Source organism: Zingiber officinale, chromosome 11A (genome assembly GCF_018446385.1).
Source record: "Zingiber officinale cultivar Zhangliang chromosome 11A, Zo_v1.1, whole genome shotgun sequence".
Lineage (NCBI taxonomy): Eukaryota > Viridiplantae > Streptophyta > Magnoliopsida > Zingiberales > Zingiberaceae > Zingiber > Zingiber officinale.
Genome location: NC_056006.1, coordinates 88,596,894 through 88,663,349, shown reverse-complemented (window position 1 = coordinate 88,663,349; position 66,456 = coordinate 88,596,894). Strand labels below are relative to the sequence as shown.

The window sequence follows — 66,456 nt, the reverse complement described above, 5'->3', positions numbered from 1 at the left end:
GCCATGCTGTAGACTTAAACCCTCTGGTAGCACATTCTAATTTTATTTTATTTTATTTTATTTTTAGGTAATTTATAGTTTGAAAAAATAGCAGACTTTGAAATCCACAACAAAAGAGAGATGTTCAATTGAAATGCAAAGTTACACACGTTGGGCCTGATATTGTACCATATCAGGCCCATGTTGGGCCTGATATGGATACGATATTATGTTGGAACCCCAAGGTTGTTTTGGTGTGATCAACAAGTTAAGTTAGGTCCTGTGTGTATTTAACCTTGTGTCTAAGTGTGCAGGGGCTTAGGAGCACAGGTAGTTGAGTGGAAGACGCAGCTAGCGTGAAGGACGGCAGTCCGAGAGACGAGGTGCTGCGGAAGAGTACACCGGCGGACGAGAAGGAAGCGTGCGGTGGTTCCGAGGGACGAAAGCCGGAGCGGAAGATTGCTCGTGGAGCAAGAGACGCAGCTAGCGAGAAGGACGGCACACGGTGCGTCTGAGGTGTTGGTTGCTACTCGGAAAACCTAAAGGTTCCACTGTACAAAAATTTTGTACAAAGGTCTGAACCTTTTCCTAGCTACCATGTGTTCTTTTAAATTAAATTTTGGATCGCCTGCGGAACTTAACACGTTTGATCCAAAACTTAATCTATTCGTTCTTTTAGGTTTTGACTTGGGTCTCCTGCGGAACTTAACACGTTCGACCCAAATCACCTTAAGTTATTAATTCCATTAAATATTAATTTCCATAATTGGTTCCCAGTACTGACGTGGCGAGGCACATGACCTTCTTGGATATGGGAGCAACCACCACCGACTAGACAAAACCTTTTATAGAAATCTAATATTTAATTTCCTAAAATAACTTTAGGTTAACCAAAAAGAACAATCAAATCACAAGGGAAAAAAAACAAAAGAACACAACTTCATATCCGAAATACTAGAACGTAAGCCTCTTGTATTTGGTATTATTTCCATAAATAACTAGCATGATGCGGAAAGGAAAAATTACTAGTTATACCTTCTAGAAAGACCTCTTGATCTTCTACCGTATTCCTCTTCTAACCTCGGACGTTGTGTGGGCAACGATCTTCCGAGATGAGAAACCACCAACCACCTTCTTCTCCTCCTAGCTAGGTTCGGCCAACAATAAGGAAGCTTCACCAAGGAAGAAGATCAAAACACCAACCAAGCTCCAAGAGATGCTAGCTTTCTCTCCTTCTTCTTCTTATTCTCCAAGTAGTATCCGGCCACCACAAGAGCTCCAAGGGGAGAGAGAGGTTCGGCCACCACAAGAGAAAGAGAGGGAGAGGATGATGGCCGGCCACACCAAGGAACAAAAGAGGGAAGGAAATAATAGAGGTCGTGTCTCATGAAGGCACCCTCACCCCTTCTTTTATATTCCTTAGCCTAAGCAAATTAGGAAATTTAATTACAATAAAATTTCCTTAATTTCCTTGACATGATTTAATTGAGAAAAATAAAATAAAATTTTCCCAATTAAATTCTAATGACCAGCCATATCATGAAATCAAATTAGACAAGTTTCAATCAACAATTAAAATTTCCTAATTTGTTTCCGGAAATTTTAAAATTAAAATTTCTCTTCAAAATCTCTTTATGGTTGATAAAAAGAAATTTCTATAATTTTAATTTTACAATATGTGAATAATTTTTAAAGAGAAAATAAAATATCTCACCAATCTACAAATAAGGAAAGAGATCTAATCTCTTTCTTTAATCTTTTGTAGATATTTTACAAGAGAGATAATTTAATTTTAATTCTCTTTAATAAATTATATCTTCCACATAATAAAAATTAAAATTAAAATTCTTTTTTAATTTAATTTGGCCGGCCCCTCTAGCTTGGGTTCAAGCTAGGGCCGACCACCTAGGCCGACCCTAGCTTGGTTCCCAAGCTAGCTTGGCCGGCCCCCTTTAGGTGGGTATAGAAGGTGGGTATAGGTGGGTATAGTACTCTATAAATAAGAGGCTACGATAGGGACCAAGAGGAGGAATTGGTTTTGGTCTCCCGATAAAATTAAGCATCCCGTGTTCGCCCCGAACACACAACTTAATTTTATCAATAATAATTCATTCCACTAGAGAACTATTATTGAACTACCGCACCAATCCCAAATTACATTTTTGGGCTCCTTCTTATTATGAGTGTGTTAGTCTCCCTGTGTTTAAGATATCAAATGTCCACTAATTAAGTGAGTTACTGACAACTCATTTAATTAATATCTTAGTCCCAGAGTAGTACCACTCAACCTTATCATCATGTCGGACTAGGTCCACCTGCAGGGTTTAACATGACAATCCTTATGAGCTCCTCTTGAGGACATTATCAACCTAGTATTTCTAGGACACAGTTTCCTTCTATAATCAACAACACACACTATAAGTGATATCATTTCCCAACTTATCGGGCTTATTGATTCATCGAACTAAATCTCACCCATTGATAAATTAAAGAAATAAATATCAAATATATGTACTTGTTATTATATTAGGATTAAGAGTACACACTTCCATAATAACCGAGGTTTTTGTTTCTTTATAAAGTCAGTATAAAAGAAACGACCTCAAATAGTCCTACTCAATACACTCTAAGTGTACTAGTGTAATTATACAGTCAAGATAAACTAATACCTAATTACACTACGACCTTCTAATGGTTTGTTCCTTTCCATTTTGGTCGTGAGCTATTGTTTATAATTTATAAGGTACTGATAACATCATCTTCTGCATGTGGCACCACATACTATGTTATCTACAGTATAAATTAATTGAACAACTACAACTAAATGTAGACAATTTGACCAAATGTGATTCTTTATTCATAATGAATGTTTACAAAGCTTAGACTTTCAGTATACACTCCAACACGAGGGACGAAGACTGCGGATGAGTACGCCGACGGACGAGAAGGAAACACGCAGTAATTCCGAGAGACGAGAAGCCGGAGGGAAGCCCGCTCGAGAAGACCGGAACTTGGGTTCGGGTGAGCCCTATTCCGGATAGCAGAGATCACCCAAGCAAGCAGATCCGGAGTAGAAGACTATAAACAAAGACACGTGGAGGGTCAACCCCAAGTTCGCCCAGGGGGACCCTCATGGGCGGAGGGTCAAAGACACGTGGAGGTCAACCCCAAGTTCGCGCCGAACGGAAGCATGCCAGGCCGAACGGAAGGTTGCCGCGCCGAACGGAAGCATGCCGGACCGAACGGAAGCATGTCGGGCCGAACAGAAGCATGCCGGGCCGAACGGAAGGATGCCTCGCCGAACGGAAGCATGCCGGGCCGAACGGAAGCATGTCGGGCCGAACGGAAGCATGCCTCGCCGAATGGAAGCATGCCGGGCCGAATGGAAGGATGCCTCGCCGAATGGAAGGAAACCCGACCATAGCCGGGGTTCCGACGCTCAGGTTGAACAGAGTCGTATGGTCGAGTGGGTAGCCCGCTCGGCCAAAGGCACAAAGTAGCAACACTGCGAACAGTCCACACAACATAAGACCGGTCGGACGTAAGGGGATTGCCGACTGGACGGACACTCGAGACGTAGTAAGAATAGACAACAGGACAAGGAAACATCCTCTGACAACGAGGTGTTCTGTTGTCCCATCGAAGACGTACTTGGACTGTAGCAGTATGGCGTCAGGTAAGCTTTCTGACAGACACATACCGAGGTATGGGTTGCAGACACGTACGCGCCTCGGTGGACGTGCAGGAGCTCTTTCACCGCTCTATATAAAGAGCCTCATACTTCGCAGGAGGTAAAAAAGATACATCTTGGGAGTCACTTGTTTTACTGCTAGCTTGCCTGACTTGAGCGTCGGAGGGTCGCCGCCGGGAACCCCTTCCCGGCACGACTTCTGTGCAGGTTCGCCGGAGCTTCGTACGATTAGCCGGGGATCTCCATCAGTGACTTGGAGAGCGCCACGTGCCCAGCGTCCGTTGATTCAGCATTCGGACAGGATCACATCTGATTCCCATTCCCTCCACATGCCGATCGAAAGCTTTCGCCGGAAGGGCCTTAGTGAAAGGATCTGCAAGGTTATCCGCTGATGCAATCTTGGCGATGACAACTTCTCCTCGCTTCATGATATCTCGTATCAGGTGGTACTTGCGCTCTATATGTTTACTTGCCTTATGAGCTCGTGGTTCCTTCGAGTTTGCAACTGCACCGCTATTATCACAATAAATTGTGATGATTTTGGGCAAACCAGGAATCACATCTAAGTCCATTAGAAAGTTCCTGAGCCATACTGCTTCTTTAGCTGCATCAGAGGCTGCTACATATTTAGCTTCCATGGTTGAGTCTGAAACGCATTTCTGCTTAACACTCCTCCATGAAATGGCTCCACCTCCTAAAGTAAACACATAGCCTGATGTAGACTTACTGTTGTCCCTATCTAATTGGAAATCTGAATCCGTGTAACCCACAGGGAGCAAATCGTCTGCTTGGTAAACTAGCATATAATCTCTAGTCCTTCTCAGGTACTTTAATATATGCTTTACTTGTTGGTTGCTACTTGGAAAACCTAGAGGTTCCACTGTACAAAAATTTTGTACAAAGGTCTGAACCTTTTCCTAGCTACCATGTGTTCTTTAAATCATGATTTGCTAGCACCGTTGGAATCCTAAAAATCATGATTTTCAACACTTTCTAAAAATCGGTCATTGATGTTAACAATGATCTTCTGATTTTTAAGACTATAAACCTACTTTCATTTCTCTAGGATAACCCACAAACAAGTGAATTCCTGTCCAACTTATCATTGTCTCTCTTCAGCATATGTGCTGGACTACCCGTATCCGAATATGCTTCGAAATAGGCTTACGCCTATTCAGCAATTCTATATGAGTAGAGAGTTCTGACTTTGGAAGGTACTATATTCACTTCCGTTTCCAGAGTATATCCTAAAAATGATTTTGGTAATATTCTAAATAACTCATCAATCTACTTATTTCCATAAGAGTCCTATACCTTCCTTTTTCTACACCATTCTGTTGGGGTGTACCAGGTGCAGTTAGTTGGGATTGAATCCCTACTTCTGATAAGTGACTCCTAAATTCTCCCAAGAGGTACTTGCCACTATGTTCTTACCATAGTGACTTTTACTTTAACATTTCTCCGCATCAACCTTGTACTATTTGAACTAATTAAAGTACTTAGTCTTGCGGTACATTAAGTAAATTTATTTGTATCTTGAATAGTTGTCTATAAAATAGACGAAATATTCAATACTACCTCTTGTCTGGATAGTCATAGGATCACACAAATCAGAATGAACCAATTTCAACATATCTTTGACTCCATACCCCTTAGACTTAAAAGCTTCTTGGTTATTTTTTCCTTCCAAGTAAGACTCGCAGGTTGGAAAAATTTCCACTACTAATGAACCCAAAAGTTCATCAGCTACCAATGAATCCTACTCAAGTTAATATAACTGTAACACCCCAAATTTCATGATTTGGAGTTCTAAAAGACCTTATTAAAATCTAGAAATGTTTTAGAAAATTTCTAGAGATTTTTAGGAATTTATAGAGTATTTTTATGTAATTTTTGGAGTTCGTTTGGTATTTTTACCAAACGGAAGAAGTTAAAAAAAAAAGAAAAGAAAAAGAAAATATTGCAGCCGGGTTTTGAATGCAAGACCTCAGACTTAGCCCGTGTCTTAACCGAACCCAACCAACCAGCTGGTCTGCAAAGGTTTTGTTAATTATATGTGGAATAAAATGTATATAAGGTATAGTTAGGAACATTGGAAATAAATCAAAACAGAAAGTGCGCGGCTAAGGAATCGAAGCCGTGACCTTAGAATTGGTTAAAATCCGGCTGACCAAGTGATCCAACCATATGTTTTGTTTAAAAAAGGTAAGAAAATTTATTAACAAGTTAACAGAATATGAGGTTATAAGAGAGGGGAACTTAGGGCCTTAATTTTCCGTAACCAAAACCTAATTCTTTTCCCTCCTCCCGATTCCGTCTGCGTGCGGCGTTTCTGCTCGGGCGACAGCGAAGGAGCTGGGTTTTTGGTCTCCGGCAGCCAGCATAGGATCAAAGCCGAGAGTCTTCTACACCATTGTGATCTTCTCGTCGAGGAGAGCTTGTGGGCGCGAGGAGGAACCGGGAACTCAAGTATCTCGGGAACCCTAGAGCCGCCTTTTTCTTTCGGTAGTAAGCTCAAGAACAGCAAGGTAAGTCGCTCCTCACCTGCGGTAAGATAGTTCCGAGCCTTTGGTTTTGAGTATCTCTTGTTTTGCGAATGTGCCGTGAGAAATTTCGGATTTCCAAGAGTTTGGTTTTGTTTTGTTTCCGAATTTTATTATGGAGATCATTGTTTAAGGAATTGCTGCCGTGGGTTGCAAAGAAAGAACAGGAGGGGGTTTAGTATGTGGAGCATGTAGGTTTTGCTAGATTAGTTTCCTTTGCTCCTTGCCGTGGTACTAAACCTGAAGCAGGATTGTTACTTTTTTTTCTGTTGGTTATTCCAGTAAGCACGAATGTTTCATTTTTCCCTTAGCTGCAGTTTGGTGTCATTCCTGTTTTCTAGTGTACAGATTTGAAGTTACCATTCCCTTGATGAGCAAGAATAGCCCTTGTTTGAAATATGTAGTATTAGTTCCCTTGCGTATCATAGTATGAACAACCTTAAATTCCAGCATGTAAACATTAGCATTTCTGTCACTTTCATTGGGTTTCGGTTTTGGTAATGTATGTGGTTTCCTGGACAGATTCGTAGTAGTTTTTCCTTTGGACCTTTGTCTCTTAACGTTGCATAGGAACTTATATGAAGCATGTTGTATTCAGCAAGTTTAAATTCCAGTTAGTAGATCTTGCTGTTTCATTATTACCTCATTTAGCATGGACAGATTTATTTCGGCTTTAGTTGTGGTTTCCTACTAAAGTACCAAAAGATAAGAGTAAAAAGGAGATAAAGAAAAGAAAAGAAAAGGCCGAGGCCTTAAGTAAATGCCAAAAGTCAAGACTTTAGGGATTTTGGCACACAAGGTGCCTATTAAAATGTCAAGGCATTTAAAGAAGAAGTAATTAAGATTATAAGTATTTTACTTTTAAGAAGAGGCTAGTACCCGACTTCCGAGGTTGTCGTTAAACAAATCCAGGTGTTCAATTCCGAGGTCTTGGCCCTGGTAGACCGAGGTCTGCTCTTTTAGGATTGGTGGCTCGCTACCCCAACCTATTAGGGAACGCGCATAAGATGGTACTATGCCTGGGCCCAAGAAGAAGTTGATTACTATTTTGAAGTATTATAAGTATAAGCTTTTGAACTAATAAAACAAGGTGTTTACAAAAGTTTACAAGTATTAAAGAATAAGTTTTAAATAAGTAAAATAAAAGAATAAGTTATTAAGTAAGTTTAATAAGAATCAGAAAGTGTTTAGAATTCAGTAAGTTAAATTCTTTATGCTAGCATGATAGTATAGACTTGTCTTATATGTTTAGCCTTTCAGTATGTTTCTTTACTATTAGGAGAGCATGAGTTAGCTTACTGTTATTTGCTATTAATGAGCATGAGTAGCTTTGCATGTTAGCATTCAGTTTTATCATGTTTCTATTTATATACATGCATATCTAGTTTTTGTGAGTTAGATAGCGCTTACTAAGCAAATTTTGCTTATAGACTACACTTCCTCTTACTGCAGATACAGGAAAGGAAAAGATATAGAAAGGAAGGCGACAAGGAGGTGTTCGAGGGATGTGTGATGCCAGGACTATGGAAGCCTTGGGACTTAGTTTAAGAATTTATTAAGAATGTATTAGATGAGTCATTTAGTCTTCCGCTGTTAGTTAACTGTATGTTTTTATTTTGTTTCCGCTATCTATTACTTGCATGCTTTGATTTCATTAAACTGCGTGGTGATGTTATTCCTTTTGGTTGTGAAAATATATGTTCCAGCCTCCTGTGGCTGAGTATAGTTTGTTTGTATTATTGATTTGGTCACCGGTACAGGGGAGATTCTGCCGAAATTTTTCGGTAGGGATTCCTCGTAGTTAAGTAGCATACCGGTTAAGTAGAGTTAGTGGTCAAGTAACGGTCATCCTTAGAGAGTAGTAGTAGTAAGAAGGGTGGTCGTTACAATAACCTAGCATTAGATGCCAAAGATATTAATGGTTCATTTCCGAAGGTTGCTTTCTCTTAAAATTAGAAGATGTGTTACTAATTTGTTGTATCGTGAGAGTTATTGGATTTATAAATTGCCAACCAACGTATCAGAACAGATAACTTCCCTCTTTTTCTTAATAACATCTTTGTTATCAAAATAGACACAATATCTATAATAGTTTAGAAACTGAAATCAGGTTCTTTCTAAACTTGGTACGTAAAGATAATTACTTAAAATCCATATTTTATTCTTATCAAAGGATAAACATCTCCCACTGCAATAGCTACCACTTTTACAGTAGTGCCCATGTGGACGGTGATTTACCTTTCATTTAGTTGTCGGGTTTCCTGGAACCCTGCAATGAATTACAGACATGATTAATGGCATCTTGTATCTACACTCCAGGTTCTAGTAGATAACACCACTAGACATGTTTCAACTAATGAATTAAATACACCTAAATTGTTCTTAGTTCTAAGAAGACAGTCTACCTTAATGTCCAAGTCCTATTTCCAATCATTACAATTGGGACTACTAAGTCTTTTTCTATAGTATGACTACTAGGGATTGACAAACATCCTAAGAATCACAAAAATATTTGGTCAAGATCAACTCCTTAAAATCTCCATAAATTTTGCATATACAAAATCGAAGAGGAGATTTTATTCATTAATTTTATTATCTCGTCAACTTTACTTTATGACGAATAAAATTAATAGTTGATCTGTCTTTGATCAAATATTTGGTCAAAACTCTTTGAATTTAAAATAACATTGATTCCTCAAACAATATTATTTAAATTCACCAACACCTCAAACACCGTGAATTTTGCATGCCACGTTAGTGTGGACGTATACAAATTCATCATTTGTAAGAGGAGGGTTTTACCCATTGACTATCTTGTCAATATAACTTTTTGACAAATAAAATTACCTCAAACACCATGAATCTTGTATGCCACGTTAGTGTGGACGTATACAAATTCAAACATTTGTAAGAGGGGTTTATTAATTTTATTATATTGTCAATCTAGTTTTATGACAAATCAATAGTTGGTTTCCCTTTGATCACACAAGTGATAGTAGTGACTCCGTTGGGGAGGATACTATTAAATGTGTCTAAGTGTATACCATTACTTGACACTAAGTCCATTAATAAGATTATGCCCCTTCCGTTGGGGAAGATCACACGCTCTTAATTAACTTCCTATAGTCATCAAAAAATGGAAGTCTGTTCTAGTGATCCACAAACAAGCTCATCCGTTATGGAGGAAGACATTCAGAGCCAACGCGCAAGCTTGTTTGCATCACTTACAAACCAGTGATGGAGACCATGGGATTTACTTAAAAATCTCTCTCTCACTTAGTTATTTATAAATGAGGAATTTTAATTATGCTAGCCTACTAAACTTGTAAACTAACATGCACACACAGCATAATATAAAAGCAATAAATAGAAAATCTAATTTTCAACTATTATGACTTTTATCTCTAGTTGTCCTCCGTGTGTTGTCATCCCAAGCTGCTGCCATATTTGGCCACCGCCACCGGGTCTAGCTGTCGCATCCATCTTGCTCCTAGTTCTGCTGCGCCTCTGGTCCTCAGAAGGTTCCACGCTTTGCAAGATTCGATCCGCGACAAAAATAGAATTTTACATTTTTGATCCTATATTCCATAAAAGGAATGTACATGTATCTAGATCAAAAATAAAATCCTAATAAAACGAAATACAGCTCCTGCTGTATTTTTAATACAATCATGCACACACATATAAATGCCCTTGACATGTCCAAGGGTCCAATCTCACACATAATAACTAAAAGCCATAATAGTTGGATCCTACATCCACAAAGTTAGCACATCCTACTATTATCCTGCATAAATTATGTATGACATGTGCATAATTAAACTAATACCAAATACACAGAGGCAAAACCCTAGCTCTGATACCAATTGTTGGTTGCTACTCGAAAAACCTAAAGGTTCCACTGTACAAAAATTTTGTACAAAGGTCTGAACCTTTTCCTAGCTACCATGTGTTCTTTTAAATTAAATTTTGGATCACCTGCGGAACTTAACACGTTTGATCCAAAACTTAATCTATTCATTCTTTTAGGTTTTGACTTGGGTCTCCTGCGGAACTTAACACGTTCGACCCAAATCACCTTAAGTTATTAATTCCATTAAATATTAATTTTCATAATTGGTTCCCAGTACTGATGTGGCGAGGCACATGACCTTCTTGGATATGGGAGCAACCACCACCGACTAGACAAAACCTTTTATAGAAATCTAATATTTAATTTCCTAAAATAACTTTAGGTTAACCAAAAAGAACAATCAAATCACAAGGGAAAAAAAACAAAAGAACATAACTTCTAAAAACATATTCGAAATACTAGAACGTAAGCCTCTTGTATTTGGTATTATTTCCATAAATAACTAGCATGATGCGGAAAGGAAAAATTACTAGTTATACCTTCTAGAAAGACCTCTTGATCTTCTACCGTATTCCTCTTCTAACCTCGGACGTTGTGTGGGCAACGATCTTCCGAGATGAGAAACCACCAACCACCTTCTTCTCCTCTTAGCTAGGTTCGGCCAACAATAAGGAAGCTTCACCAAGGAAGAAGATCAAAACACCAACCAAGCTCCAAGAGATGCTAGCTTTCTCTCCTTCTTCTTCTTATTCTCCAAGTAGTATCCGGCCACCACAAGAGCTCCAAGGGGAGAGAGAGGTTCGGCCACCACAAGAGAAAGAGAGGGAGAGGATGATGGCCGGCCACACCAAGGAACAAAAGAGGGAGAGAAATAATAGAGGTTGTGTCTCATGAATGCACCCTCACCCCTTCTTTTATATTCCTTAGCCTAAGCAAATTAGGAAATTTAATTACAATAAAATTTCCTTAATTTCCTTGACATGATTTAATTGAGAAAAATAAAATAAAATTTCCCCAATTAAATTCTAATGGTCGGCCACATCATGAAATCAAATTAGACAAGTTTCAATCAATAATTAAAACTTCCTAATTTGTTTCCGGAAATTTTAAAATTAAAATTTCTCTTCAAAATCTCTTTATGGTTGATAAAAAGAAATTTCTATAATTTTAATTTTACAATATGTGAATAATTTTTAAAGAGAAAATAAAATATCTCACCAATCTACAAATAAGGAAAGAGATCTAATCTCTTTCTTTAATCTTTTGTAGATCTTTTACAAGAGAGATAATTTAATTTTAATTCTCTTTAATAAATTATATCTTCCACATAATAAAAATTAAAATTAAAATTCTTTTTTAATTTAATTTGGCCGGCCCCTCTAGCTTGGGTTCAAGCTAGGGCCGGCCACCCCAATTTATACCTAGGTCGACCCTAGCTTGGTTCCCAAGCTACCTTGGCCGGCCCCCTTTAGGTGGGTATAGAAGGTGGGTATAGGTGGGTATAGTACTCTATAAATAAGAGGCTACGATAGGGACCAAGAGGAGGAATTGGTTTTGGTCTCCCGATAAAATTAAGCATCCCGTGTTCGCCCCGAACACACAACTTAATTTTATCAATAATAATTCATTCCACTAGAGAACTATTATTGAACTACCGCACCAATCCCAAATTACATTTTTGAGCTCCTTCTTATTATGAGTGTGTTAGTCTCCCTGTGTTTAAGATATCAAATGTCCACTAATTAAGTGAGTTACTGACAACTCATTTAATTAATATCTTAGTCCAAGAGTAGTACCACTCAACCTTATCATCATGTCGGACTAGGTCCACCTGCTGGGTTTAACATGACAATCCTTATGAGCTCCTCTTGAGGACATTATCAACCTAGTATCTCTAGGACACAGTTTCCTTCTATAATCAACAACACACACTATAAGTGATATCATTTCCCAACTTATCGGGCTTATTGATTCATCGAACTAAATCTCACCCATTGATAAATTAAAGAAATAAATATCAAATATATGTGCTTGTTATTATATTAGGATTAAGAGCACACACTTCCATAATAACCGAGGTCTTTGTTTCTTTATAAAGTCAGTATAAAAGAAACAACCTCAAATGATCCTATTCAATACACTCTAAGTGTACTAGTGTAATTATACAGTCAAGATAAACTGATACCTAATTACACTACGATCTTCTAATGGTTTGTTCCTTTCCATTTTGGTCGTGAGCTACTGTTTATAATTTATAAGGTACTGATAACATCATCTTCTGCATGTGGCACCACATACTATGTTATCTACAGTATAAATTAATTGAACAACTACAACTAAATGTAGACAATTTGACCAAATGTGATTCTTTATTCATAATGAATGTTTACAAAGCTTAGACTTTCAGTATACACTCCAACACGAGGGACGAAGACTGCGGATGAGTACGCCGACGGACGAGAAGGAAACACGCAGTAATTCCGAGAGACGAGAAGCCGGAGGGAAGCCCGCTCGAGAAGACCGGAACTTGGGTTCGGGTGAGCCCTATTCCGGATAGCAGAGATCACCCAAGCAAGCAGATCCGGAGTAGAAGACCCGGACCGAGCCGAACCAAACCGGAGCAGTGGTCCCCGGATAAAAAAGTCAACATTGGTTGACTTTGGGCTCCGGGGCGCCCGGAACAGTCCGGGGTGCCCGGAGCAGCCCGGGGCGCCCGAAGCAGCCCGGGGCACCCGGACCTTGTATTTTGACCAGATCGAGTCAAAACTCGATCTGAACGTTGGGGGATAAAATTTATCCCCCCAGGGCACCCGGAACCCTTCCAGGCGCCCCGACCAAGGCTATAAATATAGCCTTGGTCCAGAAGCTTTGAAATAAACTCATTACTTGTAATTCCAACGCTTGTGCGCTTTAGTTTAGAGTTAAACTTCTATTTTCTGCGCTTCATTGCTGTACGAGGCTTCTCTGCCTGAAGGAGATTTTTAGTGAGCTTAATCTTCCTTGGATTAACAACCACATCGGTTGTAACCAAGTAAACCTTTTGTGCCTCGCTTTTTCTTTATGCTTTTAATTTATTTGCTTACTTTATATATGCAAGTGTTAGTTTAAAGAGTTAGAGGAGGGTTTGTCTTTTTGTGTTTGCAGGATATCCAACAACCCCCTCCTAGCCGGCCGCAACGGTCCTACAAGTGGTATCAGAGCCAAGGCGCTTCAGGAGGACTAACCGTCGAACGAAGCAACGAGATGACCGGACCAAGCATTCACCCGCCGAAATTCGAAGGGGATTTTGCCACTTGGAAAAAACATATGCAGGTATTTCTTACAACAGATATTGAATTATTTTTAACAATGAAACTTGGCTTTCAAGCTCCAGAGGACAAGGAAATAGATAAATGGACAAAAATGGAGCAGGCCGACTTCGTGGAGAACGGCAAAGCAGAGTACCATCTGCTAAGCGTTCTTCCGCCTCAAGAAGTCAACAGGATTGGTAAATACAACTCTGCAAAGGAACTTTGGGAGAAGTTCCTCGAGCTGCACGAAGGAACGTCCGAAGCCAAGCTCGCCAGAAGAGATCTGCTTCGCAATCAGCTCACCAGCCTGCAACTTGGGGAAGATGAGTCAGTCGCGCATCTGCACTCGAGAAAAAAAGAAATTATCATCGAACTTTCGAATCTTGGAGAAAAGGTAAGTAACCGAGATTCGCTCAGGTACGCTTTAAATTCCTTTCCTAGAAATACCAAATGGGCATCATTAGTAGATGCATTTTACATTTCTAAAGATTTAGAAAAGATTTCATTAGAAGAATTCTTTTCAACATTTGAAGTGCATGAGTTAAGATGTGCAGGAATGAAGGAGCCTAAAAACATCGTCACCCTCAAAGCCTCGAGAGACGAACCAGAATCGGAATCCTCTCTCGACGACGAGGAAATGGTGATGATGGTAAGAAGATTCAAGAAACTTTGTAAATCCAGATCTACTAACCATCCGCAGGGAAAGAGGAAAAGAACGATCCGCTGCTACCACTGCGACGAAGAAGGGCACGTCAAGGACAACTGCCCCAAGCTGAAGAACAAGGACAAGAAGAAGGGTAAGAAGCCTATCCAAAAGCGAAAGACCCTAAAGGCGACGTGGGACGATCCATCGTCCGAATCGGAAGTCGAAGCTTTCTCCGGACTCGCACTGATGGCGAGTCATCAAGACGACGACTGCGATTCAAGCTCTTCCGAAATGAGCATCGAGAGCATCGATGAAGGGGGAGACGCGTCGGAAGAAAGCAGTAGCTCAGGGGGAGAAACGGACAACGAGATCGATAAGGTAAGTCAAGTACGATCTCTTCCTCCCGATAAAATGTTTAAGTTCGTTAAACTTTTAACAAAAGATTGCTGCAAATTAGAAAGTGAAAATAAAAATTTAAAAATAATTCTAGCTAAGTCTTGTCCCTTAGAAGAATTAGATAAATTAAAACTAGCAAATGAAAAATTGAAACTTGAAAACGATGATTTGAAAATTCAAGTAGATAACTTGAGAAACCATGCATGTTCATCTAAAACCAATGTTAGAAGATTTAATAATTTAAATTGGCACTTTAAATATCACCCTGGACAAATTAGGAATATTTCAAGAAAATATGTTCCTAAAAACTTTTTAATTAATCTAGTAGGTTGGAACCTATATTGGGTTCCTAAATCATGCTTAAACTAAATTTTAAAATTAAAATTAGCGCTTTAAGTGAGAAAATTAAACAAAGAATTTCTTTATGAGGCTTTGTCAAGGAAGTGGTTGTTGCTCCAATAACCAAGAAGGCCTAGTGCCTCGCCACGACCTGGAAGCCAAAATATTGAAATAAATGTTTAATTAACTTACTAATGAAGCATTAATACAAGAATTAATTAGTGCTTTAAAAAGGGTTATTCAAAACATTTTATTTCAATTTAGAAATTTACTTACTTAGAAATTTTTAATTGACTAAGTCATTTATGTGCTTAAAAATTCTCAAAAATCATTCTTTCTTAAGTTAAAAGATTTTCTGAAATTAGAAATTTATGCTCAAACTACTTAGAAATTTTTTTCCTAAGTCAGATTTTTTTTCAACTTAGAAATTTTTTTTAAGTTAGAAATTTTTTTAAGTTGGAACCCCATTTTTTTGTGATCAAAGGGGGAGAAGGGAAAGTATAAGTTTAGGGGGAGGTAGATAGATTTAATTTTTTCTATCTTTTTGTACTTAAATTGCAAATTAAGTTAATTTACTTAACTTTATTTTATGTCTATTTTATCCCTAGCTTAACTTAGGTTGATCACACCAAAAAGGGGGAGATTGTTGGAACCCCAAGGTTGTTTTGGTGTGATCAACAAGTTAAGTTAGGTCCTGTGTGTATTTAACCTTGTGTCTAAGTGTGCAGGAGCTTAGGAGCACAGGTAGTTGAGTGGAAGACGCAGCTAGCGTGAAGGACGGCAGTCCGAGAGACGAGGTGCTGTGGAAGAGTACACCGACGGACGAGAAGGAAGCGTGTGGTGGTTCTGAGGGACGAAAGCCGGAGCGGAAGATTGCTCGTGGAGCAAGAGACACAGCTAGCGAGAAGGACGACACACGGTGCGTTCGAGGGACGAAGACTGCGGATGAGTACGCCGGCGGACGAGAAGGAAACACGCAGCAATTCCGAGAGACGAGAAGCCGGAGGGAAGCCCGCTCGAGAAGACCGGAACTTGGGTTCGGGTGAGCCCTATTCCGGATAGCAGAGATCACCCAAGCAAGAAGATCCGGAGTAGAAGACCCGGACCGAGCCGAACCAAACCGGAGCAGTGGTCCCCGGATGAAAAAGTCAACGTTGGTTGACTTTGGGCTCCGGGGCGCCCGGAACCCTTCTGGGCGCCCGGACCCAGTATTTTGACCAGATCGAGTCAAAACTCGATCTGAACATTGGGGGATAAAATTTATCCCCCCCAGGGCGCCCGGTGTTGGAGTGTATACTGAAAGCCTAAGCTTTGTAAACTTTCATTATGAATATAAAATCACATTTGGTCAAATTGTCTACTTTTAGTTGTAGTTGTTCACTTAATTTATATTGTAGATAATATAGTATGTGGTGTCACATACAGAAGATGATATTATCAGTACCTTATAAATTATAAACAGTAGCTCACGACCAAAATGGAAAGGAACAAACCATTAGAAGGTCATAGTGTAATTAGGTATCAGTTTATCTTGACTGTATAATTACACTAGTACACTCAGAGTGTATTGAGTAGGACCATTTGAGGTCGTTTCTTTTATACTGACTTATAAAGAAACAAAGACCTCAGTTATTATGGAAGTATGTGCTATTAATCCTAATATAATAACAAGCACATATATTTGATATTTATTTCTTTAATTTATCAATGGGTGAGATTTAGTTCGATAAATCAATAAGCCTGATAAGTTGGGAAATGGTATCACTTATAGTGTGTGTTGTTGATTATAGAAGGAAACTGTGTCCTAGAGATACTAGGTTGATAATGTCCTCAAGAGGAGCTCATAAGGATTGTCATGTTAAACCCTGCAGGTGGACTTAGTCCGACATGACGATAAGGTTGAGTGGTACTACTCTTGGACTAAGATATTAATTAAATGAGTTGTCAGTAACTCACTTAATTAGTGGACATTCGATATCTTAAACACAGGGAGACTAACACACTCATAATAAGAAGGAGCCCAAAAATATAATTTGGGATTGGTGCGGTAGTTCAATAATAGTTCTCTAGTGGAATGAATTATTATTGATAAAATTAAGTTGTATGTTCGGGGCGAACACGGGATGCTTAATTTTATCGGGAGACCAAAACCAATTCCTCCTCTCGGTCCCTATCGTAGCCTCTTATTTATAGAGTACTATACCCACCTATACCCACCTTCTATACCCACCAATAGGGGGTCGGCCAAGCTAGCTTGGGAACCAAGCTAGGGCCGGGTGGCCGGCCCTAGCTGGAACCCAAGCTAGTGGGGGCCGACCAAATTAATTTAAAAAGGGATTTTAATTTTAATTTTTATTATGTGGGAGATATAATTTATTAAAGAGAATTAAAATTAAAATATCTCTCTTGTAAAAGATCTACAAAAGATTAAAGAAAGAGATTAGATCTCTTTCCTTATTTGTAGATTGGTGAGGTATTTTATTTTCTCTTTAAAAATTATTCACATGTTGTAAAATTAAAATTATAGAAATTTTCTTTTATCAACCATGAAGAGATTTTGAAGAGAAATTTTATTTTTTAAAATTTCCGGAAACAAATTAGGAAGGTTTAATTGTTGATTGAAACTTGTCCAATTTGATTTCATTGATGTGGCCGGCCATAAGATTTCAATTGGGGAAATTTTATTTTTCTCAATTAAATCATGTCAAGGAAATTGAGGAAATTTTATTGTAATTAAATTTCCTAATTTGCCTAGGCCAAGGAATATAAAAGAAGGGGTGAGGGTGCCTTCAAGAGACACAACCTCTATTATTTCTCTCCCTCTTTTGTTCCTTGGTGTGGCCGGCCATCATCATCATCCTCTCCCTCTCTTCCTCTTGTGGTGGCCGAATACTTCATCCCTCTTGGAGTTCTTGTGGTGGCCGGATACTACTTGGAGAAGAAGAAGAAGAAGGAGAGAAAGCTTGCATCTCTTGGAGCTTGGTTGGTGTTTTGTTCTTCATCCTTGGTAAAGCTTTCTTGTGGCCGAACCTAGCTAGGAGGAGAAGAAGGTGGTTGGTGGTTTCTCATCTCGGAAGATCGTTGCCCACACAACGTCCGAGGTTAGAAGAGGAATACGGTAGAAGATCAAGAAGTCTTTCTAGAAGGTATAACTAGTAGTTTTTCCTTTTCCGCATCATGCTAGTTATTTATGGAAATAATACCAAATACAAGAGGCTTACGTTCTAGTATTTCAAATATGTTTTTCGATATTGTGTTCTTTTGTTTTATTTATCCTTGTGATTTGATTGTTCTTTTCGGTTAACCTAAAGTTATTTTAGGAAATTAAATATTAGCTTTCTATAAAAGGTTTTGTCTAGTCGGTGGTGGTTGCTCCCATATCCAAGAAGGCCATGTGCCTCGCCACATCAGTACTGGGAACCAATTATGGAAATTAATATTTAATTGAATTAATAACTTAAGGTGATTTGGGTCGAACGTGTTAAGTTCCGCAGGAGACCCAAGTCAAAACCTAAAAGAACGAATAGATTAAGTTTTGGATCAAACGTGTTAAGTTCCGCAGGCGATCCAAAATTTAATTTAAAAGAACACATGGTAGCTAGGAAAAAGTTCAGACCTTTGTACAAAATTTTTGTACAGTGGAACCTCTAGGTTTTCCGAGTAGCAACCAACACCCGGAATCCTTCCAGGCGCCCCGACCAAGGCTATAAATATAGCCTTGGTCCGGAAGCTTTGAAACGAACTCATTACTTGTAATTCCAACGCTTGTGCGATTTAGTTTAGAGTTAAGCTTCTGTTTTCTGCGCTTCATTGCTGTACGAGGCTTCTCTGCCTGAAGGAGATTTTTAGTGAGCTTAATCTTCCTTGGATTAACAATCACATCGGTTGTAACCAAGTAAACCTTTTGTGCCTCGCTTTTTTTTATGCTTTTAATTTATTTACTTACTTTATATATGCAAGTGTTAGTTTAAAGAGTTAGAGGAGGGTTTGTCTTTTTGTGTTTGTAGGATATCCAACAACCCCCTCCTAGCCGGCCGCAACAGTCCTACATATTAGGCCCAAAGGGAGGCTGGATTTTTTCTCCACCTGTTATCACCCATAGAGAGCTTTGTGTATTGGATAGCACCGTTGGAGTCCTTGCAATACCCTAATCACACGAGACTTGAAATGGGTTGAATCATATGTGTCTAGGTCCATCAGTGGGTTTTGGCCAAAACCCACTGATAGGTCTACCCTACTTGGATTTACTTGATCTCACCCTCCCTATGAAGGTTTGAGAGGGGGGAACGTATATATGGTCTCAAAACATAGTTATAAACCCTAGGTAAGAAGTTCTTTGTCTGTGCCATTTGGAACACAACATGTGTTTCTTGCAGTTTCAGGAATAAGAACCAATATTTTTTTTTCTCGTAACTTAGTTACTTTGGTGTTCTATAATTACATGTCTAATTCAAATTTCAAAGCCTACCTTGTGCTTTTCAAACCGAGTGTTGGTCCGAGCCTATTTGATTTAAGAAACAATCCTAACCGTTACCATTTTTTTTAGTTTTGAGAAGATAGAAATGGTGTGCAGTATAACTTATATACATTATCTCTATTTTCACTGATAAGCACCAGCATCGCAATTTGGATATTGTGACTAATTACTATGCAATATTATTAATATTCCAGTGACAGTTTATACTCTTCTCATATAATATATACCACTGTATTAAACAACAAAGACTACATACAAAGATATAAATACACTATGTAAGTTCATTTACATTCTCTACAAGTTTTTGCCTTACAAGACTATGGATATTTAATCTAATGTTTTAAAAAACTTATCCCTCAAAATTGATACCATTACATTAATTCTAATCTTTTTCATGTCTCCTTGTTTGAAGTCCATCTTCATATCGTATAGGAGACATCGAATGTATTGTATCACAAAGAAGCCACAGTCAACGCTGTAAATAATAACACCATTTTAGTGGTCAATATTTTTTATCAATATGTTCTATTCACATTCTGTGCTCAACTTACCTGGTTTGTTGTTGTGGACATTCTATTGTACGAGAGACCCATTTATCGAACGGATAATGCCTTTCAAATTTTGGGTCAATAGCAACAACGTGCTCACGACTATAGAGTTTAAAATATGATACCTGTAAGATTGAAGAGGAAATTTATATTTTCCATCAACTAGCATTTATATTAGAATACAAACATACACATGAATATTGGATGCTCACCGCTGCTTCAAATTCATATTTATATTTACTTCCACTTGCTAGAGAATTGTACTAATTAAACATCATTGATTTGGTGTCCACCATCAGCAAGTGGAAGTGTGCATTATCACTGCACAAAGGTATAAAAATATACCTAACCTCTTCATCTCCTCTATCTGTCTTTATCAGGTGTTGGAAGGCAAACTTACTTGACGATTTCATTAATGACTACAAATATGCAAAGTCATACATACATAACCAAATAATAAAATGAATTCTAATTTGTACTATTCTCAAATAAATTCCTTACAGTGAATAATGTTGAGCAATATATAGACTTGTTGTATGTCCTTCCAGATGAGAATGCCCCCCTAAATAGAATTTTACAATACGTGTCAATTACGTCCCCTCTTGTCGACATCTCTCCATTCACACCAGATAACAGAGAATACACATCTAAACAAAAGGGTGGTTCCTCCCAAACTAAATCATTTGTATACCTACAAAGTTAACAAATTAATGATTTTTTTTACAAATTTAAATATGAGAACCATAGATCAACTATGCAATTAGAGAAGCATATCATTGTCTTGACTGATCAACTATGTATTCCACACACTTTAGTTTCTCCAACGCTTTTAACAAGTACGCCACCTCTTCGTCTTGTTTTTTTCTTAGAAGTCTTAAATTGCTTCTTCACATACTATGCGCATAAACATAAAAGACATTTAGATAATATATTAAATCAAACAAATTACAATGAAATTTTCAGATATCGTCTTACAGCAATGGCTTGTTTCCTCATTTTGTCATATTTGCCAAACATATTTACATCCTTCTCTGCCTCTTCATCAAATTTATCTTCCATCAATTCTACAATATCTCTTTCTTCTTCCATTTCATCCACAACAATTTTTCCTTTCCCCTTCCCCACAACATCAGGTTCTTTTACAACTTTTTTTCCATCTCTTGGACTTGAAATTTTCTCCGTAGGCTCACTTATATGTATATTTCTACGCTACCTCTTAGGTAAAGTTTTGAGCCACAATGAACTATCAATTGGAGTATCCCTGTAATCATAGCGACTTCTGTCACGCCCTCTCTTACTTCTTGTTGTAACACCTACAGGTTCAAATTGAGGATCGTCTACAGACTCGCTATATTGAGATTCCATGCCTTTATTTTCAACTATTTTAAGTAATTCTTTCACCCTCTCATTCAATTGCATGTTCTCCATTGTTAGCTCTTTAATTCTATTTGCTTGAATAATGCAATTACAACACTCATTAATTTGGCTTCCTCCTTCAGTGACTTCAATTTGTGATGTCTCCATTGCATGTGGACTGTCATCAAAGCCAACAAGGTTCTCAAACAATGAATTTTCATATTAGGTAGGGATTAGGTCAATCAAAACCTGTAACAATATTAAAACACATGTTAAAACAAGATTTTTTTAACCAAACTATAGTCAAAGTATTCAAAATTTACCTCTTCAGAGGAGACTTGATCAAACAATTCCCTCACCTTACTAATATGTGAAGCAATATTCCTCCACTTATTTATTCTTGCTCCTTTTATTTTGTATGATTTTTCGATTGGAACATGCTCCCAAAACCATGCCTGATTCACCATCACAAGGGTTACTTATTCATAAATGTCCGTAAAATATTAATAAATTTCACATAAATTATAAACTTACTGCCAAAAGACCAGCAAATCCCTTTAGGTAAGGGAGGATGGTGTTAGATTGTTTTGTCCCAGTTGATGAAAATATGTCCCCAATCGTAGATAATTATGGAGTCATAAATTCATGGATGGCTTCAACCCAGTTGAATCTAGCAAGATTCTCAAAATCATCTACTATATCTATAAGACATAAATGGACCTTATATGTACTAGAAGAAAATAAGACACAAACAAATATATACAAAATATAAAATTTGCAAAATAATAAAACATCATCTTCTTCTTCATAACAATTGCCATAAAATTTAAGCAACTCCTCAATTCTTGATATAGTAGCTTCTTTTTTATTTAAGAAGTATGTTAGAAAGAGGTCACCGGATGCTTTAGTTGAATTCATCGGAATTGAAGCTCCTCGATCTGCAATACCAAGCAGAAATGAAACATCTCTTCTTGTGAAGCCAACCGGAACACCTGACCAAGTTAAATGATTATTAGACTTCTACCAACAAATACAAAAGTATCAGGCCCAACTTGGGCCTGATACGCTGTCATATGAAGCACATGTTAGACCTGCTATTGTATCGTATCAGGCTCACGTTGGGCCTGATATGACATCGTATCAGGCGCACGTTGGGTCTGATATGATATCGTATCAGGCCCACGTTGGGCCTGATATGACATCGTATCAGGCCCACTATGACTCTGATGTGATATCGTATCAAGCCCACGTTTAGCCAAAGATTTAATTTTACCATACACTTTATGATTAAAATATACGAAATTATATATTGTACCTGAGAATCTAAAAGTTTGATTACTTGAATCCTAATTTTAAAATATATTGATCAAAATCTCACGGATGTGCTGCATATCTTATATGTCCACAAAAAATACTAAAGGGGGGTTGTTTGATCAGCGCTATGTGTTGGTCATGTAAAATAACAGACCCTTGATGCGTTCCTTTCTTCATGGATGCTTTAAAAAAATTTTTAAAGTGACTTAAGACACTGTTCCAATGCAATTTCTGTCCAACGTCAATTGAACCCTACACTTTATAAAAATTAAAACATTATAATCATACTAGTTGAGCTTCTCAAAATCACAGAATTTGTAAAATGATACATTTATAGCTAATTGATGTTGAGAGAATGATGATACACTCGATCGACTTCTTTGGGTCATTATGAGACGAGATGATTGACGTAAACCCTAGAACCCTTCACTGGCGCCTCGCGATCAGTCCTGGTTTTTGCCACCGAAATGCTTGATGTCGTTTGAGAAACACTCAAGGTCACTAAACTAGGGTTTCACAAGAGGGAAGATTTCTCCACAGAATTGGATCTGCACTCGCATGTTACGAAGGAGGGAGGTAGACAATTGATCGAAGTTATTTTTTTAAAATCAAAGTTATTCAAAAAATGATTCGAATGCCTCGGTACTTGACTACTGAATAGAGAAGATTGGCGGAAGGGTTATATTGGGTATTACACATCACTTACCTGTGTCTTTTGGTATATACAAAATGATGATGCGTTTTTTGAAAAATACATTATGTCACGTACACCTTTTGATAAATTACCATATTTTATAAATTATGCACTCATTATTAATGTATTTCACAATAATCAAATTCCAAAACAACGAGCAATTAGTTTCCGACCGGCACTCCAATTAGCGGCTCCCCTCAATTTCAGTTTAAATTAAACACAATTTGTTATTCCAGCTAATCCTTTTTCCCCCCTTAAATCCAAATCATGTGTCAGTTTAGTGTTTTAATCGCAGTGTTTGCTAATTTTAATTAAAAAAAAATGGAATACGATCACCGGCCCTGCATCTCGCCGCCGCCTACGGCGGCCTGCCCAAAACGCAAGCACCACCACGGCCATAGCCTCGCCTCCTGCTTTCGCTCCGCCGCGGGCGACGACGGCCAAGAGCGGGCGGAATCCCCTCGCCGTCCACCGCGACTATTCCATTCCAAGGCGCGTTTCTGCTTCGGCGGGGGAAAGCACCGCCGCCGCCACTCGACCGAGTTCACGTACGATGCCCTCAGCTACGCGCTCAATTTCGATGAGGGCTCCGACGCCGATTCCCCCACCGGCGCTGAATTGCTGCGGCTCCGCTGCGACACGTCCAGGCCCCGGACATTCTCGCCGCGCGACGACGGCGCCGACGGGTTCGCTGACTGAATTCACCGGGATTGATGGAAATACGGAGACTGGATGATTCCCTCCAATTCTCCTGATCGATGCTTGTATAGTTGTGTTCTCTCGATCTGATTCAGCCATAAACATTAAGGATCTGCCTTCTACTCTCCTCCATTTCTCTTTGTTTCCATAAGAAATTACTGAAGATGATTTTTATATATACATATATAATGATTACCCATGAGAATATTATTTCGGAAGTAATTTGGGATGAAATTTGCTCTCTTGCATTATGCGATCAACAAACTCCTATTTCAAAATCACATCACTGTCATCGTTATTTGAATTTCAAGTAGGTCTTCAAGTTACTTTACTTAAATATGATCAACAAACGCCTTTAAAATGAATTCTTTAAAAGTTCAAAATGCATTCTTTAAAATGATTCATGCACTTCTCTGATCAACAACATAATTAGGATTCAAAATGCTCAACTTCGTCCGAATGCATTCAATATGATCAACAACATTCCAACGTTTGTGGTTAAGCAAATTAATTAAACTGATGAATCTAATGGAACTTCTCTGAAAATTCAGCGGTCAAGTTGAGCAGAAAGGTTTAAGAAATGCGTTGAACGTTTTGCTTACAAGAATACGTAATTAGGAATATCAAAACGTGCACTTAAGATTATGATATTTTTTAAAAAAACATGTAGCTAACTTTTAGATTTTTAAAAGATATATTTATTTCTCATTTTATCCCTTCCTATCAATCATTTTGATCTTGCATTCAAAAAATAATACTTATTGATTTTCAAAATACAACACTAAAATATAGTTGATTTGAATATTATTTTTTGAAACTCAATATTGGTATTGTTTTTTAAAATTTAAAATTTAATATTACAGTACTATTATCCTTGAATGTAACATATAGTGTTGATGGGAAAGATAAAATGAAAAATAAATGCGTTTTCTTTTGAAAATTCAATATTTTAAGTTCGGGCATTTGTCAATTGTTGATTAGAAATAAATAAAATAATTATGGTCAGTCATATTTCTAAGATAAATAATAAAAGAATAACGAAATTTACTAAAAATATACATTTAGATTTTTATTTCTATTCTACTATTCTAACCTTCTAACAAATTTGACTATTTCTTTATTTTCTATGTCATTTCTCTCTCTTTTCTTTCCTCCTCTTTTGCACGCAGATTTTTCTAAAAATATTATAATACCCTTGAGAAGTCAAAATAAGCAATAGATAACATCATTTAACTCCTTATAACCCTAGAAATTCACAGGAACTAAAATGGATGTAATCGAAACTCCTAGGTCCATCAATGGATTTCGACCGAAATCCACTGATGGACCTAAAAAGTTCTGATTGCACCTATTTCAGTTCCTGTAGATTTATGGAATTGCAAGGAGTTCAAATATACTATCTATTATTTATTTCGGTTTCTCAAAGATGTTAAAATGTAATACGAAAGAATCTCCAAAATTCTCCATATTGACCTAATATGGATCATATCAGACTTAATGTGGGCATGATATAATACACATATAAGGCCAAACATGGAGAATTTTGATGATTCTTCCTTATTATATTTTAATAATTCTAAGAAGTCGAAATAAATAATGGATAGTATATTTGAACTCCTTACAACTTCAGAAATCTATAAGAACTTAAATGGGTATAATCGGAGTTTTTTAGGTCCATCAGTAGATTTTGGTCGGCATTCACTGATGGACTTAGAGAGTTTCGATTGTACCTATTTCAGCTCTTATAAAGAGTTAAACGGTGTTATCCATTACTTATTTTATCTTCTCAGGGATGTTAAAATGTCTTTAGAAGAATCGACTTTTTAGGAGGTATTTTAAGTTCATGTTATTATACATGTATACATAAGTGTAAAAAGAGGAAAGAAAAAAAAAAGAGAAAAGATGTTGTCTGTATATAAGAAAAGAGAAGAGAAAGAGAAATGATAAAAAAAATAAAAAAAACAGTTAAATTCGTGGATACATACTTTGATAAATAATAATGTAACATATATCTTTTAATAAATTTAAAATTTAAAATTACCCTTTAGTAAATTGTCGAAAGAATAACCAGATATAATTGATAAATATGTGCAGTTGCGCCATCGTCATCGCCGCCATCAATCATTCGTTGTTTTGATACTTAGATGACGTACACGCGAATCTAAGCGAATCAAACCGGCAGAGACTATTGTGGCGGCGGTGGCACTCCGCCTAAGTAGAGGCAAACTGCTTGAGATATCCAATCAATGATTCCAAGCCCTAGGCTTTGACTTAATTATGAATAACTATTATTTTTTTAATCATGACTGACGCGTAAAAGAAGTATTTATCTCAATTATACTAAAATTTAAATCTAGTTCCTAAATCGACTCATTAATTCGATAACTCAAGTTCCGCACCCAATCTGATTTGGCTGAGCGCGACAGGGGTGGACTGATCATCTTCCTAGGTTTCCATCCTTTTCAATCGTTCTCATACTCTTCCATTGCGAGGTCCTACGAATCGCCCCATCCACCGCTAATCTCGCCAGCAAGGAGAAACCCTAAAGATTGCATACCAAAGGTGTCGTTTTTTTTTCCTATTTCAAGGGTGCTTCCAGCGCTTCCGGATCTCCGGGCCACCCGATTTGTCTCATCTACTGCTTTGGGTTGCCTCCTCCCCCTAATCTTCAACTCCGTGGGCTCCTTCGCCTTCCCAAGTTTTCCTTGATTCGAGGCATTTTCCTTTTTTCTTTTTATCTCCGACGGCCTCGCTAATGCTGTAGGACCCGGCGGCCATGGGCTGCGTTGCGTCAAAGAATGCGGTCTCGGCTACGCCGGTCGCTGATTCCTCCGGCATTCTAAAGAACCACCGAAAGCGGGCGGGGCCGATCGCAGCGTCCTTACGGCGGCACCGGACAGGAGAGGGAACAGAGAACGGCCAGCCGGAGAGGGAGGAAGAAAAGAGTCGCCTTGAATCTGGGGAAAATGGGAAGGTGAGCTCGGATAATACTAACTTACAGAGCCTACGGTTGCGGAACCTTCACAAATACATAGAAGGGGAGCAGGTCGCCGCAGGGTGGCCCTCTTGGCTCAGTGCCGTGGCCGGGGAAGCTATTCAGGGTTGGGTGCCTCTTAAAGCTGACTCCTTTGAGAAACTGGAGAAGGTAATGCTGAGATCATGACCATTTATCCATCTGCCTATCATTTTTTTAAACAACTCGTATGTACAATTGAAAAAGCCCCAACTTTGGCTTTTTGTAATAGTTTGTATTCTTGTTGCTTCATTAGTAGGATCAAGATGTTTCCTTAATTTTGCTAGACCAACTGTAATAGTTTAATTGCAAAATTATCGGTTGGAATTCAGGTTCACCAGGCTTTCCTTTTTTGCCGCTGAATTAATTGTGATTTGATGTCATTGTAGCTGAATTTTTGCATATGTAGGTTGGACAAGGTACTTATAGCAGTGTGTTCAGAGCGCGTGATCTTGACACTGGAAAGATGGTTGCGTTGAAGAAGGTTCGCTTTGACAATTTTGAACCGGAGAGTGTTAGGTTTATGGCCAGAGAGATAAAGATACTGCGCACGCTTGACCATCCAAATATTATGAAGTTGGAAGGGTTGATTGCTTCTCGATTATCATGCAGCCTTTATCTTGTATTTGAATATATGGAGCATGATCTCGCGGGACTTTCCACTTCGCCTGATATCGTACTCTCTGAATCACAGGTTTGATTATATTCTTTGAATGCTCAACAGAAAGTTTTTCCATAAATTTCCTAGTGGTTACATGCTGAAGTACGGACTTTAACTATCTGTCCATGATTTGCAGGTTAAGTGTTACATGTATCAGTTGCTATCTGCACTTGAGCATTGCCATTCGCATGGTGTTATACACCGGGACATAAAAGGAGCAAATCTTCTGGTTGATAATAATGGAATTCTGAAAATGGCTGATTTTGGCCTTGCAAATTTCTGTCGCCCAGGGCGTAAGTATCCACTAACCAGCCGCGTCGTGACTCTATGGTATAGGCCGCCTGAACTACTGTTGGGTTCGACTGACTATGAAGCCACTGTAGACTTGTGGAGTGTTGGTTGTGTCTTTGCAGAAATGTTTGTGGGAAAACCTGTTTTGCAAGGCAGAACTGAGGTAATAATCTCTAGAACTCAAGGTTTTCCAGCCAAACTCTTGTGTGTTATTAGATCTCCAAAACAAGCAAAAAGGAAATGGATTACCTAGACCAAAAGAACAATTACCAAAATCCATAATGGCCTCTTAGTATTTGGGTTGGATTTGTATCTTTTGTTGTCATTGAGCTCTATTTAGAGAAATAATAATAAACTATTTTCAACTTTGGTAACCGTTAATGGTGTAGTTGTCATCATCCCAACTAGATTTTGCTTGTTAAAAGTACTTTTTCATTAGTGTTTTTGGACTTGGAAACTTGTTTTCTTTGTTTTCTAACTCTTTATCCCTTTTTGTTCTATTTGAAGATGCAAGTTTATTGTTCTTTGTCAGGTTGAACAATTACATAAAATATTCAGGCTATGCGGTTCACCACCAGAAGAATATTGGAAGAAGTCCAAGTTGCCTCATGCTACAATTTTCAAACCACATCGTCCCTATCAAAGCAGCCTCTATGGGACATTCCAAAATCTACCAAGAACTGCTGTTAGTTTGTTAGAGACTTTTCTATCTGTCGAACCTTATAAGCGTGGTAGTGCGTCAAGTGCCCTTGGATCCGAGGTGAGTATGATTCTGGTATATGTCCCTATGAAACTGAGACAATGCTATCGTTTTCTCTGAGCCCCTCAAAATGATTATTTTGTTTATCTAACAAACATTCAATTAACAATACCATTCTTGCCTTACCTTTTATGATTTCTTTCATATGTTTCCTTTCAGTATTTTAGAACAATGCCTCTTGCTTGTGAACCCTCAAGTTTGCCAAAGTACTCACCCACTAAAGAGATAGATATAAAGAATCGAGAAGAATCACGCAGGTAAATTCTATTCGTAGTGGAGGTCAATAAATCAATTTCGTTAGGAAAAAAAATTAGAAAGATATGTTGCAATCTCATGTTTCTATTTTGATGAGTTATTGTCAATAAAGGACCTCCTAACATTGTAAATGCAACTCAAATGTTGGATGTGCTTAACTTAGTATACTTGTATGTCTTTTAGAAGAAGAGTTGCTGGAAGACAAGAAGCCACAAGAAGACCATTAAAAGCAGATAGAACTTTGCAACAATCAGGTGGCCTCAGCAAATTAGTAGATAGCAAAACGGTAACTCACCTTGTTTTGGCATGAAGTCTTTTAGCTAGTGGAGGACAAGTTATAATGGTGGAAGATTTGTGGATAACAATAATAATACCGTCTAATTTCAGGATAAACAGCAAAATGCTGAAGCCACTGAACACAATGAACAAAAAGATCCCCCAAGAGTAGATGGTGAAAGCAGACTGTTTGTAGATCTCCAGTCAATTCCATCAATTAAAAAACCAGATGAAGGTCGTCACATGAAGCACAACTCTGAGCAGGATATTGTCTTTTCAGGACCATTACAAGTTTCTGCTTCCAATGGTTTTTCATGGGCAAGGAGGCAGAGAGAAGATGATGCACATAAAAAATCTCACAGTAGACGCAATTCAAAAAGAAATTTGTCTACTGCAAGAGATCCATCCGGTATTGAAAATGTCAAAAGTAAGATAGAGTGCAAGGGTCTGCAAAATGGTGATCATCATGCTGGTTTCAAACTCCATGAGTCACAGGAGTTGGTTAAAGTTGCAATGCTGAAAAGGTGGGCGCAACTTGAACATCCAGGATCATTTGATGCATCTGAAGCATTCCCTTCTCAGGACTTCTCTGAAGCCTGCTACAATGGAGATCCATCTTCACTGCGACATAATTTTTTGGTATGCAGCTAGTCTGGCTTTGTCAGATGTGTCTGACGTTTAACACTTTGCCTTGATGACTAACTAAACTCATTTTGATAAATCTTAGGGCTTCCACAACCAAGACAGAGTTGAGTTTTCAGGGCCTTTGCTGTCTCAGTCTCACAAGGTCGATGAACTCCTGCAGAAGCACGAACGACAGATTCGGCAAGCAGTTAGAAGATCATGGTTCCAAAGAGGTATGCCAAGACATTTTTACAAATGTTGTCCAAATCTTTAGATAATCCTTAAAATAGGAAACAACTTAGCATTAAACCTGAAGCTAATTAGCCGAAGTTTACTTGTTTCTTAAAGGAAAGCAGTTGTTATGTGCCTTATCACGGCATTTATTTGAGTTACAGAACTGTGTGCATTGCACGGCATTTATTAATATAATTTTCTCCTAAATATTTCAAGTTAATTTTGGATAGAGTAGTGCGTTGAGGCATGACACTCAATTTAAAATTTTTTTATCAGTTTTAATGTTGTCTGCTGACATTCAGTGACAGGGAGAAGAATGAGGAAGTAAACGTTTGTTTGTCAGGATGAGAAGCATACAGAAGTAAAAAACAGTTAATCAACAGAGTTTCCCAAGGTGAAAGGAACCGCTAATCCAGCAATGGCATCTGAATTAACTGATTAGCTGCTATAGATGTTTATAATTTTTTCTACAAGTCTACTACTTCCTGTATATAACATTGTCAGGAGCAGATGCATTTATAGCGGTGTCTAACTCATTCATCTATTTCTGGTGGCGATCAAAGATCTAAGCTCTTCGTTGAAGAAGTTCAAAAGGTGACATCAAATAAATTCCTAACAATTTAGTTTGGGTACGCTGCAAAAGCCTTGAATTGGAGCTATTCCCTTGTAAAGATGTAGAGCCATGAATCCCTTGTAAACAAATTATTTTGCATGCATTTTCTGATGTAAAAGATACATGTATGCTGAAATCCAATAGTAACATAAAACATTCTTTTCACTATCAAGAACTATCATGTGTTGTGGTTTCATTGAACCCTAATCCTTCCACGATTATCAATCTCAATAGAAATGAAAACAAAACATGATGGCCAACGTCAAAGCTTTGATTTGTCTGGTAAAAACAATTTTGTTCTAACTTTGGGAGGAAAAGACATCAAACCTGTGGTCAGAGAAGGTTTTTTTGCTTAAGCTGTTGTCCAAGAAAATAGATGCGATGGGATAAAAAAAAAGTAGACCTTGGAATGGATTCCTAGAATGCTTTGCAACCTTTTTTTTCTCTCTCTACATGAGTGTCAAATTTACAGTTCCTCAGCAGGCACTCTTCAAATTAAAGAAGACATTGAGTTTGCCCTGCTCTGGTACAATCAGTTCTATGCTCTTTAGCATAAGGTCTCTTCAAGGGGACGAATGAATCAATCATCTTCACGTGTGACGATGGTTGGTATCTGTCCATGATTAATGAAATCAATCTTGTGCAATCTCAAGCAGCAGAGGACATGCTCTGGCAGCTCATCCTGCTTTTGCACCTGCATTTTTTGAAGTACTTAAAACTACAGGAAAGTTGAGTTGGATTGTTGTCTCAAGATGGCAATTAAGAACTTTGTTCAGCATGGAAGAACTGCATTGCATACACAACAAATAGGAATTTCTAACCAAATCAGAGAAAAACTCTGCTCTAACCTGGATGGTGAGGCCCAAATCAAGGATTCCATGTTTTAGACGTTCCCGAAATGCTTCAAGACCCTTTCTTGATATGTAGCTAAACCGATGTATATCAAGATCAATCTCAAAGTAGTTCGTACCCTGCAACAATAGCCATACTGTTAAATACTTACAAAAGAAATATACACACTAGCTTTGGGTAAATTTTAGCATGTCAAATTGTGCTTTGAGAATATGCAGAATAGCAAAATTGTGAACATCAAAATGAGGCAATCATGACCATTTTGATAGCTTTCTCACTTCATCACATCGGAGGCAGAAAGAGTAACCCTTTATTTACCAAGTAAAAATTGTGCTGAGGGCGTGAGAGCACTGGTTTTTCGTTATAAGCTTGAACAAGCTTCCTTTCTGCTGCACTTAGGCAAAGATCCTCAGGATTAACCACACCAGACACTATTTTCAATCTCTCTCGAAAAGGAATGCTTGAATCCATCGCAAATCCTTTAACCTTTTCAGTTTCATCATCAATAAACCTCTGCACAGAAGGTAAGAATAGTTCAGCATTGTGGCAAATATTGAAGTGCATTCAGAAACATTGTGGCAAATAACCTTTATCAAATCCTGGAAACTAGAAGGAATTTCTTTGTCAAAACATTCAGAAATCTTAAAGTACATTACAAGGCTCATTCCTTCCCCATCACTATCACCGAGAAACATTGCAGCCGGGTAAGTAGGCATCTGCAGGAAAGTGCAAATTTTCATGGCATGTAGAGCTGAAACAGAAAAATCATGCAACCTCATGATGAACTAGTGAAAAAAAGTTCATTGTAGTACCTGAATATTGACAATCAAGAGTGAGGGAATTTGGTCATGTAACTTAACAGATGGAAGATCAATATATTGAGCGATATGATGTATCTTTCGCGGACATAAAAACAAATCTACACCGATTGGATAATATGGTGCATAGTTTGGTGCAGGAAGCTTCCTCTTATCTCTGCACATTCAAAATGCAGCTCAAATTAGTGAAGTAGAAAATTGTTGTTAGCAACTAGCAGTGACAAAGTTTTGCATAGTACAAAACCAAACAAAACTGAGCAGTTCATGCCTGAAATAATTTTGCCCACGAAGTTTAAAGGTAGATGGTTCAAGGTAGGACCAGCATCCGAGCATTGATTTTTCCCTTGAAGAACATGGAATAACCGCTCCTCCTTTTGGGCGATAAACAAATTTGTTTGATGCACCTAATACATTAAATAGCATCAGTTTGCAGCATCACTAAGGAGACCCCAAAAAACAACAAAATTGAAATGTGTTGCTTACAGAACTCAGTAATGTCTTCTCCATCATATGACTTTCTTTTATACGAAAGCTTGATAACTGAGGATCTTTTATTTTGACTTGGCGGGCTACCATTTGGCATCTGCTGAATTCTGTTATTAAAACAAACAGAAGGAACCAATTTGCAGATATGCGACGATGCTTTGTTGACATGAGATTTGTCATCCATCTCATGCACTTCCTTGGAACCTTTGAAACTACCATGTGAATCACTTAAATTTGTTTTATTTTTGGTGTAAATGTCTGTTCCTTGTGTTCTATGTGAACCACCATGTGGATCACAGTTGCACAGAACCCTATCATTTGGACTTTCTATTTTGAAATGTTTTTCAGGTGGCATTGTCAATGGAGTGCTAGGATTAGCATCCTCCAACTTAGCCAAGGCATCCATAAAGCATGAAGCAGTTTCATACTGCAATGTCTGAGTCCCTACTGCATTTGCCGAGGGAATGCAGTCTGCAAGAAAATGAAAATAAAATCAACCCTATATGAAAGGTCTGCTACGTGATCGTGATGAACAATTAAAGTGTAAACTAATACTACCTCCATAGACACTTAAGAAATCATCATCAGAATCAGATTCCAAGATACTGACAGAATCAAACCATGCATCTTCCTGGCACATCACTGCAAACACAAAGGAAGATGAAATCGAGAAATAAAAAATGCAGCATTTTTCACCTCTCTGAATGTCACTAGAAAAACAATAAAAACTAAATAAGATATTTGGGTGCTAGAGATGAAAAATATACCATTACCATTCAACTGAGTGAGATGGACTATCATATTAGAGACCTCAGATTTTCCATAGGTTGCAGAAGAGTTCTCAAGTTCCACAGAGTGTTGCTCATCACCCCGAATCTGAGCTTTAGTGGCATCAGGAATCGAAGCCGAAATCATTCCTTGGGATCTTCTGTACCAGTGAGAACCCCACCTCCTTCTGGATCTATAATTTGGTTTTGATGCACATGCCCCCATGACACTAAGTAGTTTCCTACAAAGATTGTTTGAGCAAAATCAATTCATTGTGAATTAAGCTCAAGTCTACTTTTGAAGTCTTGAAACCAATCATATATGTAATTTTAATATGCTCAGCATGATTAGACGTAAAATTAGATCTAGTCAAAACTTTGAAGCCAATAGGATTAATATGTTCGGCAGGAGTTCAACCACCCTAGAAAGGAAATAAAAGTGAGAGAAGGAAAGAAGAAGAAGAAGATTACAATATCTTCACCCTTTAGGAAAAGAAAGATTTACTCGCATACTTTAACTAGTTTAATCAACTAAATGCATCATGGAGCTGCCTGCTGCATCCTACGTTATGGAGCTGCCTGTCTGATACCCAAACAAATCACAGCCAAACTTATCCAACATCAATGATTAAAGTAGTGGAAAAGAAAAGGGGAAGCTTTAGGAAAAAAAATTGAATATATGGCGGTATGGCTATAGCACTATGTTTCAAAGGTGGTTACAACAAGAGAAATTGCCTAAAATACAAAACCAGAAAGAGAGGGAGAAGAAGAAAAAAGAAGCTAAGCAGCAGTTTAACTCTTTAAAGCAAGATGATCTTGCAAGAACTAGTAGGCTAAGTACATTATAATTGCACCAACCTGAAGCAAAAGCCAAAGACTTTGACCTCAAAAAGAAAACATGGAGTAGGACAAAGGTAAAGAGAAAAACGACCTGTCTAAAAACTAGCTAATAGCTCCTTAACTCACAGAACCAGATATTTGCAGGAAAGGAGATAGTGTAAATGCCCCAAATCCATCAGTGATCTTCCAAACATTTAATTAGATAGACAGCAGAATGAGACTCAACAGGCAGAGAACAGCTCGCCATTATTATGAAGACCAACCGACGAAGACCATGCATTGATTAGGTATCTTTTGCCCAGAAAAAAAAAGATTTTGATGAACTTTATCTTCAAAAATTCACGATTTTAGCTTCCTCGCTTGATTAATCGAATAAAAAAACAAAGTTCGAACAATAAGACCAATTACTAGCTATTTATCAAAGCCTAAAAACTGGGACAATACATCCTATAAACTCCAAGAATACAAACGGAGGAAGAGAAAACAAACCTGCCAAAAGCTGGTTTCCATCGTTAGATAAGAGAAAGACGAGCTATACGAGCCAGGAACAGACGAAGAATGGCACTCGCATGTAATAGAAGAAACTAGAGTAAATATTTTACCTAAAAGATCCCTCCTTTCCCTAGGAGAAGGGAGGCGAGTGATAGAAAGAGAGACAGTGGTAGCAGCGTTCTTCGCGTATTTATAGTTGGCGAGCCAGCTGAAATGGCAATGCGGCCTCCCTGATGATTGATGGAGACTGAGAAGAGTCGAAGTCGGGACACGGTCGCTCTCCTCACGTGAAGGAAGCAGAAGATGTGGAAAGGCGAAGGCCAAGAAAGAACAAAGCTGACGGTCCATCTTCCTGTTTACCCTCGGAAAATGATATTGCCCTCCGTATTATTTTTCCCGGGCAATCTTCTCCCTAACCCCATCATCAATTAAATTTCATTCAAAATTTAATTAAATATTAATCAGATAGTACTATTTTTAAATGTATATATCTCGACGAATATCTAAGATCAAACTCATCTTCCTAATTTGTCTCAATTTCTTCTTCTGTTCCTCCACGTTGTTCCTCCATGACTTATCTTGTCAATATCATTACAACATTTATTAGAGGTCTTTTGGCCGTTCATTCATTTCCCAATTCCTTCAATGAGATATCTGTAGCTCCACGACACATCTGATAATAAAACCATGGTCAAAAGATCCTAATTGAAGCAGCAGAATTCAAGTCGTCAGCAAGAAAAATACATGAGCAGAGCAGAGCGGAGCAGAGAAGAACAGAGCAGGTACGATCGCTTTCATCCTCCTTCCCCGGACTACGATTACGTGTATGCAGTCATCGGTCCTCTGTCGGCTCTCCTTGTATTCTAGCTCAGCTACTGCCACTAGGCTTTTCCAGTGGGTGGACATGCACGCCAGGGTGCGCTCTCAATTTGTTGTCGCTTTTGGGCGATCCAACGCTTGTTGCTCTGCCATGGTTTCTTCTCCTCATCTACTAACTCGTCCCTGTAGCTGGTCCACGGAAATGAATACTTCTGTTGGCGATTTGCTGGATCCCATGATGAATTAGAATTAGGAGGAGATGCATGAGGTGACTCGACTCGGCGCTTGCAGTTGCAGGTGTAGAACAATGATGTGATGCTCTTTGGTACTTCTTTTTGCATAAAAAAAACACAAAGAAGAAGTGAACGTGGTGACCTGCATGGCTGTGTTTACGTAAAATTATGATATTCTAGAGAAAAATTATTATGATTGATTCTCTTCTCGCTAATGTTTCATCAAAAAGGCAAAAGGCTTAAACCAGAGTTTTTAATCGATTCAAATCATGATGTTTTAATGTGTATTTGATTTAAATTATCATGTATAATTTTGATTATATGATTAATTGATAATCATATAATTAAAATTATAGAAAATAAAATATAATCAAATGTTATTTGGTTCAACAAAAATTTATTTGTTTAAAGATTTTAATGAATAATCTACTTTAACTTATTTGTTTAAAAATTTAATGAATAACCTACTTTAATATTTTATTATATTATCCGAATTTACAAAACCAACTATACATAATAATAATAATAATAATAATAATAATAATAATAATATTATTATTATTATTATTTAAACTCTATTTTTTTTACTTTTTCCTCTTTTTCTTCATTTTTATGTGTTTTTTTATTTTTATTTTTTTTTCTTTTTTTACATTTTAAAATTTAAATTTTTATATTATTTACCTTTTTTATTTTTATTTTAAATTTTTTTACATTTTTTCTATTTTTTATGTTTTTTATTTTTAATTTTTTTTATTTTTTCTATTATTTTAATTTTTTCCCTATTTTTTATGTTTTTAAAATTTTTTAAAACCTTTTTAAATTATTTTTTACATTTTAAATTTTTTTACATTTATTCAAATTTTTTTTTATTATTTATGTTTTTTTTAGTTTTTACATTTTTATTATTTTTTAAATTTTTTTATGTTTTTTTATGTTTTTTATTTTTTACATTTTATTATTATTATTTTTTATGTTTATTCTATTTTTTTACTTTTTAAAATATTTTTTGTCTTTTTCTTTTTTTTAAGTTTTAATATTTTATTTTTTATATTTTCCTATTTTTTTATATTTTTCTTTTATCTGAGAATATTTTGGGTAAAAAAATTCATAATCTCGAAATAAAAAAAAATTTCAGTTATTCGAGGTTTTCAGATTTCGGGTTGCATGCTCCTTTTACTGATATATCGGACATGGAACATTACTCAGGAATTATTGATTACTTAAATCAAATAGGGTATTCGTTGATAACCTTAAATGGATAATCAAAGTTATCAAAAATAACTCTCAACCAAATGGACCTTTATAGTTAATGAATTCAATGGCTTAGGGGCAACTTACCCTTTGATGGTAGTTACGTTGTTCCAGAAACTCAGTTTAATTAGAATGCTTGCTTTATGCTTAATTAATGATTAGAGGTTGGAGCCTTCTTTCAGCAGCAATGATGGACGGGAACCTAAAGAATTCAATCGACCTAAAAATTTGTCCCCCACCAGACGTGCATTTGTCTGATCCATGTCTAAATTAATATATTAATGGACAAAGTTATAGACCGCTTTTAGAGTTGTTTGGTAGATCTCACTATTTTAAATCATCAATTCAAATTTAATACCTCTGAAACAAAATAGTTTTATCATAAATTCACATGAACAATTGTTCACCTCCCTTGATATAACAATACAAATATAAAAAGGATAATGGTTATTTATCATTTGTCCTTGGTTAGATTCACAAGTCTAACCGGCTGAAGGAGATCACTTTGAATCAAGGAACTGCGAGAGGTAATTCCAGTTTTAATGTACATCGAACCTAAATTAGTTTCTCATGTAATTAATGATCATGTTGTTTGGGGGCACTTCATATTCAACTAGCATGGGAACGCCACCGGCCGGAAACATCCTCGATACATTGTCCAGGCTACGAGAACACCCTCGACTAGGAATATCTCTCTTGGACTTCTATCCCTCCGCTTACTTTACTTCATCATTCTTGCTAATGTCTTTATAACTAGTAGTCTAACAGGTGGTGTCGTCATCCCAGCTACGAGAACATTTTTGCCTGTGGAAGTCTCCCCTAGACTCATACTATCTCAGGCTTCAAAACTTTCCCTGCCTGTGGAGATTTCCTTTGAACAGGAAGAGCTCTATCGATGCAGAACCAATTTAAGTGGGTGAGGAGAAGGTCCGGAGCCTTGGAAAGGGAGAATCTAATTAATTGCATCATTTTGGAAAGGGAGAACCTATGGAAAGATGAGTAAAAGACGTTGAGAAATTCAAAGACTAAGGACTTCGAAGTAAAGGCATCAGCTAACTAATTCTAATGGCCTCTACATCCATACGTTCAAACGATCGTCTGCAGCACCACAGTATCAGGATCGTTTGTTACACTGTACAAAGCCTACCCAAGTCAATATGAAGTACATTTGCAGCAACTGTGAAGCAGGTGGCAACAACCTTGACAGTGAACCATCTGCATCAACTATTGATAGAGTGATCAAATCTCTATTCTTATGCATAGAAAGGGCCCAAACAGAAGTTCGACAACATCGAAGTCTTTGCTCTGTGTACAGCTGGAGATGAACTTGAATCAAAGAGAAAGTCAAGAAGGTTAACCCACCTAGGGGAATCCACCTGAGTCAATCATCTCACAACCAGCCCCGATTCTTCGACACAAGAGGCCTAGGGCGAAAAAAAATCTTGATCCGGCGGTTAGAACAGGGGACCCTCATTCTGAGATGTCAATGCCATGCGGGAGTCAAAAGGCCAGGTGGCCGACCGGAGAAGGATGAGCCAACCTCCCGACCGGTCGACCGGTGAACAGCCGATGGCAAAAGTCGCCCCGACAGGAGTCGGGGTTCCGGCGCTCAATATAACAGTAGCAAAGAGCCGAGCGGAAGAATTAAGAGAAGGTGATATACTGCTAAACAGTCCCTACATAGCACCCTACCAAAAATGTCCCCAGCATATTGAGGCCAAGGGCTGGCCGGACGGACGCGATGTGAGCGCCGTCCGGCCGGCGCATAAGTTGAGGGCTGGTCGGACAAACTCCCCGTCCGGTCGGCCTGCCGGATGCCTCGGCCTGTGGTAGGTAGAGAAGGACAAGAACATCTTATGACAGCTGTCCAGTCCTATGGCTAGGCCATATTCCAAGTCTGACAACGGGGTGTTCTGTTGTCCCATCGAAGACATGCGCGGACTGCAGTAGTATGGCGTCAGGTAAGCTTTCTGACAGACACATACCGAGGTATGTGCTACGGACACGTAGGCGCCTTGGTGGGCATGTAGGAGCTCTTTCACCGCTATATATAAAGAGCCTCATACTTCGCCGGAGGTACGCGATATACAACCTTGGAGCCACTTTTTTCACCACTTGCTTGCCTGACTTGAGCGTCGGAGGGTCGCCGCCGGGAACCCCTTCCCGGCCCGACTTCTGTGCAGGTTCGCCGGAGTTTCGTACGACTAGCCGGAGATCTATATCAGCAAATCGGAGAGCGCCACATGCCCAGCGTCCGTTGAGTCAGCATTCGAACAGGATCAAATCTAAAATAAATTTTTAATAATATATAATTCATTTAAACGATTTCTTCTTACATTTCTATTTATAAAATTGTCTATAACATTATTAGTTTCAAGATTTTTCAAAATATTTTTCTCAATACATTTTTTATTTATTTACTGATCCTGTCCAAAAGTTGAATCAACGGACGCTGGGCACGTGGCGCTCTCCGGTTGCTGACGTAGATCTTCGACTGGTCGTGTGGAGCTCCGGCGAACCTGCAAAGAAGTCGGGCCGGGAAAGGGTTCCCGGCGACGACCCTCCGATGCTCAAGTCAGAAAGATGAACAGTAAGAAAGTGGCTCTAGGGATTCTTGATTGCATACCTCCGGTGAAGTCTAATGGCCTTTATATAGAGCCACGAGAACTTGGTGAACACAAACCGAGGTGTACTCGTGTCATATCCCATACCGCAGCATGGGCTTGTCAGAAGAGCATGTCTGACTCCATACCGCTACAGTCTGAGCGTCTCCTTGATGGGACAGTAGAACATTCGATCGTACCATACTGAGTATGGTATGGTCTTCGAACATGCCTGTTGTCAGCAACAGGGGTCACTGAAATGGCGTTCACACTGTACTCTACTCTTTGACTTCCTCTTCTCAGATCGACCATCAAGCCACTCGCCCAGAGCATTCGTCTCTGGTCCGGCATAGGTGGTCGTCCGTCCGGGCAGGTTGAGGGTCGTTCGCCTGCTCGGCTCGTGTCGCCTGAAACCCTGGCCGAGCGGAAAACCGCTCGGCCTTCACTCTTGATTCGCAATGCGGCTGAGCGGACTATCCGCTCGATCATATGATCCGAGCGGACTATCCGCTCGGCCATATGATCTTTTTCCCTTAGAAATTTGAGCTCACGGCCAGCTGGTTACTCTCTCGGGTGAAAATCATTGCTTAGTGCTCGGCCTGTCCCGCCCGCTCACCGAACCCATGGGATTGACCCCCCCCTTTGACTGTTGATCTCCACGCGTCGTTGACATTTCCCTCATGAGGGTCCTCCGGCCTTACCACCGGATCAGGTGTAGTTGAGTAGGTTATTTGAAATGATTATCTTATCGTTGCTTAGGTTAATGTTTTACTATTAAACTACGTGGGTGTTTGATTATTTTCATTGTTATTATACATATGTTCCAGCCGTGTTGGCTGAGGTATCTGGATTAATGTAGTCAAGTTTCATATTGTCACCCGTACAAGGGAGATACTGTCGAAATTTCTTCTAACAGGGACTACTTGGGGCGTGACAGTTTTTGTCTATTTCCTATGTCCGGGTGTCCTTTTATAGCCCCTAAAAAATCTTATCCATGGTTGGAAGACGCCTTCCATAGAGCTGGAAGGCACCTCCAGTGAGGCGCCAGTGGATAAAAGTTTATCCACTGCCAATGGCAAAATTTGCCTGGTTGAAGGTGTCTTCCATGGGGCTGGAAGGCGCCTTTCATGTGCCTTCCATGCACATTGAAGGTGCCTTCCATGAAGGCTTGAAGGTGCCTTCAAGTGCTTGAAGGCGCCTTCCAATAGAAGGCTTCAGCAGCTACGGAGCTTCACTCTCTTTCTCTGTGGAACCGCCACATCAGCGGCCCCCCTAGAGCCGGTCCCACGGATATGGAGGGAGGTAAATGCAGGTACACAGCTGAAAGCGCATAGCCGGGACGCTAACCCCAGGCAATGACACCCCGAGGATCGAACCCTGGACCTTTCGACCACGAAACCATGTGTCCCCAGCTGTGCTTCACTCTCTTTCTCTGGCTCTTATGCTTGGGTGATTTTGGCCAGCCGAAATAGAGTTCACCCAAACTCATTTTCTGGCCTTCTCCTTGAGCAAACTTCCGCTCCGGCTTCTCGTCGCTTGGAATGTCGCACATGTCATTCTCCTCCGTCGATGTACTTTTCTGTAGCATCTCGTTGCTCGGATGCACCGAGTTCGTCGGCTCCCTTCCCGTGCCATTCTTCTCGCTAGCTACGTCTTCCGCTTGACTTCTTGTATCCTAAACTCCTGCACACTTAGACACAAGGTTCAAATACAACAGGACCTAACTGTAACTTGGTTGACCACATCAAAATTATCACGGGGTTCTAATAGTAAATACCTTAGTGAGTCTTGATTTATTATCATTTCTTTGAGATTCATGAGTCCAGTGATCAACTTCTTGATCCTTGTGTGTAGATGAGCTATTGATTCTTCTTTTTCCATTCTGAGGTTGCTAAGTTGGTTCTAGAGTAGGTCCTATCTTGCAAGTTTGGTATCTGAGGTCCCTTCATGCAACTTCAGGAATTTCTCTCAGAGTTCTTTGGCTGATCCGTAGGTGCCAATTCTGTTAACTTCTTGAGGTAACACACTTAATAGGTGGAATTCTAATCTGTCCACACGACTATTGGCGATGACAACTTTGATTATGAGGGCATCATCATGGGAGAGCTCCACTCCCTCCAAGTCTTGCGGTCCGAAGCTGATTGAGGGACCTGCAGCTTGTTCCTAGGTGCAACTTATCGTGTGTATCTCTAAGCGGCATTCATGAGACTTCTAGGCTCTAGCGGAGTCTCCATCCGTGGGCCCCCAGAGATCATGTCGATTTCTCGGATGACGATATTTCCCCTATTCTCCTCCTCAGGGGATTCCATCGGCTCCTTACCTCGGCCGACCTGCTGACTACCCTGACTTCCACTCTCAGGCAGGGGCTTTCTTGGTTGTCTTGCGGCGGTAAGCGGATTGTCCAACATCCTCTGGAGTTTAGGCGCGATCTCGGGTGGAGGCATGCTATGTTCGGCTGCCCACCGAGAATCACGGGCGAACCGGACATAATATCCCGTGTACTGGGTGTGGAACCTATGATAGGTATAATAATAAGGCCCCCCACTGGCCGGGTTTAGGAGCTTGGACTGCTTCGACTCGTTGCGCCACCCTAGATTCATGACCGGGCGAAAATCCCGATTGGGAATCCTTGGATCGGGCCAAGGGTTGAGCGGGAGGTTGTGGCGGCCTTTTCTCTGACTTGTTGACAGGAGTAGGTGCTCTGTCTACCTTCCTCCTAGCTGCTTGGGCTTCCTCTACATTAGTGTAACTTGCTGCTTTCCCTAACATTTCATCAAAATTCTTCATAGGCTCTTGAATGAGAGCTCGGAAGAACTCCCCTTCTACCAGACCATGAGAGAAGGCACTCATCAAGATATCCGAGGTAGTGGAGGGGACGTCCTGGGTTACATTGTTGAAGCATTTTATATAGGCCCTGAGGGGCTCTACAGACCCTTGCCTGAGCGCGAATAGATAATGGTTAGTCTTCTGATATTTCCTGCTACTGGTGAAATGGTGTAGACAGGCATTCTTGAAATCCTGAAAATAGGTGATGTATCCAATAGACAATCCGTTGAACCACTTTTGTACCGAGCCAGATAGAGTGTTTAAAAACACTCAGCACTTAATGGTGTTGCTGTACTGGTATAATAGCACAACATTCTGAAATTTGCGAAGGTGATCCTCTAGATCCTTGCTATCGTTATACTCTCCAATAGCTAGGGGCTTATACCCCTTCGGCAGTTTCTCCTCGAACACCCTCAAAGAGAAAGGTACTTACAATTCCTCAAGCAACTCCTTCAGCTCCTCCCTGACAACTATGGTTTTCCCCTTTTTTGAATCTTTGGGTGGGGAACTCTCGGCCGAGAAGGCCTGGTGCTGCTCCTTCTTGTTGTAATAATCTAGTCATGGGTCACGATAGAAGGCTCGAGGGAAATCCTTAGGCTGTTTCCTCTTAGACCCCCTGTCTGAAGGGTGGGTCTGGTCCTTTGAAACTGCATGCAGCCTATGTGGTTGTGAAGCGGTGGTGTGCTTTTTGGAAGCCACTCGCCTCTTGGCTTCTTTGAACAATTCATACTCTCCGACTGTCACAGTGACATTGATTTTACCACTATTCTCCATTATCACATTCCAAAACAGGTGGAGAAAATTCCCACAAACGGCGCCAAATTGATCCTGTCCGAAATCTGAATCAGACGGAGGCCGACATAGATGCCTTTGGTGTTGATGGAGAGGCAACTTTGACGCACCTTGGGTATGTACGTCTCAAAAGCTAACTCTCACATGGAACCCCAAGGTCTATAGTATGAGGACTGGTGGTACTTAAACTCTGCACGAACTCAGACAAGCATTCGGAGCATTAGAGACCAGAAACCAGGGAAAAAATCCCTGGCGCAGGCCCTCTGACGCTCAAGTCAGGTCCCTTTTCCGCGGAATAACAGTATACTATGGAAAAAGAACCGTTTAAGATGAGTGTGTATGTGTGCGTACCTGGCCAAGGAAGATGACCTCCCTTTTTATATGACACTACATACCACTAGAGTCTGACTATTGTCAGAGAATGTTAGGTGTCAGGATCTGTCGAGTAAGAGAGGATATATGGCGGCCTCCTATTGATGGAAGGAAGGTTCTACTTTCAAGTAATAGTAGACCAATGAAATATTCCTTGACGTATGATAGTTATTCTCTGTCAGCAGGTTACGATTCCCTAACATTGTTGTTGTCGTCCAGGTTTAGCTACAGATAGTTCGGAATGACCGCTTAGAGGCACCACCAAGATTGAGCCTTGATGAAGTAACGATGTGACCGTTGAAAAGCCAGTCGGGAGTTGTCTTAGCAAAAGCAACAAAACCATCTACAAAGCCCAAGCTGGGGAAACCCAATCAGTCGGGGCCAAGCCAAGAACTAGTCTAGACTGCGTGTTATGTCTAAGATCTCGAGACCTGCCCCTGCTTGTGCTTAACCAGGAATTATACGGCTGATGATGCGAGGTGGTTTGACTCCCGCATTCCTTTGATTGTTGACTGCTACGTCCTTTTGACTTTTGACTACCACGTCACTTTGATTATTAGTTGTCACGTCTCCTTGACTATTGATTATATGATTTTATTGGACTCTATCTTTATACATCATATCAAATATGATTTAAGATAAAAGTTTCTTAAAATTTGTAGGTGGGATAACATTTACCAGCAACTTAACCATTTATTTTCAGCAAAAGAAGGGATAAATCTTGATTGCATCAGGGAGACTGGTAATTGCAACTCAGGCGGCGACGAAGGCCAATTCCACCTCCTCCCTCCATTCCACGCTCCTGGTGTCATAGTAGCCGGTCTTCATCTCGTTTGCGAAGTAGCTCACCCACACTCTTCCTCCCACCCGCCACCGTACCACGCGCCCCTCCATCTCCCGCCCCACCCTCCACTCGACCGCCTCCGCCAACTCATCGCCAGCAACCACCACTCCTCCCCCCTTGCTGAACGCCCTCCCCCATCCGCTGTACCTCCTCCGCATCCCTCCCCTCGGATCCCCTCCCCCGCCGCCCGGTCTCCACTCCGCCACCTCAGCCCCCGTCGCCCCGTCGCACAGGACTCCCTCGAACACTCCCACCCCGCCCTCCGCCTCCTGTTCCCACCGCCAGCTTCGCCCCCGCGCCCTTGTGGCCGTCCGCGCCGTGGCCTTTACCCCCGCCGCCTTCCCGCCCCCGAACCGCCCCTTCAGCGTCCGGGCAGCCTCCAGCTCCCGCTCTGGGTTCCCGCTCGACCGCCCCAGGCTGGGCCCCGTCGCGTAGCTCGCCCCCAGCTCCGGCCCCACCCACACCCGAGCCCGCGACGGGAAGTGCAGCTCCGCATCCACCTCCTGCTCCTCTTTCCCCACCTCATCCTTGCGCCGCCCGAACCGGAGCCGGACCACGTGGAGGCGCACGTTGTCGACCCGGACGCTCACTCGGATGAACCGCGGGTCCCGCAGACACACCGTGTACTCCAACTGGACCACCGCTTCCAGCTGCTGGTGAGCCAGCGCGTAGCGCAGCACCGAGTCCTTCGCCTCCAGGCTCTGGCCGCCGGTGGACGTGGATCCCCCGTACCGGGCCATGGCCGGCACCGGCGCGAACCCCTTCAACACCCATAGCCCGTGCCTCTCGGCCGCGTACGAAGGGCAGCACCCGGCTGGGCCGCCGCCGCCCTGCAGCTCGCGGAGGATGCACCACTTGCACAGCATGTAGCCGAGCGAGCGCATGAGCCGACCCTCGGCATCTGGCCCGAGCGCGAGGAGGACTCTGCCCAGGGCGAGTCGGATTCCGGCGAGGGTCCGCTCCAGTGGGCCGTCGAGCGAGCGGAAGAAGAGGAAGCCGGCGTCAGCAGGGGCCTCGGTGGCGCAGAGCCAGAAGAGGCGGATAAGCAGAACGAGGCAGAGGAAAGACGCAGCCTGCTCGTCGTCCTCATCGCCGCCAAGGGCGACGAGTTCCTCCTCGAGTTTCGTCGCGGGGAGTGGGAACGACGACGTCGACGTGGAGATGGACTCGGCGAGGAGCTGGAGGAGGAGAGAGATGTGAGGGGAGGAGGGAGTGACAGGGTCGGAAAGCCAGAGGGTGCGGGAGAGGCCGATGGGGTGGAAGCCGTGGAGGGTGAGGGAGAAAGTGAGAAGCGCCTCGGAGTCGGAGCCGGCGGTGCGGTCGGCAGAGAGGCAGATAGACCTGCCGTCGGCGGACGAGGCGAGGGTGAGCGAGGGGGGAGTCGAAGGCCATTGAGAAGGATCAGGGAGAGAGGAGATCCACGACCACACGTCGTCCATCGATCGCTGCTGGTGTAGTGGACAATTGTGCTCGTCGTCTAAGGTTCTCTTTGGCGGACATGATCTATAATTCTATATACCTTAGCCATAGCCACAGCCACCAGGAGATAGATAGATTGGTGTGGATCAGAGGTAGCCGCCAGGCGCATCCGTACGTCGTTTGGTTTTGGATCACATAAATCGCGCGATTAATTAAAAATTCTTCCGGTGGTTGATGTGGCGGCTGTGTGACCCGCGGAATGTAACCGTCACAGTCTGTGGCCAATTGGCCATGAAGCGTTGGCGGATGAAGCTGAGCCACGTGGAGTCGCTCCTCCTCTCCTACGTGACTACGTCCAAACAACACAGACATGGGCGGCCTTGGGTTTATATTTGTTTCTATTATTATTATTATTATTATTATTATTTTGGGTTAATAATCTAGATTAGTAATGCATAATTCAAGTAATTTTGTGTCTGCTAATTTATAATTCATCCTCTCTCAATTTTAAATAATACTCAAATATGAGTCTAAGTTTGTTACTTAAAGCGTTGAATTGATTTTGACTTATTTGAATATTTCATCAAACACTTTAGCATATATTTTGATCTTATCCGGAGTTTAAGTCAGACGAAAATTGGATGAAGTATCGTTGACATTGACGGAGAGGAGACTGTGATGTGGCGGTCACACGGGTTTCAAATAACGAACCACCACGTGGCCTTGGAGAACTGTTGGGCCTACGTCGGCGGTACCAGACCCCTGCACACACTCAGACAAGCACACAGAGAGTTAGAGACCAAGAATCAGAGAAAAAGTCCCCGGAACAGGTCCTCCAACGCTTAAGTCAGGTACTTTTTCCCCGAAAGAACAGTGTACGAAGGAAGAAGAAAAGTATATAAGTGTGCGAGTGAGCGTATCTGCGCAAGAGAAAGGACGCCCCTTTTGTATGATAATACTTACCTTTTGGAGACTGACCCTTGTCAAAGGATGTCGGATGTCATGACTTGTCGAATGATGGATGACACATGACCTTCTCCTATAGACGGGAGGAAGGTTTCGCTTGCAGATGATCCTAACCGCTAGAATATTCCCAGACACATAGCAGATATTTCCTGACAAGTAGTTACGATTCCCTGATCTATTGTCACGTAGTGCCTTCTATCTTGTCAGGGTGCGATTGAAACAACTCCGATTGGTTGGTTGGGTGTTGGTGAACAGTCGAGCCCCTTCTGCCAGCCTTTATGATTCTGATCCCACCGAGGGTGATAAGTTTACTCACGTGGCCAGCTTGACAACCCTTGATCGATAAAGTCAGGTCGGGTTTGGTCCTGACCGCGCTTCCTTCCATAGCCCTGGTTTCCCGACCGATAGACTCCTCTCTGGCTTCATATACCGAATGGCTTCGGGTGGGTTCACTCCATATATCGACTACCACATCTTCTTATCTTTTGACAGTCACATCCCCTTGAGTTCTAACTTCCACGTCTCATTGATTTCTAACTGTCACGTCTCTTTGACTGCTGACTGCCGCACCCCCTTTACTACTGACTATCATGTCCCTTTGACTATTGATTATCGCATCCCCTTGATCAGATTCTATTACTATATATCGTATCATATCTAAAAGTGTTCATTGATCTGAAATATTTTAAATTTATATTACTCTCTTAGTGATCCATTGAAGTTATCTATATTTTTTATTTTTATTTTAAAGATTTAAGTCTTTTAAACTATCTAATATGTTTTGTCCAAATTTTAATAATTCAGAAAGTTATTTTAAATAAATATTGTAGCACTCTTAAGGATTATTGAGTCTATCCGTTTTCATTATGTATTTATTATAAAATATAGTCCTATAAAATATTGTAGCACTAAATTTGATCCATTTTAGAAGATCTGATAAAATAGATTTTAGATATATCACACTCTCATTTAGTATTATTTATAATATTTTGAGAGCCAATGAAATTATTTTAATAAAATTCAACTATCTCAATTTTCATCTTTTGGTACGAAAGAAGTATATTAGTACATGACTAAGATAAGAGAGAAGCCATATTCAAACATATGAAATTTTGACTTCAAAATCTAATATGAAAACATATCATATCTCAATCAATCATTGTACTACCCCAAGGAAACCAAACAATAATCATTTGAGAAGCATATGTCAATGTTGATTGGGTAAGATTTACTAATGATAGAAGATCTATTTTGTAATAAGTGCATTGGTTAGTGAAAATTTGGTAACTTTAAAGTAAAAAAAAAAAAAATTTACAATGCAGATGTTAGGTCAAGTGCTAAAGAAAAATTACAATGAGTTTATGAATTTCCGCGGCTTAAAATGTTTATACAATATATATTCATCTTTTTCCGGGAGTTTATATGTACTATTCTTCAGATTTACTAGTAGACGAATTAGGAGAAAAATTGTCTATTTTCAGAATTAATCGAGTGAAATTTGAATATTTAAATTATATATATATATATATATATAATCCATTAGTAAATGTATTTATTAAGGATTTATGTAGTATATTATTTTATTTTTTTTGGATGTGATGATGAGGAGGGGCCTCATTCCTCGGAGGATAGTTACCACATGAAGGTCAAAGTCAAGACGGTCAACACTTAGAAGTCATTTGTCGATCGGACGAGCATGCCCCGATCGAGAAGAGAAAAGACCCGATCCGATATCACCTTTGACTCGGCTATGAGCCGAGCACCCGACGCTCATCAAATAAGAGGACGACAAAGGGAGTGGTATGCAGAAATCGGACCGAGTGGCTCTTTTGCTCGGCCAAGCAGCAAACTCGACATCAGCCGAGCACGCGGACGGTGGACTTCCGATCGAGCGGCTATCGTGCTAGGCCCAGCAACAGAGCAAGCGGACAGTGGACTACCGACCGAGCAGCTATCCCGCTCGACCCAACAACTGACACAGTAAGCTATCTTTTGACATCCTTTTGGGAGCTAGTGTCGCTGACAGGCGACATGGTCAGACAAAGGATCGTATGGCGGAAGCTTCAATTATCACTTCAGAGATATGCTCGGCCTGTTAAAGTACTGTGTTAGGGACACTTTACCGACGAGTCTTTTCAGTGAAACTTGGGGAAGCGTGCCCATCTTGGGAAGCGTGCCCATCTTGGGAAGCGTGCATGCGCACTATAGGAGCTATATATAAAGGGAGGTCCAAGCATCGGTGGAGGTATGCGATATTCATTGTTTGTGTTACAATTCTTGTTGCTCCGCTTCATTCCTCATCGCCGGTGACTGACTTGAGCGTCAGAGGGCCAATGTCAGAGACTCCTTCCCTGGTTCGACACTGACGTAGCCACACCACCTCACCGGAGGCTCTCATTGCCATGAGGAAGAGGAGAGGAAGGCCTCCTTCTCCTCCCTTCTCCCCACTGAGGCCTCCCGCGACCGTCGCTGCCGCCTAATGCAAGCAGACGCTACCTCACAAGTTGGCGTTACCTTCGCAGCGACTTCTGTCGTCCCTTTCAGCGGCAGCCGCCTCACTAGCAGATGACATCGCTGTTGCTGCCTCTTCCCCCTAGCCAGCAAGCGCCGCACGCCGCAGCTCCTCTTCCAGACAACGCCAGTGCCCGTCAAGGAGGCACCGCCTCCCCCTTCACACTGACAGCCTTGTTGGTTGTCCTCATGGCCGGACTTACACCCTTGCTGCTAGATTCACCGAAAAACCCATACCCTGACAACCGCCGCCACCTCCTCCAGCGGGCGCTGCCTCCTCCTCCCGCGGCCACCACCGCTATCTCCAGCGGGCGCTGCCACCTCCCGCGATCGCTGCCTCCTCCCGCGGCCGAAGCCGCCATCTCCAGCAACAGTTGCCGCCTCCTCTAGCGGCCGCCATCGCCTCCTCCTGCAGTCGTCGCCTCCCGCGAGTGTCGGTGCCACTGTCGCCCCCAGCGACCGCCATCACCATCCGGGCAGCCACCGCTTAAGTACTTAGGCTTCGTACTATTTGTTTGCTCGGGTCTTCGAGTCGAGATGGTGTTCGACTTGCTAGCCGATGTAGTTCAGACCTTCGAGCCGCTAATATGTTCCTACTCCTTGGCTCCGTAGGACCTCCGGCCTTGTATTACCCCCAGTTCTGCGTCGACTCAGTTCTTCATCCAGTCCGATCCCTCAAGCTATATAAAAAGTCCCATCCCCGCAGGCTAAGGTACTGGGAGATTATCGCTCCCCCTTTTACATATGATATTCCTATTCATCATTATATTTTATATCAAAGAAGGCTAACCTGAGACAACTTATCATCTCTGCCCGCTACTATGGGCCAAGCGTTACGACCCGTTCATCGATCTACCATAGGGTGTCCCCCCCCTCCCGCGTCGGGCCAGGGTATGTCACCGTACTCATCCTTTATTTACTTTATCGTTCCACTATTCATTTGGCATGTTTCTTATATATTATTGGGACCTGCCTCGAGCATCAGGCTGTCAAGGATCGGGATAACCTGGTCGCTGTCTACAGGTAGCGTTGACCAGAGAACTTTTGATAAGTTGGTCAACACATAAGACAGCTCACCCTTCGGGTCATGACAACTCGGTCAGTATTCCAGCCACGTCATTGGTAGTTCTATCTTCTCATATTCCCGATAGGATCATATTGGCGTCGTCTGTGGGAACGTAACCTGCATCCGAACCGAGAAGATGGAGGACGCTGGACGACTAACCACCGTGACACTCACCCAAGAAGAGCTCAACATGCTCGTGCAAGCCCGAACGGTAAAAATGATCAAGCAACAACAACAAGTGTTAACCGATCGACTAACCTCGCAGCCCGTGACATCGGTAGCAGGACAAGCGGGGCATGAAGACCGAGCAGAACAGCTCTCTGTATGGGGACAGAATAGAAGGCCGACCGGCACGCCAGGGGAAGCGCCACCCGTGCCAATCCCCTTCCATCGTGACCTATTCCAAACCCCCTCAAAGATAGCCCAGGTGAATCAAGAGAGGGGATCATTCTCAGATGACGCTCTCATTCGGGACGTACGAAAAGGCAAGGCGCCTCGAGGCACCGCGTCGCTCGAACGGATCAACTGACAGTTCTCCGAGGGAAGCTTGCAAGACCCCCTGCCAAGGCATTATACTCCATTGGCGATCGGAGAGTACAATGGGTCGACTGATCTAGACGATCATCTGGATAAGTTTGACAATGCGGACACACTTCACCAGTACACAGATGGGGTGAAGTGTCGAGTCTTCCTCACAACCCTTTCCGGGTCGACGCAAAGATGGTTCCGAAGACTATTAGACGGATATATACGCAGCTTCAAAGACTTCCGGGCTACCTTCTTACATCAGTTCACCAGCAGCCGACGCTATCAGAAGATGAGCGTCAGCCTCTTCTTCATGATGCAAGGATAGAAGGAAACACTCTAAGCCTACATCCAACGTTTCAATAAGGTGGCAATGGACATCCCATCGGTCTTATCCGAGACCATAATGAATGCCTTCATTTAAGGGCTCATCGAGGGAGAATTCTTCCGGTCAGTCATCAGGAAGCCGTCCATGGACTTTAACCACCTGCTCAGAAAGACCAACGAGTACATAAATATAGAAGAAGTCCAAGCGGCAAGGAAGAAGAAAGCATCGGCCGAGCCTCCACTAGCACCCGAGCGGTGTCAGACGAATAACCACCAACTGCCTAGGGGGCCAAAAGTGGAGGCAGCATGGCCACACCAGGAGGCTCGGACGCATGCTATGCAACATGTGCCTGCCGCTCGGCAGAAGGCGTCAAGAGGTAAGGTATGGACGTCAATGTTTTGCTCCTTTCATCAGTCGACGACACACAATACACGAGACTACTACGGTCTGACGCCGATAGTGAGCTGACCGACACCCAGAGGATATCGCTGTCGTTAGGGGTGATCACGGATCAGGTTGGTTCGGTTATTAGGATAAAAAATTATCCGGCCCTATTAGATCAGATAATAAAATATCATGACCTACATCCGACCCTATATCCGGCGGTTATTATGTATCAGATATCCGACGGGTTGTTAGTTATTTAGATATCCGACCCGAAATCCAATGAAATATAAAATATAAATATAAAATAATAAAAAATAAAATATTTTAAAATGATAATAGACATTACTCATTACACGTTATAGTAGCTAATCGTCATTAGCTACTACAACGTGTAGCGTAGCAGCTTATCGGCAGTAGCTACTACAATGTGTAGTAGTTTATCCGCAGTAGTTACTACAACGTGTAACAACTTATCGACAGTAGTTGCTACAAGTAGGGGTGATCGTGGATCGGATTGGTTCGGTTATTGGGATAAAAAACTATCCGACTCTACTAGATCGGATAATGTAATATTAGGACCCTACATCCGACCCTATATCCGGTGGATTTTTTTCGATTCGGTTCGGGTCAGTATAAGCGGGTTGGTCGGTTTGGCGGGTTAACTGCTCACCCCTAGCTATTGTTCTCCATCTCCTGATCGGCGAGATCGACACCGATCCATCGGGCGGCAAGAGGATGAAAGAGAGTTGGTCGAGCGACACCATCAACAACATCGGAGGGAAAACGTTGATCCCTCCAGGATCTCGGCTGAGCGAAACAGGTCTTCCGCCTGGGAGGAAGAAAATAGAAGCAATGCTGCTCGAGGAGAAATTGGCATGATCACTGGTGGCCCGACCGACGGTGATTCCAATCGAGCCAGAAAATCAAATGCTCGACGACTCGAGATCCACGCTGTTGGATGCAACAGGGAAAGGGCCGAGGGACCGGAGATCAACTTCGATCCTAGAGACTTGGAGGGAGTAGAGATCCCTCATGATGATGCTCTGATCATCCGAGCGGTGATAGCCAACTACACCATTCACCATACTTTTGTCGACATGGGAAGTTCGGTAAACATCATCTTCAAAAAGGCATTCGATCAACTGTAGATTGATCAAAGCGAGCTGCTGCCCATGATGACCCTGCTTTACGGATTCACAGGCAATGAGTTTTGCTGATCGGCCAAGTAAGGTTGGCCATCTCGCTGGGAGAAGAGCTATTGAGGAGGACCCAGACCACCAACTTCATAGTGGTAGACGCATCGTCGGCCTACAACGTCATCTTGGGCCGACCGACCCTTAACGAGTTCCGGGCGGTAGTGTCCACCTACTATCAGAAAATCAAGTTTCCAGTGGACGACCGGGTGGGAGAAGTCAAGGGCGATCAGCTGGCCGCTTGGCGATGTTACGTCAAGATGGTCAAGTCCGATGCTAGGAGCGCTCGGAAGACTCCGCGACTGGAGGTAAACGCGATCACTAAAAAGCCCCTACCTTGGTATACGAAGAAAAGGAGGAGGTCCAGATGCACCCCAGTCGAGCGGAGGCAACAACCTTCATCGCTATGGATTTGGAGAATGAAAAGGGAAGGCATCTTGAGAGGACATGGAGCGCGAATCATCTCCAGCCCTACAGGACCGGATGAGAGGTGCGCGAGTGAATAGTAATGTACTTATGCGTCCTCTTTGAATATAGGATAAAAATAAAAATAAGGTTTCTATACTTTGAGCTGAACGACACATCAAATCATCCAGCGACGACGTTAAACTCTTGTCTCCACCAACGGTCGAGCGGCGACCTTAAACCCAAGACTCCATCAATGGTCGAGTGGCGACCTTAAATGTGTGTATCCACCAACGGTCGAGCGACGACCTTAAACCTGGGCCTACGACAAATCGTCGAGCAGTGATGTTAAACTCTTGTCTCCACCAATGGTCGAGCGGCGACCTTAAACCCGAGACTCCATCAACGGTCGATTGGCGACCTTAAACGCGTGTCTTCACCAACGGTCGAGCGACGACCTTAAACCCGAGTCTACGATAAATCGTCGAGCAGTGATGTTAAACTCTTGTCTCCACCAATGATCAAACGACGACCTTAAACCCGAGACTCCATCAACGGTTGAGCGGTGACCTTAAACGCGTGTCTCCACCAACGGTCGAGCAGTGACCTTAAATCCGAGTCTACGACAAATCATCGAGAGGTGACGTTAAACTCTTGTCTCCACCAACGGTTGAGTGGCGACCTTAAACTCGAGACTCCATCAACGGTCAAGCGACAACCTTAAACGTGTGTTTTCACCAACAGTCGAGCAGCAACCTTAAACCCGAGTCTACGATAAACCGTCGAGCGACGACGTTAAATGTGAGTCCACATCAAATCGTCGAGTGGTGACGTTAAACTCTTGTCTCCACCAATGGTCGAGCGACGACCTTAAATCCGAGAATCCATCAACGGTCGACCGGAGACCTTAAATCCGAGTCTACGACAAATCGTCGAGCGGTAACGTTAAACATGAGTCCACATCAAATCGTCGAGCGGCGACGTTAAACTCTTGCCTCCACCAATGGTCGAGCGGCGACCTTAAATCTGAGATTTCATCAACGATCATGTGGTGACCTTAAACGTGTGTCCACATCAATGGTCGAGCGGCGACTTTAAACGCGTGTCTCCATCAACGGTCGAGCAGCGACCTTAAACCTAAGTCTATGACAAACCGTCGAGCGGCGACGTTAAACCCGAGTCCACATCAAATCGTCGAGCGACGATGTTAAACTCTTGTCTCCACTAATGGTTGAGCGGCGACCTTAAACCCGAGACTTCACCAACGATCGAGCGGCGACCTTAAACGCGTGCCCACATCAACGGTCGAGCGGCGACCTTAAACGTGTGTCTACAATGGTTAATGTCTACATCAACGATCGAGCGACGATCTTAAATGCGTGTCTACAATGGTCGATGTCTATATCAACGGTCGAGCGACGACCTTAAACGCGAGTCGACATCCATAGTTGAGCGGCGACCTTAAACCTGGGATCACAGAAACGGTCGAGCAACGACCTTAAACCTTTGGCTCAGTAAGAAGACAAGTGTCGGCTGCTCAAAAACCAAGTCTTTAAAATATAGTGACCGTTCGGCATGGTTCTTCAAAGCATCCCCTGAGCCAATTGGAGATTTGCAAAATCATAATGAAGCTCTGAATACAAAAGGGATCGGTCGGTTGGATAGATTAATCATGGATGAATGGAGTGACAAGGCCACTAGTTGCAATGATAAAAAAAAAGAAGTTGAAAAACATACAGGAAGATAAAGTTTGCCCGAACGGACAAGAATTCATTAAGACTTCAAAACTTTACAAAGCTTTAGAATTACATGAGCTCTCGGCCTCACTCAAGATAGTCCAGTGTAAGGAAATAGGTTGCTAAACACGCAAACGCCCAGCGGAAAAACCTATTTCCTCCAGAAGATCTATGCAAAGGGAGAAGAAAAATATACTAAGTTTACATAGGAACATGAGAGATTATACCTTTGTAGCATGCTCACGGACTCCCGACAGCTCGAATCCTAGCACGATCTCGCGTTCGCGCCTCTATGGTATCCACACGAACAAGCATTTGTTTGTCTCACAAACTCACAAGATGGAGAAAGGTTGTGCTAGCAACCTATGGAGTGGATTTCGGCCAAGAGGAGAGGAGCAATGAGAATGAAGAGCATTAAGCCAAAATGAAGAGAAAAACACTTAAGTATTTTTATCTAATGAAAATACTTAATTAGCATTAATAGCCTTAATGAGCATTTACACTCTATTAAGGATCACACACTTATAACTCCTCATTTCAAATAACTCCTCATTTCAATTTTGAAAATTGAATCAAATGTATCATTGAATTTCGAAATTCAATGAATGTCTCATTAATCCTCACTTGAGTTTAACTCAAGTCTCCTCACTTGAGTCTAACTCAAGTCTAATTCAATTGAGTCTTACTCAATTAATCTCATACAATTCAAATTCAATGAATCACATTTCATAATTTGAATTAACTCCTTGAGTCTAGTTTGAATTGGACTTAATCCAACAATTAGATCCAATTGAGTCTAACTCAATAAGTCCAGTTCGGATAAGACTTAATCCAATGATTTATCATATGAACCAATCTCCAAATCTACTTGTTCTTTGTGTTTGACCCAATAGGTTCTCGTAACGTTGGTAATGTACCTAAATCAATATTTAGATACATAAGCAATGAGTGACATCTAGCAAGGCATTATTGCTACCCAAGTGACGAGAAGGTCAAGATCCGACCTAACCGGCCCGTGGCTATTATCTTGTATGACTTTGTCCCTATATCCTTGATATCTAGATTGATCAATGAGGCATAGACCGTGTCATCCTCTTATCAACCTTTGTGTTTCTTGATCTCTAAGTAGACACACTCAATCAAATAAGTTCAATAACTCATATTGACTCATTTGAGCATGATCATGCTTTCTTTGTGTCCTACTAATCAAGGGGCCCACAGATATCGCTTCCATCATATGGAAGGGATAGATCTCATTTACATCACTCATATCCCTCCACATAATTTATTGCATACCAGTGATCGACTTTATTATCCACCTTGTTACAGGTGACGTTTGCCGATACCAAAGTACACAACTCCTTATGTAGGGAACCGTAGTGACTTCAGGTCTAAGGACTACCAATAGTCACATGAGAATGTTTATGACACTCATATAACGATCCATGAAACATTCTCATGGCGGGTCATTCAGTATATATTCTCTAATATATACCCATGTGTCAACCTGATATCTCATATCCATGACTTGTGAGATCAAGTCATCCGTCGACCTACATGCTAGTCTCAACGTATTAATATTGTTCTTGTATATTAATACTCGACTAGGAATAGTTAAGAGTAGTGTTCTCTACAATATCTGTAACACCCCACCCTCCTCACTACTGGTCTGTGAGGGCGGAGCGCTACTGGACTACTAACTTATCTTAACTAACCTTGTTCACATGTTGATAGAAATTCCTAAAACTCTCGGAGAACTCAAAACATATAATTAACTAGCAGCGGAAGACTAAATGACTCATCTAATATATTCTTAATAAATGATAATCTTAATAAATTCTTATGCTAGGTCCCAAGGTTTCTATAGTCCAGGCATCACACATCCATCCGCACCTCCTTGTCGCCTTCCTTTGCTATAACTTTTCCTTTCCTTTATCTGTAGTAAGAGGAAATGCAACTATAAGCAAAATTGCTTAGTAAGCGCTATCTAACTCACAAAATACTGCATGCTTCGAATTAAAAGAAGCTAAACTTGCTAACTCTAAACATAAGTGAAGTTTGTTTCATTTGTTTCAAAACTTATACTTTAATACTTCAAAATAATAATCAACTTTCTTCTTGGGCCCGACAACTGTACTTGCTATGCGTGCATCCCTAACTAGACCCGAGATAGTTGGTCCTGAATCTAGTAGGGTTTACTATTGTAACGACCCGACCCATTTGGCGACCCTCGGGTCGTCGACCGTCGACCGTCGGTCGTGCCGTTACTACTAGGTTATCTAAACCTAGGGACGACTATGGGAGCCCAACCCAAGGACAACTGAGAGTCCAGCACAGTGCCACTGATAAAAGTAAAATACTTGTTGTCTTTTAATACTTCTAATATATAATGCCTCGGCATTTTAACGAGCACCTTGTGTGCCAAAATCCCTAAAGTCTTGACTTTGGGATCTACTTAAGGCCTTGACCTTTTTCTTTCTTTTCTTTATCTTTCTTATACTTGTTAATACTTCTAATAAAAGAATGCTTCTTTAAAAACTGAAATGTTTAAACAAATTCTAACTTTGAAATACATAAACAAAAATCTGCATACTATGCTAATTAAAATTCTGCATAATATACTAATCAAGATTCTGCATTCTATGCTACACTATTTCTGCATACTATGCAAACATAAATTCTGCACTATAATACTTAACCAAACTGCACTATAATCTTGTTCTTTAAAAACTGCACTATAAGTTACACCAAAACTCTACACTACAAGTTCCACCAAAAATCTGCACTATAAATTCCACCAAAAATCTGCACTACAAGTTCCACCAAAAATCTGCATTATAAACTTTAAAGAAATCTGCACCATAAGCTCTTTAAGAAATCTGTACTACAAGCTCTAAAGAAATCTGCTCTAAAGAAATATGCATTTTAAGCTCTAAGAAATCTGCACTACAAGCTTAATTAAAATCTACACTATAGGCTTAATTAAAATCTGCACTATAAGCTTAAATAAAAATCTACACTATAAGCTTAATTAAAATCTGCACTATATGCTTAATTAAAATCTGCACTATAAGCTTAAATAAAAATCTATACTATAAGCTTAATTAAAATCTGCACTATAGGCTTAATTAAAATCTGCACTATAAGCTTAATTAAAATCTGCACTATAAACTTAATTAAAATCTGCACTATAGGCTTACATAAAAATCTGTATTATAAGCTTAATTAAAATCTGCACTATAAGTCTACATAAAAATCTGCACTATAAGCGCTTCTCATGCTTCGAATTCAAGAAGAACATGTAGGACCGTTTAGATTCGATAGAGGGGGGTGAATATCGATTCGAAAATACAAAGTATAAGCGCAGCGAAAAAGTAAATGAACACAGTTGTTTTTACTTCGTTCGGAGCCTGTGACGACTCCTACTCGAAGGCCCGTGGTCCTTGACCACTTTCGTTGGGCAATCACTAGCAATTCGAATATAATTACAGGATGAATACAGGAAATGCTAATGAAACAAAGTAATACCGACAAGGAATTTAACTAAAAACCGAAGGAGCACTTTGTCGGAGCTTCGTTGGCATCGCAGCAGAGCACCAGGACCAGCAGTAGAAGAGTTCTCAGATTAATGATTGATTCCTTGAAGCTCCTGCCTGGGGCTTCTTTTATATGTTGTTCCGGGCGCTTGGATTCCTTCCGGGCGCCTGGAATGTGACGTAGCTGCTCAAACCGTGATGCTCCACGTGGCGACGACTTGGCTGGATATAATTTGCCTTCCGGGCGCCCGGGCCACTTTGTTCCAGAAAACTCCCTTTTCCTGCAAAACAAAGTTAGTCCGAGGCAATATATAACCTGCAACATAGATTGTTAGCACATTTTATAATAGTATGAATTAGCACAAATAGTATGACTTAGATTCCGTCTTTCCGAGACCGGAATCTAGTCACGATCTCAACTTAGATATCCAAAATGGATCTAAGTCGGATCGACGCCTAATATTCCCTTCCCGGGAACGCGTCCTCGCAGTTACTCCCCTCCAGTGACTTACCTTACTTACCTGCCAGACGTCCGGTCAGCCCGTCGACCCGTCTGAACTTCTCGCCAGCTATATGGTCAGCCCGTCGACCTAGCTGGACTTCTCGCCAAGCATCCGGTCAGCCCGTCGACCCGCTTGGACTTCTCACCAGCTATCCGGTCAGCCCGTCGACCTAACTGGACTTTGTGCCAGACATCCGGTCAGCCCGTCGACCTGTCTGGACTTCTCCTGCACACTCGATCAAAGTGTCAGATAACAACAAAACTAACTTAACCTATTTGTCATTCATCAAAACCTAGGTTAGACCGTTAGTGCTACCCGCACCAACAATCTCCCCCTTTTTGATGGAATGACAACCTGGTTAAGTTAGTGAAAGAACGTAAAAAAACAGGTACATCGGTTTTAAAGTTAGTTTTAGTGTTTTCAATTTGGTTTATCTAACTTAACCGCCTAACCCTCCCCCTTTGGCATTCATCAAAAAAACAAGGGTAAACAAAGTGTAGAGTTACTATAAAACAGCTGATCTTGAAAAATATCTGAGTTTGGTTCAACATTCAAAGTAAAAAATCAAAGTAAAAAAAAAAAATCAAGTTGACTTGGGGGAGATAAGTTGAATTTTGAAAAGTATAAATTTAAAGTTGATCAAGTTTTAACTTTTCAAGCGTGTAAAATTTTAAATCAGGTTTTTCAACTTTTCAAAATTTTTTTTTTTGGTTTAAGTAACATTTACTTTTCAAAAGGTAAATTTTCAACTTCAATTTTTCAAAACAAAGCAAAAATTAAGTAAGATTAAATTTGCCAAAATAAATTTTTAAGGCTAATTTGATAAAAGCTAAATTTGGAAAGTTTAATTTTCAATAGTCAACTTTTTAAATCAGGTTTGAAAATTAGGTGGAATTAAACTTCCATGTTTTTCAAACACTTAGTTAAATTTAACTTTTTGTAAACTAATGTTCAAACATAGATTAATTTTAAAAAGTATTTTTTAAACACACAAAGTTTTAATTAATTTCTCCCCCTGAACTTGATACTTAAATTTAACCAGCTGTCTAACCAATTAGGTACTAACTAACTATCAGAAGATAGTAGTTTTCACTTGGTTAGTCAGATTAAGTTGATTACGATCAGTCAGTGTTTGACTTGACTGATGAACTTAATCTGATTAATATCTGAGTTGTATTTAACTTCCAGACTTATGCTGATGCACTGAAATAAGCATCTTAAGTCCAGACAATTTGCCTATGCATCTCACCCTTTTCTATGTTTGTCAAACATAAGCAAGGTAAACCTAAGGTGTTGGTGAGATGCTCAAAAACTAGTCCTATGGGTACATGTTTTCTAAGGATTCAAAACTAGTCTAAGGCCAAAAACTGTTTTTGAAAATCTAAAAATGGAAAGTTTTGAAAACAAACAAGTTTAACTTATAATTTGATAAAACCATTTTTGAAAGTATTTTTGAAAAATCCCAGTCTATCAAGATAGAACATAAACAATGTAAGTCTGAAATATCACTAGATGGATCCAAAATATTTTACAGGTAGTGTAGCTACAGAAATGAGTCATAACTAGATCTACTGAGATGATGAAGGGGGTGGTCCAGATCCCAAGGATCGGAGAAGGGCCATCAGCTCAGTGTGTCGGGTATCCCCGGCAGCTCGTAACTCGGCCACCTCTCGCCGAATGTCCCGATGAAAATCAGAGTTCTCCTGCTGGAGACTCGCCATAGCTCTCTCTAGTCCGGTCATACGGTCGGCTAGAGTGTGGGGAGCGTGACGTGGTGCACGAGCTCGGGGCGGTGGTGGAGCCGGTGCGGCTTCCTCTGGAAATAGTGCGAGCATGAACTCGTCCACCTGTGCGTCTGGATCAGGCTGGTGCTGTGCCCCCCTCCGCCAAGACATAGTCCCGTCATCTCTATCTATCTGGACACCAGCTAGGGAGAAGTTCTGAGCTGCTATAACATCGAACTCGGTCATATGGGCAATGTCTCCTCTAGTGACATCAATGTGCAACGAGGACATATAGGCTGTGAGAATGTGACCAAATGGTATATGGACTAGTCTATCAGTCACGAATCCAGCCGAGTAGATAATGGTGGAGAAGATATGTAGGCTGATGTCAATATCTAACCTATGACTCAGGGCATAGAGTAAGAACGAATGGAATGGGTGCATCACAGCGATGTCCCGAGTAGTCAGTGGTAAAATGCAAAGGACTAAAACCCTATAAAGAGCGTAGTCCTGGACCCGAAGTTCTACCGACCTAAACTGTGTCACAGTGGGATCTCGCTCTCCCCCAAAAAAATACGAATAAATCGTATCAAGAGTAATATGTGAGTAGGGATCTCCGAATGGTAGATCCCTGGGAGGATAGCACAAAAAGGAACAAGTAGATGGACGCAACTCTAAAAACTCTCGGATAGTCGTAGGGGAAAATGTGATATCAGTGCCTGCTGCCCTAGTGGTATAGGTGAGATCGTCTACTTTCACTAGGTTATTGCAAAATTCAGCACACAGACTTATGTTTATTGGACTGGTACATTCGACAAGGTTCCTTAAGTTATAGTGTTCTATAACCTCTAAAACGGAGGGACATGACTCTAGAAAGAATGATCTATCTATGCAGGTAGTCCTAATGGCTTTATAAATGGTTGACTCAAACTTAATCCTTAGTTCATCTGTGGGAAACCTAGGGTCAGAGCTAGCATTAGAGGGTCCAGCACCAGTATTTGTTCGTTTCCTACTGTATATATAAGAAAATATTCTAAGAAAAATAAGAGGACAAAAAATAAAGTTTTAGAGAGGGGAAGAATTTTTACCGAGGAGCCATCGACAAATATAGATCTGACGACCTCGGTTGAATCGCAACAGCGTCTTCACCGCAAGAAAATTTGATTTAAAATACTTTCGCACTGAGGTTCGGAGTGAACCTTGGCAAAAATAAGAATTGGTGGGGCAAAGGTTGGAGGCGCCTGCTACCCTCAGGGCGCCCGGATCCCCTTCCGGGCGCCCCGGAGGGGAATACCAGGGGCGCCCGCCCCTGGTTTTTAACTTTTTTTTTTTTTGAGATTAGGTTTGAAGTTAAGTTTTTAAAATTAAAATTTTGAATTTAATTTTTAAGTTTAAAATTAAAATTTTGAAATTAATTTTTAAGTTTAAAATTAAAATTTTGAAATTAATTTTTTTTAAGTTTAAAATTTTGAAATTAAATTTTAAGTTTAAAATTAAAATTTTGAAATTAACTTTTAAGTTTAAAATTAAAATTTTGAAATTAATTTTTAAGTTTAAAATTAAAATTTTGAAATTAATTTTTTAAGTTTAAAATTAAAATTTTGAAATTAATTTTTTAAGTTTAAAATTTTGAAATTAAATTTTAAGTTTAAAATTAACTTTTAAGTTTAAAATTAAAATTTTGAAATTAATTTTTAAGTTTAAAATTAAAATTTTAAAATTAATTTTTTAAGTTTAAAATTTTGAAATTAAATTTTAAGTTTAAAATTTTGAAATTAAATTTTAAGTTTAAAATTAAAATTTTGAAATTAACTTTTTTAAGTTTAAAATTAAAATTTTGAAATTAATTTTTTAAGTTTAAAATTTTGAAATTAAATTTTAAGTTTAAAATTAACTTTTAAGTTTAACATTAAAATTTTGAAATTAACTTTTAAGTTTAAAATTTTGAAATTAATTTTTAAGTTTAAAATTAAAATTTTGAAATTAATTTTTTAAGTTTAAAATTTTGAAATTAAATTTTAAGTTTAAAATTAAAATTTTGAAATTAACTTTTAAGTTTAAAATTAAAATTTTGAAATTAATTTTTAAGTTTAAAATTAAAATTTTGAAATTAATTTTTAAGTTTAAAATTTTGAAATTAATTTTTAAGTTTTAAAATTAAAATTTTGAACCTTATTCATCTCACCCGATCTATATTATCAATCAGGGAATCCTATGATTTTGTGAGATGAAATTAGATTTTTTTTTTTTTTTTACTTATGGAGTTTTGGTTTAACTTATGTTAGATTCAGATTTAGCTTTGGTCTCCACAAATAGGCATTCTTCAGATAAATTTCTAAGCTTGGTGAGTCACATGGACGTCATTAGAAGTAACCAACCTTTCGAGATTTTCCGAATAGTCCTATCCATGGAGCTTAGTACTAAATCTTGGTCTAACTGATTAGGATCCATTTGAGGATAGCTTCGGTCAGTTCCACTTGGCCAAATGCACCAGATCGAAGCCATATCTTTCTAGACATGCGATGCCCAAGCTTCCCTAACGTACTATTATCCAAAAATTTCACCAGTACCATGATTCAAGTTAAACTTGGTCTCTAATCCTAATTACCCTGCCAGGTTAGTTTGTTTTGGGTTACCCTGTCGGGTAAGTTAGTTTTGGAGGTGCCAGCTATTCTGGAGCCTCCCCCTGAATTATTGGCCATTAATTTAAATTTTGGTTTTAGGTTTGTGTCGATTCTTTTTATAGTTATGGTTAACTTGGTGATAATTTTGTTGATTTTTAAAGTGTTTAGATTTTGAATTTGATTTAGGTTTGTATTTTGGATTTTGGTTTGGTTTATTCGATTTTATATAATGTATTTTTTCTTTAGGTATATAATATTGATTAAGTCCTACTTGCGTGGTCAGACACGCTTTTGGAACCCAAGCTTGATTAGTTGATTTGTATTGAGTTATTAATGACTTAAAAGTTTTATTTGAGTTTGACTTGTATCCGAGTCCGGTTTTATTATAACATGCTTTTTGATTGTTCAGGATTAAGTCAAGATTTTTTGATCTTGTTGTGAATTTTTCTAACATTTCTTTTAAATTGTTAATCTCCATTTTTAGTGATAAATTCTCCTCCCCAAGTGTTAGATCTTGAGTTGGATTTGAAATTTTGATTTGTTCCTTGAGGTTTTGATTTTCCTCAAGAAGTGATTTGTTTTCATTTTCTATTTTAGTTAATTTACTATTTAAACAGGAAATAATTCTAAAAAAATTTTTGTTTAAATTAAAATTTACCTCATTCGGGCCTTCGGAAACGAGTGCGGACTCATGGCTTGTTTCGGGTTCAGACCCGTCTTCATCTTCCGACTCGTCTTCTGTTCGTCTTCGCGGGCCATCATTACGAGGTGGCTCTGATGTTTCTGCTCTTCTTCCTCCGATTCGTCCGACGAGTCGTCCCACGTTGCTTTGAGTGCCTTCTTTTTGGTTGGCTTTGATTTGTCGAACTTCAGTTTTGGGCATTCGTTCTTGTAGTGTCCCTTTTTATTGCAGCCGTAGCAAGTCACGTTCTTTTGTTCTGAGGGAGAACTGATCTTTTGAAGATCCTTTTTGCTGAAGCTCCTTTTTCTCCTGGTGAACATTTTTCTTACCAAGTTCACCAGGTGTTCTTCGTCTTCAGAATCTTGGTCGGAATCTTCTTCAAATTCAGGCTTTCTTTTCTTTTCTTTGGTGGAACCTGCAAATAAGGCTATACCTTTCTCGGCTCCAGCATTAGTTTGTTCATGTAATTCTAATTCACAGAAAAGCTCATCTAACTTTAACTTGGAAAGATTTTTAGAAATTTTGTAGGCATCTACTATTGATGCCCACAAACTATTACGTGGAAAAACATTTAATGCGTACCTTATTAAGTCTCTATTTTCCATCTGGTGGCCTATCGCATGAAGCCCGTTGAGGATATCCTTGATCCTCGCGTGGAGCTGATTCGCCGTTTCACCTTCCTGCATTTTTATATTAAAAATTTTATTTAAGAGCAAGTCTCGTTTGGTTACCTTGGCGTCGCTCGTTCCCTCATGCAGCTCGATCAATTTGTCCCACAACTCTTTAGCGTTTTTGTGTGGACCGACTCTGTTTAGTTCTTCTCTTGTTAATCCGCACCGTAGAGTGTTGATTGTTTTATTTTCTGTTGACGCTTTCTTTTTCAAATCAGCTGTCCAGTCTTCAGGATCCAGTATATTCCCGGAAGTGTCTGCTGGAATTTTGTAGGGTCTCGTAACGCTCATCCACTGGTCGAAGTCTGTTTTGAGGTAGACCTCCATGCGCTTCTTCCAGTACGGAAAATCGTCCCCGTTGAAGAGTGAAGGTTGTACTGTGCTGAAGCCTTCTTGTTGGGACATCCTGTACACAGATAAATAACCGAAAAAGAATCCCAAGACTTGGTCTTGGATTAGTAGTGCGGGAAGAGAGAATAGAAGAAAAATCTAGATTGGTGTTGCACCAATTTAGATTTAATTGCAACAAAAAATATTAAAAAAAATGATAAACCAGTTTTGAGTTTAAGTGTAAAACTGAAGACTGAGAAAAAAAAAAAGGAAACAAAAAATTTCACCCCCAGTCTGATTGGTGGTTGCACCAAATCAGAGCGGTACCTGCTCTGATACCACTTGTAGGACCGTTTAGATTCGATAGAGGGGGGGGTGAATATCGATTCGAAAATACAAAGTATAAGCGCAACGGAAAAGTAAATGAACACAGTTGTTTTTACTTCGTTAGGAGCCTGTGACGACTCCTACTCGAAGGCCCGTGGTCCTTGACCACTTTCGTTGGGCAATCACTAGCAATTCGAATATAATTACAGGATGAATACAGGAAATGCTAATGAAACAAAGTAATACCGTCAAGGAATTTAACTAAAAACTGAAGGAGCACTTTGTCGGAGCTTTGTTGGCGTCGCAGCAGAGCAGCAGGACCAGCAATAGAAGAGTTCTCAGATTGATGATTGATTCCTTGAAGCTCCTGCCTGGGGCTTCTTTTATATGTTGTTCCGGGCGCCTGGATTCCTTCCGGGCGCCTGGAATGTGACGTAGCTGCTCAAACCGTGATGCTCCACGTGGCGACGACTTGGCTGGATATAATTTGCCTTCCGGGCGCCCGGATCCCTTTCGGGCGCCCGGATCCCCTCCGGGCGCCCGAACCACTTTGTTCCAGAAAACTCCCTTTTCCTGCAAAACAAAGTTAGTCCGAGGCAATATATAACCTGCAACATAGATTGTTAGCACATTTTATAATAGTATGAATTAGCACAAATAGTATGACTTAGATTCCGTCTTTCCGAGACCGAAATCTAGTCACGATCTCGACTTAGATATCCGAAATGGATCTAAGTCGGATCGACGCCTAATATTCCCTTCCCGGGAACGCGTCCTCGCAGTCACTCCCCTCCAGTGACTTACCTTACTTACCTGGCAGACGTCCGGTCAGCCCGTCGACCCGTCTGGACTTTTCGCCAGCTATCCGGTCAGCCCGTCGACCTAGCTGGACTTCTTGCCAAGCATCCGGTCAGTCCGTCGACCCGCTTGGACTTCTCGCCAGCTATCCGGTCAGCCCGTCGACCTAGCTGGACTT

At 40.5% G+C, this 66,456-nt stretch overlaps 3 protein-coding genes across 8 annotated transcripts; 1 reads left to right on the top strand and 2 right to left on the bottom strand.

Annotated features, from left to right (window-relative positions):
- The first annotated feature begins 26,226 nt into the window (after positions 1 to 26,226).
- On the top strand, positions 26,227 to 30,717 carry LOC122031861 (protein IMPAIRED IN BABA-INDUCED STERILITY 1-like). 4 transcript variants are annotated; one of them, XR_006125888.1, is made up of 10 exons: positions 26,227 to 26,970; positions 27,248 to 27,532; positions 27,636 to 27,953; positions 28,323 to 28,550; positions 28,710 to 28,807; positions 28,989 to 29,091; positions 29,193 to 29,720; positions 29,809 to 29,938; positions 30,242 to 30,333; positions 30,450 to 30,717. XR_006125888.1 is itself a non-coding variant. In XM_042591052.1 (9 exons), the coding sequence occupies exons 1-9, from the start codon at positions 26,602 to 26,604 to the stop codon at positions 30,265 to 30,267; spliced, it is 2,085 nt and encodes a 694-aa protein (XP_042446986.1). In that variant the 5' UTR covers positions 26,227 to 26,601; the 3' UTR covers positions 30,268 to 30,717. The 4 variants fall into 4 exon arrangements, 1 of the variants encoding a protein (XP_042446986.1); XR_006125887.1 differs by having other exon boundaries at positions 30,444 to 30,717; XR_006125886.1 differs by having other exon boundaries at positions 29,809 to 30,333; positions 30,444 to 30,717.
- Positions 30,718 to 30,806: 89 nt separating this feature from the next.
- On the bottom strand, positions 30,807 to 35,098 carry LOC122031862. Of its 3 annotated transcripts, XM_042591053.1 has the most exons (10): positions 34,805 to 35,098; positions 33,476 to 33,717; positions 33,267 to 33,350; positions 32,706 to 33,179; positions 32,491 to 32,626; positions 32,217 to 32,379; positions 31,992 to 32,120; positions 31,723 to 31,917; positions 31,401 to 31,523; positions 30,807 to 31,246 (listed from the first exon to the last, which is right to left on the bottom strand). In XM_042591053.1, exons 2-10 carry the CDS (start codon positions 33,699 to 33,701, stop codon positions 31,133 to 31,135), a joined length of 1,644 nt encoding a protein of 547 aa, XP_042446987.1. In that variant the 5' UTR covers positions 33,702 to 33,717; positions 34,805 to 35,098; the 3' UTR covers positions 30,807 to 31,132. The 3 variants fall into 3 exon arrangements, with proteins under 3 accessions (XP_042446987.1, XP_042446988.1, XP_042446989.1); XM_042591054.1 differs by lacking the exon at positions 34,805 to 35,098 and having other exon boundaries at positions 33,476 to 34,266; XM_042591055.1 differs by lacking the exon at positions 34,805 to 35,098 and having other exon boundaries at positions 33,482 to 34,266.
- Positions 35,099 to 44,317: 9,219 nt separating this feature from the next.
- On the bottom strand, positions 44,318 to 46,071 carry LOC122032320. The gene has a single exon (XM_042591601.1). It carries the CDS (start codon positions 45,984 to 45,986, stop codon positions 44,457 to 44,459), a length of 1,530 nt encoding a protein of 509 aa, XP_042447535.1. The 5' UTR covers positions 45,987 to 46,071; the 3' UTR covers positions 44,318 to 44,456.
- Between the last annotated feature and the right edge of the window lie 20,385 nt (positions 46,072 to 66,456).

Excerpts from the sequence above, each read along its gene's own strand:
- LOC122031861 (XM_042591052.1), top strand. The coding sequence starts at position 26,602 with ATGGGCTGCGTTGCGTCAAAGAATGCGGTCTCGGCTACGCCGGTCGCT. Across the intron at positions 28,551-28,709 it reads CAAGTGCCCTTGGATCCGAG|TATTTTAGAACAATGCCTCT; the intron begins GTGAGTATGATT and ends GTTTCCTTTCAG. Across the intron at positions 29,092-29,192 it reads AATTAGTAGATAGCAAAACG|GATAAACAGCAAAATGCTGA; the intron begins GTAACTCACCTT and ends GTCTAATTTCAG.
- LOC122032320 (XM_042591601.1), bottom strand. The coding sequence starts at position 45,986 with ATGGACGACGTGTGGTCGTGGATCTCCTCTCTCCCTGATCCTTCTCAA.
- LOC122031862 (XM_042591053.1), bottom strand. The coding sequence starts at position 33,701 with ATGGGGGCATGTGCATCAAAACCAAATTATAGATCCAGAAGGAGGTGG. Across the intron at positions 32,121-32,216 it reads TCTTGATTGTCAATATTCAG|ATGCCTACTTACCCGGCTGC; the intron begins GTACTACAATGA and ends ACTTTCCTGCAG. Across the intron at positions 31,247-31,400 it reads ATTTGGGCCTCACCATCCAG|GTGCAAAAGCAGGATGAGCT; the intron begins GTTAGAGCAGAG and ends CAAAAAATGCAG.